Source organism: Arachis hypogaea, chromosome 10, assembly GCF_003086295.3.
Source record: "Arachis hypogaea cultivar Tifrunner chromosome 10, arahy.Tifrunner.gnm2.J5K5, whole genome shotgun sequence".
Classification (NCBI taxonomy): Eukaryota; Viridiplantae; Streptophyta; class Magnoliopsida; order Fabales; family Fabaceae; genus Arachis; species Arachis hypogaea.
The window spans coordinates 105,836,374-105,908,462 of NC_092045.1; the positions used below are offsets into that span (position 1 = coordinate 105,836,374).

A 72,089-nucleotide genomic window follows, 5' to 3' on the forward strand; every position below is an offset into this window, starting at 1 on the left:
TTAAATTGATTATTTGAATTTTGGATTCATATCACAATCAATATTTAAAAAATATTTTAATTTTAAAATGTTACATATTAATTTAACTAATTATGTTTACAATTACAGTAAAAAAAATAGTTGACTCAAAATACAATACTAAGATATTCCAACTGATATATATATATATCACAAAAGAAAATAGTTAATAACAAGTTGTTCTAAAAGTGCACTGTTCACAAAGGAAAAAAAATAAATTGTGTTTAAGATTCCTATTTTGCTCCACTCCCCAAATACTTCAGCTGTGCATCAATTTCAGGTGGCAAAGTATGTCCTTGCTGTTGGATGATGTATTTTACCAGGTTCTCCATGGTCCGTATCTTTGCCTTGTCTTCTGTTGCCTCTGCCTTATGTTCTGCTGCTGTTGCCTTTAATTCTGTAATATCCGTCTTTTGTTCTGCTGCCACTACCTTCAATTCTATAATCTCTCTCTGATACTCCTCAATTTGCACTCTAGAATTTGATTGTGTAGTCTACGAATAATTTCGGTTGGACATGGTCCAAAATCTAACCCCCGAACTCGTCCTGAACACTCCTTTCCAAGGACTTACGCAAGCGAATCAGTAACAGAAATCTCCTTCGAGGTTCCACCTGGGCTCTCGATACTCGCAATTGCTTCCTACAGACATACCAGAGCAAAGTTTTTGTGTTTTCGAAGTTAGCAACATGAATAGAGTAAGAGATGTAAATCATTCTTAACTAATACTTACTCCAACAACATGCACATCATCATTCATATATGAGCCATCCCTTTTTTTATGAGTCATAATAAACATCTCTTCTCTGCTAATGCGCCTTTGCTTTTTTTCTCCTATAACCACATTAAATATTTACACCATTATACATGTTACAAAAGATTATGACAAACCACAAAAATATGTATCAAAGATAATTCACACATAATTACCTCTTCATCCTTTAGCCTTGTCGTTGTCTTAGAGCCCCCAGTATGTGTATATAGTTGCTTCGACCGATTTAGAGCATTTTGTCTACATTTTTTCTATAAATAAAGACACAGATACAATTGATCATGCAATGAATTTTATAAAGTAATGACCTCTTCATAGTGTCCCGAATTTTTTTTAGGGTTTGAAACTTATTTGACTAATTTTTGGCTTTTTAATTCTATCACTTTCAATCAATCATTTTATTCAGGTGTTAAAAATGTTTAAAATTGCAACACTAAATAGACTACCAATTCAATATTAATTACCTTCGTAGATTCCTTCAAACGATCGTTAAGGAACCATCTCCACTACTGTGCATCTATTCCTGATGGTTTAAGCTTGGCATTTTATTCGAAACTCTCTTCCTCGTCGTAAACCTTGTGAAACAAGTGGTTTCTTGCTTCCTTCTAGATTTTTCCTAGCCTTTGAATCATTACCCACTTTTTTTTCTGTTGTCATCCTCCTCATATCGAAAGATGCGCTAAAAGTTTGACACATAATGTGTTGCACGTCCACAAATGGAAAAGTAAGAATTTAATCTAATTTTACATAACATAATAAATTCCAAATTTTAATATCATACTTTAATTGTGTCATATGCATGTTCCTTTAAAGCATTGTCCATTGTCTTCCAACTCTCTTCATTGATGGGAAAATGTTGAAAGTCAAAACCCAGACTCCCTAGAAACCCACTCAATAATCCAGCTACCTAACTAATCGGTTGCAACTCTTCTTTAAGCTCCATAATGATTTATCTGCTAGGAGGAAGTGCTATAGCCTCCTTGACGCTCAAACTCATCGTTCTTGTGACGCCATCATCTAAGAAACAAATTACAAGGATTAATTGCATTAGTGTTACCTTAAAATTAAAAGGAATACCAAAGTCATCCAATTATAATTAAATAATCTAGACTAAAGATAGAAATTTTACCGCTTATAACAACACTCCAATAATCCATATCCTTACGACCATTGGACTTGTTACGGGGTACAGCTTCTTCTTCAGCATATAAGTCATCAACGTAATCATCCCATGAGTCAACCTCATCAGCCTCGGGATCATAATCTTCATCATCTGAAGAATTTTGGACAGGCTCAGCAACATGTTCAGTCTCAGCATCGATATGCTGATTTTTGTTAGCAGTACCAGCATTGGGGATACAGTGTACCACGATTTCCTAGGCATATTTTCAAACCTTCAAGCAAACTACTAACACTTATTAGAGAGAAAAAATCTACCAAAAAACCAATGATAAAAAGGGAATAACTTTAAAATTTCAGTGTAACTAAACAGATTACATGCCTTACATAAAAATCACATCTATTATTGAAATTTTGCAATCAAAATGACACCATAGATTTGACAACATGAAACTGTGCAAGGGAACACACAAGATGAGCTTCCTAAGATACTTAAGGGAACATGTACACGAAATCATTTGAATTGTTCATCGAAAGCATTTATAAACAAGGATGAATATCCGGGTTCTTCTTGCGCTGGCTTTGATGTAAATTGGGTCAATAAGTGGGCCTATTAGGGACCACAATCATTGTTGTCATGTTCAAGAACTTGAGGTTACAATCTTAACATTATTTTAATATAGTGACTAAATAAAGCCTAACAAGTTGACTCAACAGAACTTAACCAATTATTCTTAGAATTTTGTTTCTACCTTTTTCTAACAAGGGTTTAAATCGAATGAGAAGTGTTTGAGAAAAAAACAGATTCAAAGATTGCAATCCAAGTTAGATAAGGAAGGGCTGTGATTTGGAGCAGCACTAGTGCAGTAGTTTCAACCTTCTCTATTTACAGTAGTATTGCTTTCAGCCATTAAATTACTTATCATACCCTTTTTCTCTTTTAATAGGTAATTTTTATCACATTTAAAAGTCTTTGGTCAATAAAACAAATATTAAAAAATTTATTGAAAATAAAGTTAATATATTTAATATTAGTCAAAGTTTAAAATTTGTTTCTTTTTGTTTTTTCTTTTATTCTAAGTGAAGGAATCCCTTAACAGGGCTCAATAATTTACTAAACTTAATTAACTAAAAATAAAAAATGAATTCAATCAAAGGAAACGTAAAATAACTACAAGCTTTTATCAATTTCAATGGGTTAACAAAATTTCCTGACTATCCAATACCCCATAAATCTAACATTAGGCATACTATCAATTTTCATAGACTTTAGTAAATATACAACAAATTTCTTAAGCACATAAATTATGTTAAATAAAACAATAATAATAGAATATTCCTTGGATAAATTGAAAAGTTAATAATGATAGAATAACTCACCACAAAGGTAGGAAAGGAGTGATATCAACAAGGACCAGACCAATCAAAGACAATGGAAGACCTTATACAAGTACAACCAAGAGAAATGACGAACACAATGAGTGTATTAATCTGGTCAACAAAACACGAATCCAAGCTGTAACAGAGGAGGAGCAACAATAGCAGAAGCGCGCATCGTAGACTATATAGGAGAGTCTAGCGCAATGGTACGGCGAGATAAATTATGCTTGCGGCCCCAAATTTGGCGTATGAATGTGAGGAGAAGGTGGTTTGGCTTAAGTTAGGGTTTTCGGTGAAACAGTGTGTGCTGAGGGATATAAACGTGTGGGAATATTAAAGCTAAAATTTTGGATTTGTTACAAAAATCTTTTCTGGAATATTGGGTCTGATTTGTGCCGTTACACTAAATGAGACTTATAAAATATATTTGTGTAAATTGATTATCCTTCAGCATAGTAATGCATTTTGTGTTGTTAATTAAGTTGCAAATATAACGTGTAATAACTACTTCTATTAAATAGATTTGAATTCTTCGTTGGTCATATTTTTTATTTTATCTTTTTAGTAAATTTATTTTAAATATTGAAATTTAGAATGCTTACACAATAAATTTAAACTTTTTTGAATGTTGATTTTTTTAAATATTTATTGTTACTTTTTCTAAGGAATTTGAAGCCAAATATGAACAGATATATTTTATTGTATGTAAAGGCTATATAAATACTTCTATATTTTTCTACTAAGACAGATGAATTCTTATTATGAACTATATTCTTCAATTCAAATTCCATTCCCTAAAGTCAATATCTATTACTTTTCATTTATCTTTTCTTGGTTTTATTGTCACATTCACCCAGGTACAAGTGTTAATTTTATATGTTAAATTCAGTTTGCATGTGAAATTATGTTCTTCACTCCTAATTTAGGCTAATATCTTTTCGAAAAATTATTTTACTTGCTAATGTTTTTCTAATATTTCAATTAACTATTTGAAAATGCTTTGATTATCTTCTTCATAATTTTTCGTTACCATTGGCGTTACATGTTTTTTGCTTTTTAATTAATAATTATAAAGTCTATGCCCTGAGTTGATTATGTTCATCTCTATTGACTCTATGTGCCATGTCAATGCTTTTTAGTTTGTAACTAAATCTTTTTAATTTAAAAATTAAAATAATTTTTTTATACTTTAATTATTTAGCTATCAAGAAAAATATTATTTATCATATCTACTTAATTACGATTACTATTTCACCACCATGACATAAATATTAACTAACTTTCATAAACCATGGTCACTAATATATTATGTAACACATAAATTTTGTTTTAACTTAATTATTTTTCATATATTAATCCTCAATTTAAAATATTGAATGAACACTTATGGATCTGTTTTTAACTTGAAATCATGAATCTTGAATTTTCAACTTCTGAAAAAATAAATTTAATTCAAAGGTACTGTATCTGTTTTGAGTGTATTTTATTATTATTTTAATTAAGAGAATTATCTATTTACTCCCTCTTAATGAGTATAAATTTTCACTATAAAACATGTTTATGAAGTCAATATTTTTTTAACGATTCTCATGTTTAATAAATTACCATTTGTTTAACTAAATTTTGCAGCTGTGCATCATATAATTAATATACGCATTGGTATTTTTTCTAGAGACCTTGAACTCAATACGCTGTCATGGCGGATGGCATCTCTAAAGATTTGTTTGTAGTTTCTGACTCTAAAGCTGTAGAAGATGGGTGACATATCAACGAGTGTGCATTATGCTCACAAGTACACTGACTGAAAATATCCAGGCCAAGACATCCCACTGATTTTTTGGGACTTGTCCACGGACATCAAGGCCGGCTGGAGCAACTTGAACATGTACTAGAAAGACAACGAGAAAGACAATCAGAATCCAAGAATGCCTTAAAAAGAGAATAACGACAACGAATGAGATTAGAGAAACAGTTTTTGAAACCAGAAACCCACTTAAGCGAGGTCACCAACCAAAACACTAACTTCGCCATGCATTCTGATCTCAACTAAGTCTTGAAAGAATACATAGAATTTTTAGATTGAAATTGTATTCAATTTTCCGAATTCTACTTTATCATTATCCTTTCTTGTATATTTATTATTCAATGCAAATATAACATATCTTACGGTACACGAGGTGATCTAACAGCAATAATTAATTGACATTATTATACACATTTTTAAAATTCTGATTAATATAATTTTGGTTTAAGGTAATTCAAGGCTAGTGTAACGTTTTAAGTAGATTATTAAAATAGAAAATAATTTGAAACTCATATTATAAGAGGATATTAAAATTTTCAGTCGACTAAATTTAAACAAATATAATGGTGGTTGATTTATGCATTGTTCACTATGCTGCATGTAGGGGTTTGCTCGTTTAATTTGATGGTGCAAATCTTTTATCATCTAAATAATTATTCTTAAAAAAATACTTTACAATTATTGTGACGAGGCGACTTATTAGTTGAAGCCACCATAATTTCATCTAATATTTAACCAAATATTAAAAATTTTTGTTTTTGAAATAAAATAATTTTTAAATTTTTAAAATTTCTTAACTAACCATATCTGATGAACGACAATTTCAATTTTAAAATTTAAATTAAGTTTTGTAAATAATAACAATCCTAATTTTCCTAATAATCTATAACCGGTGAGAATCCAATTTAAATTTCAAATAGTTAGTTTTGCTACCACATTATTATCTTAGTTGCATAAACTAATTCTCTTATATATTGCGTAACTGATATTAGAATGCGGATAACATGGTATCTATCTGTTATTTTAATTTGACTCTAATTTTTACCAAATCTAAACCGTTAGAAAAGGTTGCATTCCTTATGGGTATATAAAGAAAGACCTGTAATTTGCTTAGTAATTTTAAAATTCTCATTCTCCGATGTGAATAAAGTTGTCATGTAAGTTTATTCCAATCACCCTTAGTTGTAACACAAAAATTGGTGTATTGAATTCTAAACCATCTACTCTATTACTCTCTTTCAGTTATATTAGTGTTAGATGTAAAACCATTCTTAGCATTTAATATTGTCATTTAAATTATTAACGTCGATTTTTAATTATTTAGTTTTTTACAATTCATAAATGCAACAATTTATAAATTTTGTTTGTATTTATGTAATTTAATTTAATTAAGTATTACATTTTTTTAATTTTAATCCACAAACAAATAATCGCTTTTTTTAATGTTATAAAATGATATATACTCACACCATAATTTTAATTGTTAATTTTTTTTAAATTTTATATTCAATATCTTAAATCATCTTTTGTTCTATTATTTTTTAAAAATTTTTAATTTTTATTTTCATTATTCTTTACTATTTTCTATCCACATATTTATCATTATTTTTTTTTAATTAAGTAAAATAAAGATAGGGAGAGAGTACTACATGTACTCCATAAAATAAGGAAGAAAACAACAATGGGTAAAAGTTATGTGTAGAATACAAAGGTAACTATACAAAGAATAAAGAAAAATTAACTAATAATTATATTTTTGACTAAATTTTAAGACGACAATTATATTAAACACTATTTATTAATAGGATTAAGATGGAAAAGCAAAAATTGGACACCAAAGTCTCCTATTCTCTTTATATATTGTTATGGATATAATTTTACGCACTATAAATACGGATTTAAAAATCATTAATACATCTACATCTATTTTTAACACAATAATTAACAAGTTAGGGAAGAACATGTTTGAGATTTCCTAACTCTCCTCATAATTAACTTGTTAAAGACTAATCGTGGTAGGGTGTTGAGAGTCAGAAAGTTGAATACCAATTAAGAATAATAATATATTAACAACAATAATAATATATTAAATAACATAATTACTTAGATAATTAACAATTTTTCTTAGAAAATCAATTTGAATAGCTATATGATGTCAATATGTCTATAATCAAACATTTTGAAATAGGAAATAGAAAATCAATTTGAATAGCTATATGATGTCAATATGTCAGGTTTTAATTTTAAATACTAATAATATACTGTAGATAATTTTCACAATTATATTGTCAAAAATTGAAAATAAACATGATATCTGAAAAACCATTACGTGCATGGATAAAGTTTTGTCATTACTTACTTAAATTTTTATTTCATTAATAACGGGTATGTTTTGATAATTATTGTGAAATTTTTTTAACTTCATACTAGATATGGATAAAAGCTGGATTTTAGAGCCACGAGGTAGTACAGAATATAAGCAATGATTGAATAATTTTTTAGACTTTGCATTTACTAATGCATCGTCAGATGGAATGATTAAATGTCCGTGTCCAAAGTGTGATTTTCAACTTATGCAAATAAGAAAAGATGTATATGATCACCTGTTGCTTAGGCCCTTTCCTCCCGGGTACATTGTCTGGATTCGTCATGGTAAGAAATCTTGTGATGAGGCCACAAGGTTCAAGAGCGTAACTGATAATTTGAAATTCCAACCAAATCCAATGACGCAAATGGTAAATGAGGCATTCAATTTTTCAATGCAAGAGGGGGCGATGACACAGAAATATATGAACATGTGGAGGATGATGAACCTGAATTTCCCAATTTATACGGTGAGCCAAGTCGCGCAGCGAGAGATTTTAATGATCTACTTGCTGATGGAGAGTAGGAATTATACACCGGATGCTCAAAATACTCAAAGTTATGATTCCTGGTGAAGCTTTACCACATAAAGTGTATGTGTGGTGTTAGTAACAAGGCAATGTCAATGATCCTAGATTTGTTGCGAGATGCATTTGAGCATGCTAAACTTTCGAGGACATTCTACGAAGCCAAGAAGACAATTAAGAAATTGGGAATTGAATACAAGAAAATAGATGCATGTCCAAATGATTGCATGTTATACCGGGGTGATGACAAAGACTTGACCAAGTGCAAACAATGCGGGACTTCAAGATGGAAGCAAAAGGCACGGAAGGATTTTATCATCAAGCTGAAAACTCATGTCAAGAGAAATGGAAAACCAATACCAGCAAAAACTCTTCGGTACTTTCCTCTCATATCGCGGCTACAACGGTTATTCATGTGCAGCAAGACATCTAAAGACATGTTATGGCATAAGGAGGGTCACAACAACGACGGTTTCTTGAGGCATCCAAGGGACGTGAAGTATAGGAAAAGTTTGATGCGAAGCATACTACTTTTTCATCAGATCCACGTAGTGTTTGCCTGGCCTTGGCTAGCGATAGATTTAATCCTTTCGGAAACATGAGCACAAAGTATTCCGTTTGGCCAGTGATTCTTATCCCGTACAACTTTTCTTCATGGCTTTGTATGAATCTGACATCTTTCATTCTATCCATGATTATTCCTGGGCCTAAAATGCCAGGTAATGATATAGATATTTACCTGTAGCCATTGATTGATGATTTGAAGCAATTATGGGATGTCATTGACTTGTACTATTAGCAATTTTTCAGGATTGAGAAACTTATCTGGGTGAAATATGCACAGCAGCTTGGCATGTTCTACCTGTAATTTGGATGCTAGGGCACAGTGACTCACATTTAGTCAAAAATGGTGTTTCATGGGTCATCGTCGATTTCTAAGTCAGGGACAAATTTAGACAGGATCAGGTAAAATTTGATGGCCAGGTAGAGAACAGGGATCCCCCGAAGATGTTGTCTGAAATAGATATCTTGAGGCAACAATCAAATATTCACGTGTCATACGGAAAGGTTACAAACGTGATAGGACATAAAAGACGCAGTGGTGAAGATGTCAATCAGGGTGACTCAAATTGGAAGAAGAGTATCTTTTTTGAACTCCCATACTGGGAAGATAATATGCTACGCTATAACCTCGATGTAATGCACATAGAGAAAAATGTATGCGATAACGTAGTGTTCATTGTATTAAATAATAGTGCCAAGTCAAAGGACAATTTAAAAGCTCAAAAGAATTTACAATGCATGGGGATAAGGCCAGAGTTGTGGCCGCGCGATGGTGGAAAATATCCTTCTGCAATATTTACAATGTCAAAATCACAGAAGTATACATTTCTGAAGACTCTCCAGAAAGTTATCTTTCCAGATGGTTATGCTAGCAACGTTACGTGTTGTGTTGACTTGCAACCGCATAAGTTGATTGGATTGAAAAGTCATGATTGTTACATTCTGATGGAACATTTACCTCCAATTCTGGTTAAGAATGCACTGCCTGCCCGTGGACACCGTAATTGCCGATCTTTTATCATTTTTTCGAGCACTCTACGGGAAAGCCATTAACCCTCTACAGCTTGATGAACTCCAAAATCATGTTGTTCATACCCTGTATCGTTTGGAAATGATTTTTCCTCCTTCGTTCTTCATAGTCATGGTACACCTTATTATTCATCTTGTTGAAGAAGTAAAACTTGGTGGCCCAGTGCATTATCGGTGGATGTATCCAATAGAAAGGTTAGTATGTATATAACCCTATCTACAACATGCAGTTGAACAATTTATGATCCTAAGCGTACGGATTGGTTTTATTTGAAAGGTATATGGGTCGTTTGAAGCAGTATGTGCGCAATAGGGCTCAAGCAGAAGGCTCAATTGCGGAGGGGTACTTATCGGAAGAAATTCTAACTTTCTGCTCTAGATATCTGGATAACATTGAGACTAGAATGAATCGACCGGTGCGAGTTGACGATGAACCTAGCGGAGTACTCCCTAATGCATATGAAACCGTGTTTCTGGAAGTTGGAAAGGCGATAAGGACTGCAACATATTTTAAGCTGAGTCAAATGGAACGACTTCAAGCACATCGTCACGTGCTAGTCAACTGCGAGGCTGTTTCTGACTTTATTGAGTAAGTAATCTTATGTAATATTTCAAACCTCGGATATAAATCATATAACCCATGCACTATTTACGAATAATATTCTACAATTCCATATAGTTCATTTAGAGTTAAAACAAAGAGAAAGCTACGAGATCAAACAAGGTCGCAATAGAAAATAGACAACATTGTGCACAAGGGATTTGTTCAGTGGTTCAAGCAACATGTGAGCAAAGAGTATGTATTATGCCAATTGCCTTAATAGCATAAAATATTTACTATAATAAAATGACCTTTGATGAAATTGAGAATGGTTGTTATATGGTAGCAGGTTCCAATGGAGAGCACCCAGTATCCAAATGAGATTAAATGGCTTGCATGTGGACCGATACTTCAAGCAACACGTTATGGGGCATACAATGTCCACGGGTATAACTTTAGACCTATGGAAAAGGAGGAAGGGATGAAAACCAAAATAGTAGAGTATATGTCTCGTCTAATACACGAAATTATGAAGCATGCGTGACAAAAAAGTGGCTGTTGGTAGTGTTCCATATTATGGCAAAATAGTAGACATAATTGAGTTGAATTACAGCTGTCGATTCTCAGTCGTGTTGTTCAAGTGTGTTTGAGGGGATATGACTACTGGTAGGGGAATAAAACAAGATCACTTGGGTCTTACTAGATTTAACTTCTCTCGTTCGATGCACACCGGTGATCAAGAGGACCATGAGCCGTACATATTGGCATCAGAGGCTCATCTTGTATACTATGTGGATGATGAAGTAGATAAAGATTGGAGTGTAGTAGTTCATGTCAAGCCACGAGACTTGTATGACATGGGAGAAGAGAATGAAGAAGCTGAAGTTGGTTTTTCTCCACAACCAGGGTTGAACTTCTCAGCGGCAGGTGACATTGGAGACTTGCAGTTGACCAGAAATGATGATATAGAAGACCCCGCAGACAATGCAGATGAAAATACCGACGAGGTTGCATAACAGAACTAGGGTTAAAGTCAACGATTGTTAACAGCGGTCTTTTTATGATTAATGGGTGGCTTATTGTTCATGACGTATGAAGATTAATAGTTATATCACGATTGGTATTATCAAGATTCAATTAAATCTTGACTAAATAGTGGGTTTTAATAAATAAAAGTAGTATCCCAATTCTCTTTATGATCTTGTTAGAAATAGTTAACTTACAATGAAGTATTAATTTCGTTATTATCGTATTATGCAAACTATTAGATATAATCAATGCTAATGTTGTTATCACTACTAAATATTACTGCACATAAAATGATAGCGTAACAGGGCAAATGAAAATGAAGGGCTTTTCATCATGCTGTGCAAGCAAAATATTCACTAAAGAGATGGCTATGGCCTCGCCATTCTCTTCATTGGAACATGCAATTTCTGTTGCTAGAGAGATATGGTTTCGCAAAATGAATGTGTGGTATTGGTTGGAAGCTATTTCAGGACGCTCTTGATTCAATGAATACTTGGAAATGGCTAACAAATCTATCATGCATGTTTGTTCATTAAGCATACCCTATTAAACTTGTCTTAAACTATATTTGATCAATACATATGTTAAGTTGAAATATGATAACAAACTTGCTGCGTTAATGTTTGCAATGTCAACATTCATATTTGTAAGAACTTTATGAATGGGGATCAATGTACGAGAAAAATTTGGATATATTTTTGTGACATGTGCATCTGGAAAAAGCTCTGAAGACATATTTGTTGAACTGAAGGTAAAAAAAATATATTTATATACAAAGTTCTTAATAAAGACACAGTAGTGTTGACCGAAAAAGATAATGAACTATCAATTTTATTATATAGATTTGCTTTACAAACAAGCATGCAGTTGAGTTGGATATTGCATCACAGAAGGAAATGAAATTTAAAGAATTGCAAATTACACAGCTTCTTTCCAAAGAATCTACGCAAACTGTCAACAATGGAGATGGTAATCGTTGTTTATTGTTGTTTAGTTTTGAACCATGTGATAGAAAATTACACGTACCTTCTTTTTTCCTAAAGTACTATCTAATGACTTGGAAGTTGTTGGCATCTTCTGATTGTACTAAGATTTTTGTATGCAGATTCATATTTTTAATTCTAGCTGAATATTTAGGCGAAATAGTTAACGACACTCTAGATGGGGCAGAGATTGATTCAGCAGAAAGTTTAGACGACATCTCCTCTACTGGCATTGACATGTCCGTAAAGTTTGACCTGAATAAGGTGTCGGAAGAAGACAATAAAACTTTAGATGACCAACAAGTAGAAGATGACATACATGTTGCAAAACGGTGCTTCAATCTGAACAAAAAACCATGGTTTAGAGATGACCTATCAGTAGATTTCTGACAGAATATTTCTGGCCAGGTCAACATGATGTTAACGAGAAAAATTGACCTTTTATTTAAAGAAATTACATTGTGTACCTTAATTTAATGGTCCGGATTGCAGTATTACCTATTTTCACTACTTTAACAATTAATTGATTTATGATTAGTAAGGTATAAGTTCGAAGAAGCCTATTATAAACATATGCTCAATTGAAATTAGCATTAATTTATACATATTTTACGTATTTCTTTTAGATTTATGCTTGAATACAAACATAGAAGTTCTTATACTAAATGAGAAAATCTCATTTTCAAGATTGTTCACCTAATTAAATATATTCTTAAATTATTTTTTTAACATAAAACAAATGATACGGTTTATGTAATAATAACTCAAACATATTTGTCAAAATAAACTTATTAGAATATATCAAAAATTAAAATACAAGCAAACTCAATTTAATTACTAATGGAAAACTCTAATTTTATGAAAGACAACATTTTTCTATTACAATGGTGAAGAAACTAGTGAGAAATTAAGTAGTTTATACTCTGTTAGTATTTTAAAGGATATAATGTCCGAATATCGAAGTTAACGGAAATGGTAAAGACAGCGGCGGTTGGATTGAAACTGCCGCTAAAAAGTAAACGTTGAATCAGCTTTCCTTCCACCAATTATGTTTATTTAGCGGCGGTGGCAAACGACTACCAACGCCCCGCATAGCCGCCCCTTCAACCGCCGCTAGTTTCAGTTTTGTAGCAGTTTTATGCAACCGCCGCAAAACCGCCACCGCCATCTGTCACATTTGTTGTAGTGATAGTTGCATATAAACTATATTTAAATCAATCACAAATAAGTCATACTAAGACAAATATCGAAGTAAAAGATATTCAACTATTTATATAGCTTGTGGGATAGATTTCATGTCATGATCATATTTACACCAGCAAGCAGCACTTAATTCATTTTTTTTCTGAAACCTTAATTATGTAAACAAGCATCCACCAATATAGAGAAACGTCTGAAACCCTATGAAAAAAAAACATCCATTGACCTATAGAAAAACATCCACCAACTCAAAAAAGAAACATCCCAAAAGTTATACGCAAAACATCTACTAACTCAACAAAGAAACATATCAAATCTTATACATTAATAACCACTAATACCAATTTACTAACTCAGAAAAGAATCATCCTAAATAAAATCTTCTACACAAACATCGGTTAACGTAGAAAAAGAAACATCCAAAATCCTACAATGAAACCTTCTAATTAACAAGAAATAACTATCCAAAAATTCAGTTAAAGCTTCAAATTTTAATACCAACTAGATGAAATGTAATAAAAAAACCCAAACCTTAAAAAAAATGAACTAAAATAGTGAGTCTTACATTGTTTGAGGCCCCCTTAAAATCGGAGATGAACGAGTTCTTCGGCGTCTTTCACGACGTAGGACGCGTGGAAGCTGGGGCTGGAGCAATTTTGCTAGACGATGACGGGGGTTGGGCCGTGCGATGTAGTGGTGTAATCGAGATATTTGTTTCTGGCCTAATGTCCACTGGTGGTTTTGGGGGTGCTTTGACAGAGGAGACACGACGCTGTGGCACGACTTGCCAGTGTCATTTCTCGACTAACGAATGCTTGTGGTTTTCGGTGGGCTCTCAGCAAGGAGAGGCGGCGCAGTGGCGCTACGAGCTCTTCGACGATAGCTTTAGGGAGTGCGGCGGCCAGCACGGTTGAAGTAGGGTGCGAAGGTTGGGCCAAATGATGATGACGACGATGGTGCGGATATGGGGATCGAAGAGAAGGGGAGTGGGGCGCTATGGTTTTTTTTGAGTAAATTGCCATTTTGGCAACTGAATAATTCTGATTTTGACAAAATACACTCCTACATTTGTTTTTGACAAAATGAACCTCCAAACGTATCTTTCATTTGACAAAGTGAACCGTAACGTTAAGTCAATAGTTAATTTATCTAGTCGATCATTAAATGTTAATAAAATTACTAAATTACCCTCACTTTTTAAAATTACAATTATATTCTCAATATGTCACTCCTCTCTTTTTCATCAGCATCACATTGTTACCCCGCCTCCACCATCATGATACCCCACTCTTATCAACAATAACAACCTACAAATAAACCATTGCCACAAATTAAAGGACTAACACTCACTAATTCAATATCATAATTTGAAGCAGAGCAATAGTGGTGGCAAACAAAGGAGCTATGGGGCTATAGGGAAGATGATGGTGTGTATAGTAGGCATTTTCCTTTGTTTGTTCTCGATAATATCTTTAACTCTTGGAATCTAGCTCATCTTGCCATCTTTTGTAACCAAATCATCTCCTAAGAAATCCAAAGCAATGTCGTCGGTTTAATCGATTGCGTCTCCATCATTGGTGTCAAGGTAAGTTCTCTCCTCTCTCATATCCCATTTGCTTTGGTTGTTTGGTTGTTGGGGAGAAATTCATAGATGTTCTCTTGTGGTGGTTGTGGTTTGACGTAGGAGAAGGAGAGAGTGTCGTGGCAATGACGGTGGGTGAAACAGAAAAAAATGGATTTGGCAACAAAATTAAAATTGGAATATGTTCTGCGCTTGAGGTACTCAGAGGCTGTGCATGAAAGTTGAGAAAATGGTGTCGTAGAGAGAGCTTCAGACGGGTGTGAGTTGTTGATGGAAACAACTGCAAGGGAGATATGGTAGGGGTGATGATAGTGAAAAGAGAATAAATGGTAGATTAGTAATTTTATAAAAAATTAACAATCAACTTAGTAAATTAACTGTTGATTTAATGTTACAGTTCACTTTATCAAACGGAACATATATTTGGGAGTTCATTTTGTCAAAAATAAATATAGGATGCATTTTGTCAAAATCAAAATATTTTGGGTGCCAAAATAACTATTTACTTTTTTTTATCTGTATTGTGAATTAGGGTAAACGGTAAAATTAGATTTAGGTTTAGATTATTCTAGTGGGATGTTTTTTTCCTTTATTAGGCCTTTGGATGCCGCCCAAATAGTAGTTGGCTGAAGTTAGCTGCACCCGTAGTTGGTTATCTAGCAAATTTATTTTTTTTATTTGATGGTATTCATTAGCCATCGTTTCTTAAGACTGTGTTTGATTTTGAAGACAAGATAAGACAAAATATTGAGAACAAGAGACAAAAAGTAGATATACAAAAATTAATATTTTTATATTTTGTTTAGTGATAAACTAAATATAAAACAACACAAATTATAAAAGTTTAATGTATTCTCTTTTTGTATACAAAAAATTTAAGAAAAAAAATAATGATAAAAAATATAATTATAAAAAATTAATAAAAATAATAAAAAAATAAAAAATAAAAAAATAAGTTGTCCATAGGAACAATGTCAAATAGACGCCTAATTCAGGAGTTGTTTTGTCAAACATTCTTCATATGTTAAAATGATCAATTGTTCTCTATTTCCAATTTTGACGGAAAAATCAAATTTTTTATTTTGCCAATAATTAACTAGTAAAATAGTGGATGAATAAAGAGTGAAAGAAAAAACAGAATTGAAGAAGAGTGTTAGAAGATTATTAGAATTTATTATTTTTTGCTATGAATTAGCCATAAATGTTTAAAAGTATGGAATAAAATATGTTGTTAGATTATTAGATTAAAAAAACTAGACTAAAAGAATTGAGTTGATGACTAAATAATGACAAAAAACAATAAATTTTAATAATCTCCTAACATTTTTCTTTGCTAATTATTAGTCGACAAAAATTGGGTTCCACTATTTTTCATTCTTTCTTATCAAATATATGATTCATTCATTAAAAGTAATAATTCTTAAATAATTACATAATGATCACTAAAACCGACAACATAAGAGAAAACGAGGTTTCTCAATAAAAACGAATTACAAACAACATCCAAGTTTCTAAATTTGAGAAAGGAAATTAAAAAAATGTTACACATGATTAATTATTTGTTAGATTATAGATTTATTTTAAAAGAGCCAAATCAATTTTGTCAATTTAACCTTTTGTTCGTTTAACGGGATCACATACACACTCTATCCATTTTAGTTGAAGCAACTTTGTGTTGCTTCTAGTGTCAGATTCGTTGTTTTCTCAAACACACTACAAAAATGCTATTCGTACATTAAAATCAGCTACCAATGTATTTGTTTATAAATATATGTGTGGTTTAATTTATTTTCAACGCGTATTTGTATTCCAACATGTATTTTATATTGGTGGCTGATTTTAGTGACTAATTTTAGTATACACGTAGTATAATCATATCAAACTATCAAATATAAACCACTTTACTGCAAAATAAACTCTAGCTCTAGCCAAATGTGACTAGGCCTTGGCGCATGGTAATAATTCATTTGCCTCGTGAGTAACTAGACCTATATTCGAAACTTGATTGAGAATTGAGATAAGTAGTAAATAAATACTTTTAAAGTGTTGTGTGTGTGAGTGTGTGTAGTGTAGGTGATTTGTGATGTTGTGATACCTAAGTTTGCAATATGCATATTCTTTCTTGCTATACTCAAACCATTATTGAAATGCTGTCAGCATCTTTGAAAGGACTGGTTAGTGCTTATGGGAAATGGGTTTCATCTTGAGACTAAAGATGTAGGGTCAATGGTGTTGTTATACAAGCACATATTGTAAAGACTTTTGTTCTCTAACCAGGGAAAGTAAAAGCCAACCTAACACATCATATCAAAGCCTTGTGTATGCATTCATTGTCACTATATAGTACCACTTCTCAGCATGAACAAAAATACAAATTCTCCAAATGCATGTGAATACACACGTCAAAGTCACCACCATACTATCTCTTTTTAATAAGATATAATCAAAGAAATGAATAAATTGTTCTTGAAAAATTGAACACCAACTACTCCCAAACATGTCCCTTTCCTTACATGGTCAATTGAGGTGAAAAATCGAGAAGTCATTTTAGATTGAACAGTTTTTTGCACTTTGATTTTTATGTTCTTTCTCTACAGATTCCAAATCTACGACCCAAATAAAAATAAAACTAAAATTCAATACAGAAATCATGTAACATGCAAGAGGATCTATCCATCAACATGAAAATATACCTGCCCATTTTATAGTTACTTTCAAGCAATAATGCAGTCAAACAACAAAGTATGTGGTAAAAAGTTAAAAAAGGAAGAAAGGAAAGACACTAAGAAGATGAACTCTTTTTGTTACATGAATCAAGCACATAACCTCTAAAGCATTGCTTAGTACTACTACTTTGATATGTCTTAGCAGATATATTTTTAGCTTGAAGGTGAACCATTGGTATGTTTCCCAAGATTTGACGGCTGCGGACTAGGAGTTTGCTTCAACTTTACCTCCTTACCTTTTGATCCTAGGCTGCTTTCCCCTCTCAACTCGGTTACTCGAGGGCTTGGAATCCTTCTTGTTAGTTGTGGGCTACTAGCAGGTCTTATATCTCCAAATGAAGTTGGGGTTGAGCTTGATGTTTTTGGGCTTTGGGTCCGGCGGAACTCTCCACGACTCCTTGTAATAATTTCATCAAGAATTTCACCACCACTGATATTTACTGCTGCCTGACCATTTGGATCCTGCTAAGTAGATAGTAAGATAGACATGAAACTACAAACAGAACAACAGCTTTCAACAGACATATAAGGCTGCATTGCTTGTTGTACTAATTCGATAACAGTTAAGCAAATGACGTAGCTCAAATTACTTACATCAAGGGAAGCATTGAAGGAAATGGCAGGTGCTTCCTCAAATGATGCAGCATCCAGCTCTGAAAGATGTGCTCCTTTGAAAAACTTAGGAAGGATATATTGCCGTACCGGGACAAGAAGCATGATCAACAATGGGAATAGGACCCCGGCGATTGGTATCCAGGTTATGCCAAAGCAGAGAAGCAAGTAAACTGTTTGAAATATGGTAAACATGGCAATTGTTTTGAACGGCACCGTCTCCACGAATGTAGCATGGTATTCCTCCAGCAGTCTATTAAAGTAGGAAACAGAAACAATGGGGTGATCAGCATCTTCAACCTCTCAAGATGGAATGTATGCAAACGCATAGATACATGTTAACATGGATGTAAATGTAGGTGTGCAAGAATATGCACAACTGAAACCACTTACAAACTTACCACTCACACATTTGACTAAAAAACATTTATATAAACATGTAGTGGAATTCATAAAAGCTGATCATGAAAGGAATGAATGAATGTCTAGGAAAAATATTCAAATTCATAAGTCCTGTAACTAAGGCAATGATAAAAATGTGAGCATGAATATACTTGTATCTTCTGCTTGGAGCCGTGAAAAGATACAATATTCTTTCCCAAAACTGATTTCCAGGCAAGCTTTCAATTGCCATAAAGGCAAAGTAACCCCAAAGCACTGAAGAAGGTATCTTCTTCAAAAGAGGCATGGCAGCAACACAAGCTCCAACCATCAATGACTGCAGTAGATTGCTAAGGCGTTGCTCTTTAACTTCAAATGGCAAAAGATCATCAATGTCCTTATTCACATCGAAGACAACCTCATCAACAGGAGCATCAATGTATCCTTGACTTGAAGCCAGTTGAATGGTTGATTCCTTCAGCTCCTTCAGGCCCTGATTGATGGATGAAACAAAGGATTAAGGAGAAAGAAGATCAAAAAACTTTCAAATCAAATGGAAATACCATTAGGATTAAAATTACCAAGGTGGGTGGCATTTGAGGAACCAAAGGAGTCTGCATTTCGTCATATGCTTCTCGCATACTTTGATATAACTGACTCAGATTCACATTTCTCCGCATGCTTTTTCGTGCAGTAGATACAAGCTTATTTCGTAAAAGCTACTCCAAATGAAACAAATATCCATCATAATCAATTAAGAGAAGAGACTAAAGAAATCAGGCAATAACAGTTTGTCAATAACCTGATTAAGAGAAAAGAAACAAAACGATATCTAAGAGAATTAAAATTATTCGACTGTAATTTTGAACAAAATCCAAGCAAATCTGTAAGACAGTCAGGTTATGATTAATGATTGAGATATGTTCAAAGTTATTATAACTGACACACCTGATGTTTTAGGGTAGCTAAGCTTTTGGTATGCATTGGAGATTGTGGAATCACACCATTTGAAGGAGGGATACCAATAAGCCCACAGAGTATGGTCTAGCAAGCAACATGAATATGAATTCATAAGGGATATATTTTGCTAGATGTAGTAGAAAGTGGGTAGCTATTCCACTACTTCTGTTGCAATTAAATTGACAGGTTTTCAAAGAGGATACATACCATAATTCCCAATATTAGCAAGTCATAGTGATAAGATGGGGGTTTTCTTAGATTGAACTCCTCCTGTTGTGCAAGCTGTGATGAAACGTTGTGATCAAAGTAGTAAAGCACAGCAATCATAGTTGCTGGTATAAATGCTCCAATAATATATAAGATCGGCACATCCAACATCTCCTGCAAAAAAGTTTTTAAAGAAAATTTGAGCAATGAACTATGCTTGCTTTGCAAGGGGCAAAGCAAGAATGAGGCCTTCCATATAGTGACATTACCTTGATAACAGTCCAATTTGAGTATGCACCAGGAGACCATGGATTTGGACTGAAAAGTCGCCTGGGGATTCCCCTTGGAACTTTATTAACAGGTATATAAGAAACAGAAGTCCACACAAGAACCATTATAGGGACTCCATAATCAGCTATTAATCCCCTTAGCCAACCTATTAATGTGACCATAGTTTAGAAGAATGAAATCTTGATAAAACAAGCAACTTTTGACTGGGAAGACATTTTCCAATTGAGAAAAAGGAAAATAGGCCTCAAAGTACTTGATGACATGAAAGTAGTTTATTGAAATCATATCAAATTTGCACTCTATGTTGAAATGTAAATGACTGAATTTCAGATCTCGACCTAGAAGTATAACCAATACCTGTCCCATAACGCCAGGATCTAGCCTTACGGCTCTGTAGTCCGGTAAAAAGAAGGCCAAATGACAAGACCAACGCAAACATTCCATTGCCAAACAGCCAAGAGGATTGGAGTGCAATCTGATTACTACTACCTTCACTCTGGTTCTTAGGTACACCAAATTCTTCAACAAGTCCCTTTGAAATGGAGATCATTAACATTATTATTAAACCAAAATTTCATTTACATAATCTTTAATGGGAGTTTCCACAAGAAAAGGGGCTCATGGTTGAACAATACTCACCTTTATGGCCTGCTGCATAAAGAGCATTGCAATTAGCAAACCAAATAGTTCACCAGCAACGCGTGTGAATCTGTTGATTATGGAGCATGCACCAAGAATGGAAAGCAAGAAAAGCAACAAGGCAGTCCAAACACACACCCTGAAAGTAAAATAAGACAAAATAAATAAATAAATAAATAAAGTGGAGAAAGTTATTTCAGATTCATTGGTAGTTAGTCCTAAACTTATAAAGAACACAACATTCAAGGAACTCAAAAGATACCATCCAGTCCAAGGTAAGAACAATTTGTGTCCCAAATCTTTTCTATCCTTTGCAAAGTTGTACATGAATGTGTACATCAGAACTGTGGGCTCAGCTACACCTACAATGAGGAGTGGCTGACCTCCAAAGACCGAGTGGATAATGCCGCAAATAGCTGTTGATGCAAGACTATGCACTGCAGTGAGAGTTCCATCTGTAGAAAATGATAAAGCATTTCTTAGCAAACAGTGGTTGAAATACTAAAATTACAATGAACCTGAAGATTTTTCTTGTACCAGTATTTCTCTCCAGTTGCTCCCCGAAAGATATAACCGGAATTGCTGAAGCAAAAAATATGTATGTTGTTGGGGCCAGGATCCTATATAACAGTATAACACAATGTCAAGATTCATCTACAAATTTTCTTGTATAAAACTCAAGCAAAATGTTCAAAATTTTGTATGCAACAGGCATGATTTTGGTTCAAAATTATGGCAGCTAATTAGATTACCAAAAGTAACAACCATCAACATTATATCACAAACCTGAAACCAGATTGGAATCCACTTGTCCAGTCTTGCTTGTAGCACAAAATTCTCGCTTTCAGGTCATTCTTAATCCCACGGAAGGGAACAAATGTTTCTTCCATGGAAGTCTTGGACTACCAAGCAATTAAAGTCTATCTTATGTTCTGGTTTATTGACTACAAAGAAGCAGCAGATGAAATTGAAAGATGCTGATTCACTTCAAGCCAGCTCTAGAGGTTAAAGAAACATTGATTAAGACCGCATGTACAAAATTTCGGATAAATCTCTGGGCAGGGAAAACAGAATCCTACATATCATCCTAAACAGGAAAGAAGGAAGAAGGTATACTCATTTTGTTTTGGTTGTTGAGAAGATTATCATCAGGCCCTTGATAAAGGGGTCAAAAATTAATGAATCCAAGCTTAAGAATTTACATATCAAATAATAATCTATGAACTTTTCCACATATATTGGTTATGTCTAACAAAAGAATGAGTCAGTAATTGAACAAAAAAACACAGTTGGAATTACATATCCAACCGAAACTTTATCAGAGATTTTGTTCTTCAATAGTCAACAAGAAGAAAAGACACTCTCCACAAGCTTTGATTGAAGATTAGCGTTCAGCCATGGCAAAGCCTAGATCCAAGACCAACCCTTTCTCTTGATTATCCTCCATATGCTATCTAAGTTGAAGCAAAAGTGGCAGCATTCCAGTTACATATGCAATATCCGGAGAGTGTCTTAACTAACTAACTAACTAACGAAAAGCCATCATCACAGCCTGCATTTTCTTATGTTTCAGAAGCTGCTGATGAGAAGAATGAGCATGGAAAGAACACAAGAATCAAAGATTAACGAGATTCCATGATTGACAAAAAACCCATGATTGGAAATGTTTCACAACACTTTTGAGGATCTGGGCATTAACTGGAAAAGCCAAAAGGGTACCTTAATCTGAAGTCAAAATTACATTTTTCAGCAAGGAGCACTAGAAATGGGAAAGAAAGCAAAGACTTGGAGCAGACAAAAGAACAAGCAGGTAGTGTGCAGTTTACATTTAAGTTTGATTCTTGAGACACAACAAAGATTGAGACAAACCCAAAAGACCAACACAGAAGAGAGAAGAACAAACTAAATTCCAATGAAGCACAAAAACAAGGAAATGAAGACAATTAGTATTATTATATGAGTGAGATCTTTGTCAAATTGAAAGAACAGGCAAAAAAGGGTGCAATGAGAGGGATTTTTGTTTGTGTGGCAGAGATGATTGTAATGGGCAATTTGGGTTTAGTTATATATAAATTTCTTGAATGAGGATTGAAAGTGGTAATATGAAATATCAGAAAGAGAGAGTTGGTAGTGCTGAGGTAGTAAGCAGAAGCAGCTAAAATGAGTGTGACACAGTAAACAAATCATAAAGCAAGACATAACAGCACACACAGATAAACAAGTTGTTTTGGTAACCGTTCAGGACAATGATAGTTGCGTGTTCAAAGTTATTTTATTTTAGGCTATCTTTTTCTTTTTCCTTAACAGAAAATAGTGAAATAAGAAAAGATTTGTGCTGTTTCATGCTGAAAGGAAAGAGAAAAAGAGAAGAAAAAAAATAGGTAAAATTTCCTTTACTTTTAAAAATCCTTTAATATTATGATTTTGAGTAAATTATCCGATTAAAAAAATTATTAGATAATATGTTTTTAGGATTTAAATTGTATTATAATTTTGCTTTTTATATATTTAATTTATTTTTTATTTTATATAAAATCTCAATTTTTAATAATAAATAAAAATTTTATTTGAGATTTATAAACAATAATAATAAGTAAGCTAAAAATTCTAGTCATAAATATTATAACCAACTTAAATTAGTCAAATAGTTAATTTATTTATCTGATTAAATAAGTATTAGAATTTAAATTTTATTTTATATACACAGTAATTTATTAGTTTGAAGATACGTAGACAATATAAAAAAAACTTGTATGCATTATGAACCTTACTGTATAGCTAGGGATTAATTAAATCAACTTGAGTTATATGACTCTTTTTTCCCAACAATTTTTTTTATTACACTTCTAGTCACTAAAAAAATACCTGTGATAGATATTTAAGTTGACAAAACATACCCTATTTGTAGGTATCCAACCAAAGAGTTGAAATGGTATTTTATATAATTTCTCGATGTTTATTGATATCTTATGTTATTAAAAAAAAGTAGTTCAATTCATGTTAATTGTAAAAATGACCAGTCACTAAATTTTTAGTCCTTTGAATATTGAAAACGTTACATGCATGATCATCTTTTTGACATTCACTGTTAAAAAGTTATTAAATAACTGTTACTGATGTGAGACATTAGTGAGTAATGTGAAAGAGTACAAAAATATAATGATATTTCAACATTAAAAAAAATAATTTAGTTACTATATATGATATCTAATAAAAAAATCCAAATCAAATAACTCATAAAACCATAAAACCTGATTTTCCTTAATGCTTTTAAGTGACCTAAGTTAGGTTAGGTCAATCCTAATTATCTGATATGATTAAAAATTATAATATTAAAAATACATATAAATAGTGTCTGTACGGTTCAATTAAGGAGGCAACAATCAAAATCAATTTTTATTTATTAAAGTGTGGCAGAGATGAAGATGTTGAGATGGATGAGTGGTCATACGCGATTGGATAAAATAAGGAATGAAGATATAAGGGAGAGAGTTGGAGTAGCACCCATTGTGGAAAAGATGGTTGAATCGCGTCTCAGGTGGTTTGGACATGTGAGAAGAAGACCGATAGAACATCCAGTCAGGAGGGTGGATGAGATGGAAGATGGACAAAGGGCGAAAGGCAGAGGAAGACCTAAGAAGACCATCCATGAGGTGGTCAGACGAGATCTACATGTAAACGGTCTCACTGTAGACATGATACATGACAGAGTACAATGGCGTCGTTTGATTCATGTAGCCGACCCCACTTAGTGGGACAAGGCTTTGTTGTTGTTTGTTGTTTGTTAAAGTGTTAGAATTTTATGAAATTTATTCATGAAGTTAATATTATCATTTTGATAAATTATCAAATAAAAACATACTCTAGTCATAGCTAAAGATTGAAGCTTGAACTTGATCAACTTCATCATCTTGATCAATTAGAATTATAACATATAGAAATCAAAATTAAATTCTCTTTTGACTTGGTTGAAAACTAAAATCATGTAGTATTACACAACTTGATTAATTTGGAAACCATATGCGATATGCCCACCACTAGTAAAACTATATATAGGTGATGTTGTGTGTTAAGTTACTTATCAATTTTTGCTAAGAAGTTATGAGTTATATATAGCGAGTGTTAGAGAAAAAATTATAAGGTTTTTTGTGTGTGTTGTATCTCTACATTATATTTATTTTATGTACTAAGTCGTTAAACACTCTTTTAGTTAGAGTAAAAGATTTGCTTTATTCTTTTGACATTTTTTTTGTATTTCAGTTAAGTGTTTACATCATTTGTATTTGAGTCAGATAAAGAGAAACATTATCCAAAAATACTATATTTTTTTAAAAAATGTAAAAAGAAAATTAAAATGAGTTGGCTGTTTAACTTGCGGGATAGTCCATTTAACAATAATTTTTTTCGGATTATTCGAGTTCAACTCGTTTAACCCGAAATTTAAATAGGCTTAACTTTAAAGACAAAGGCCGTCTATTTAATCGGATAAACGGTGATTCGAAAAGTTTAATTTATTTTGAAAGCCTTAGTTTCAAATACTTCAATAAATATTGTTAAAGATGGTGGAGATATTCTTTAAATATCAACATGATTGGTTGATTATTCATGGATATTTGATTTTGATATTTTATATTAACTAGATTTAGCACTGATATTTTATTTCAAGTGGAGTTTTTTAGTATAATATAAAAATTGATTTTGAGATGGAGATTGTGAAGAAATTAAAATAAATTTTGATTTATGAAGGTGTTGAAACATTGTGGAATTTACTCATGAAGCTGATATTTTCAATTTGATAAGAAAAAGTATAGAAAACCAACTATGTCATAAACCAACTTTCCTCTAATTTAAATTTTCTAAAAAATAAAAACATAAAAAAAATTCCTAATCAAAACTTATTCTAATTCCATTTTCACTCTCACTCAAGGTAAAAAGAATACCCCACAAACCCTAATCTCTCTCCCAATCCCCCCACGCCGCACCACGCTCTCTCCAAAAACCGCAGCAGCTTCGTTCGTCGTATATCCACCCTAATCTCTTTACATTTGTTGCCACCGCCTCATCCGCTGTTCGCGCAAGGAAGACAACCACCATCGCGCGTCTGCTTCACCGTCCTCGCGTTCCATCGGTCACCCTTCCTCACGTGCAACCAATCCCCCATTTGTTGCCTCTCCGCCACGTGTTCTCCATCGCAGCTGTGACGCGCCCCGCCTTGCCATTGCATCGTCCAAAGTTCACGAACCCCGTTGCCGCTACAAACCATCGTAGCCTCCACTATTGACGTATCACACCTCACACTAATTGCGTCTGAGTAGTCACTATTGCAGGTCTTCTGCATCCACATCAAATCTAAGAAATATCTATTAAAAAAAAAGAAACATCCACCTAAAATAAAAAAAATATCCTTCTTGAAAAAGAAGAAAAATCCACCTAAATCAAAGTTTATCCATCTAAAAACAAAGTAACATCTACCTAAAATAAAAGAAACATCCAATCCATCTAAAAGCAAAAAAAAAATATTCATATAAAAGCAAATAAATATCCACATTAAGTCAAAGAAAATAACTATCTAAAAAAAGAAATATCCACCTAAAATAATAAAAAAAACATCCATCTAAAAGCAAAAAACATCTAATCCATCTAAAAGCAAAAAACATTCATATAAAAGCAGAGAAATTTCTGTTTAATCAAAGAAACATCCATTTTAATCCGAAAAAGAAATATCCAATGAATTATAAAAAAACTTCCACCATAATATGAAAAGAAACATTCAATGTAATATTAAAAAACATCTAATGTAATCTAAAAAAAAATCCAATGAATAAGGAAATAAACATACTCTTGTGTCAATCTGGCCTCAAACCAAACTTCAATTCAAGAAAATTTAAACTTACTTATAACTAACATTTTTTCAAAATTCCCAAACCAAATGAAAAAATATCTATTATCATGGAAAAGAGAAATCCAGCAAAAGAAATAGATAATTAATATGCATAATCCATAGAGAAGGATACATTTACTTCAAAAAAACTTCTACTAAATTAAAGAGAGAAAATCTAATGAATCAAAAAAGAAACATCCAATTGATTTAAAAAGAAACATCTAAACTATTTAAAAAAATCCAATGTAATCCGAGAAAAATATCTAATACATAAGAAAATAAACATTCGGTTTAATTTGAAAAAAAAAAAACTCATTGTTTAAACTAGTTTATAATTAACGTTTTTTCAAGACTCTCAAACCAAATGAAAAACATCTACTAGCATAAGAAAGAGATATCCAGCAAATCAATCGGACTTGGTAACAAGCAAAAAAAAAATTCAAATCATATACTTAAACATCTGAAATGGTTTAAAAGAAACATCAAGTAATTTAGTAAAATCAATTAACATCCTATATGAAGCCCCGTAACCTAGAGCATAACCTAGAGGAGAGAAGAACATCTCTATGAACAGTAAGTCCTAAACATTTACTACCTTTTTGGAGTGCACTGGCGACACGATAAGGAGGCATGGTGTAACGAAAAACGAAGGGCGTCATGGAGGCAGAGACCGAGAAGACGCGGTCTGATGAAAAGGATAGAGAAGGGGCGGCGTTCGTTGTAGTCGGAAATGTCGTACGCAGGGAGCAAAGGGAGTGCGACTAACGAGCGACTGCGTTGCTTTGTCGAACGGCGTGGCGCAGTAGGGCGACGGGCAGCCTTCTTCCTCGTCGGGAACGCGGGGTACAGGGGAGAAGAGGTGTGGTGCGGCTGTGTGGAGCAGAGGCGGTACGAGACATTTCTTTTTCATGCGGCGCAGCATAGTGAGGCAACTGGCGCGACACATTGCTTCTTCGTCCTCGGGAACGCATGGCACAAGGAGCAGAGGCGAGAAGAGACACGGGAGTAAGGCGGTTGCGGTTAAAATTTAGGGGAGTAAAATATGAAAGGTGAAATGTGAATTAGGATAAGAAGGAATGAATGGAGTGAGATGTTTTTTGTTGCAGTGAATCTTAAAATCGAACTCAATAAGAGTTGACCGAAATTGGTTAGACTCCTTATTGATTACTTAATGGAATTGATTTGATAATTATCAAATAGAAATATACTCTAGTCATAAACAAAGAATAAAGCTTGAATTTGATCAACTTCATCATCTTGATCAACTAGAATTATAGCATATAGAAATCAAAGTTAAATTCTCTTTTGATTTAGTCAAAAAGAGAAAACTAGAATCATGTAGTAATAACTAGTATTACAAAACTTGATCAATTTAAAAATCACATGACCGTCACTAGTAAACTATATATATGTGATGTTGTGTGTTAAGTTGCATATCACTTTTTGTTAAGAAATTATGAGTTTTAGTTAGTGAGTGTTAGAGAAAAATTTGTAACTTTTTTTTGTGTTGTGTTTTCACATTATATTTGTTTTGTTTATTAAGTTATTAGTCATTTTTTTGGTATTTTAACTTTGTATTTGAATTGAGGATTTACACCATGTATCTCGGATATAATTGAGACATAATTTTAAATAAAATGTCATAATTAAATTGTCACTTTATATCTCATTAGACATTTGATTAAAGTATAATGACTGCCAAATCTTATAACTTTTTTATATTATATTTTTTTAGTGAAATATATTTATGTTTCTTTATGTTAATTGTCTAAATTTTCCACTTCTATTTATACGCTCTGTTTTCTAACAAAAAGGTCATTGATATTATTTTCTTTAAAATATATTTTTCATAATAATGTAACTCGAATCTAAATTTTTTTACACAAGAATTCATTACAAAATGTTACTAAAATAGTAGTATTATATATCTTTAATTTGAATTTTGTAGTTTTGTTGCTAATAAAATTTATACCATATTACACGAATACACAAAATCAATCATATATATACGATTATTTTTAATAGTTAATTACTTTGTTATAAATCATATGTTACCATGGTACAAAGAGTTTAGGAAAGAAACGAAGAATTATTTAGAAAAGTATTATTTTTATTATTCATATTTCTTATCTGTGATTATAAGATTCTTACCAATATATAAACCAACAGTACGCTAAGGGTATACTCGTTATGGAATAATATCCTAATAAATTATATTGATTTTTTTTCTAACCCTCTTTGATATTTTCCTGATTTTGTTCCCTAATTATAATATTCTAATACTCCCTTCAAGGTGAATAGTGGGATCACCAATACTCAGCTTGGTTAGAACTTTAGTAAGGGCTTGTCTTGAAACTGTTTTAGTAAGAATATCATCTGATCTCACAAATGGAAGCTTAATAATGCCATTTTCAATTTTTTCTTTGATAAAGTGTCGATCCCCCTCAACATGTTTTGTTCTATATCATGTTGTACGAAATTCTCTAAAATACTGATTGCGACTTTGTTGTCACATTTCAACTGGCTTGGCAACTGTGGTGGAAACCCAATCTCAGTCATCAATTTTCTTATCCACAATACTTCAGCGATGCCTTTAACGATCCCTCGAAATTCTGCCTCTGCGCTTGAAAGAGCTACAACTGTCTGCTTCTTGCTTTTCCAAGTTACTAGGTTGCCTCCAACAAGTGTAAAGTAACCAGCTATTGATCTTCTATCATTTGGGTTGCCCGCCCAATCAGCATCAGTGTATGTCTCAACCTTCAAATGGCCATTCTTTTTGAAAATGATTCCACTTCCTGGAGCTCCCTTCAAATATCGAACTATCCTCATGGCAGCTTCCATATGATCTTCTTGTGGTTTATGCATAAACTGACTTACTATTCCCACAGCATAAGCTATGTCAGGCCGAGTATGTGATAAGTAAATTAGTTTTCCAACCAGTCGCTGGTACCTTTTCTTAGCTGTTAGGGTGACACCTTCTACTATCTTCAACTTGTGATTAACTAGCATGGGCGTATCTATTGGTTTGCAATCCACCATTCCTGTTTCTGCCAGAAGGTCCAAGATGTACTTTCTTTGGGAGATAAAGATTCCTTTGCTGGATCGTAGAACCTCTATTCCTAAAAAATATTTTAGTCTTCCCAAATTCTTCATTTCGAAGTCTGTAAATAGGTTCCTTCTCAATTTTTCAATTTCTTCAGCATCACTTTCCGTTATGATCATATCATCTACATAGATTATTAGGCAAGTGATTAAATCTCCCTTTTTTTTTTAAAAAAAAGGGTATGATCAGAGTTACTTTGCTTGTACCCATACCTTTTCATGGTATCTATAAATCTTCCAAATCAGGCACGTGGAGATTGTTTAAGTCCATAAAGAACCTTCTTTAACTGGAAAACTTCATGTTTTCTAAATCCTATTGAGAAACCTGGAGGAGCTTCCATGTACACTTCTTCTTTCAACTCTCCATGCAAGAAAGCATTCTTGACGTCAAATTGATGGAGTGGCCAATCTTCATTTGCGGCTATTGAAAACAACACCCTCATAGTATTAATCTTTGCAACTGGTGAAAAAGTTTCAGTGTAATCGATACCATAGGTCTGTGTATAACCTTTGGCCACCAACCTTGCCTTGTACCGTTCAATAGTGCCATCTGCCTTGTGTTTAATGGTAAAAACCCATTTGCACCCGACTGACTTTTTTCCTTTTGGTAGGATATACTTTTCCCAAGTTCCGTTCTTCTCTAGAGCTTCTATTTCTGTATTCATGACTTTTCTCCATTCAGCTTTTTCATTGGCTTCTCGGACAGTTCTTGGAATGTCTTCTGTTAAGAGTCAGGCAGAAAAAACCTTTGCAACATCTGCTATTCCTTCTCTAGCCACTCTTATTGGGTATCTTGAGTTACGGAGAACATGTTCTGGTAAGTACCGATCAGGAGGCATCTCTCTGTTTCTGCTTGGAGGAAGAATAAAGGTACTAGGCTCTGGTTCTTCATGTTCCAGTGCTATACTGCTATTGTTAATGGCCTCATTAAAAACAGGGAGTAAATTATCAGATTGACAATTACTTACCTCTTGTCTGACATTCTTAAAAGGACTCTCACTGGTTGTATATACTGAGTTGTTTTTTACGTTGAGTGAAGTATGCTCGGTGGCTCCATCTACTTGCTTTGTTTGAACAGTTTCTGGGCAACAAAGGTTATTTAGCCAACTTGGTGGTTCATTATTGTTCTCCCCTTGAATGCCATGTTGTCGGCTGAAGTAAAATTTGAATTCTAAAAAATCACAATCCATGGTCACATGAATACGATGAGTGATTGGATTGTAGAACCTATACCCTTTTTGGTGTGTAGTATACCCAACGAAAACACATTTTTCTGCACAAAGATCAAGTTTGGTTCTATTGGCTTTGGGAATATGGACAAAGACGGAACATCCAAATACTCGAGGTGGTAAGGTTAGAATAGGCGGGATTGCAGTTTGAGTAGCCAAGACTTGTAAGGGTATTTTGTGGTGGAGAACTTAGGTAGGTAGGTGATTTAGTAAGTAGGCAGAGGTCGCTATAACTTCAAGCAAAAAATTTTTTGGAACTTGTGCATCAAAAAACATGGCGCAGGTTATCTCAAGTAATTTATGATTTCGTCGCTCAACCACACCATTTTGTTGGGGTGTATTTGAGCGGGAAGTTTGATGAATAAGACCATTTTTCATAAAAAAAATCGCGCATTGATTGGTGTATAAATTTCTCACCATTATCTGAGCGAAGTACTTAGATTTTCTTATTGAATTGAGTTTGAATCATTTGGTAGAAAGTAAAGAACTTATCAGATACTTTAGATTTGTGTTTTAAAAAATATACTCAAGTCATGCGAGAGAAATCATCCACAAATAATACAAAATATTGAAAATTATTATAGAAAATAGGAGCTGGCACACATCTAAGTGTATTAGAAAAAAAAATGAAATTGACTCTAGTGTTGGTTGGAAGAAAAGAAACTCTGTGATTTTTTGCACGAATACAAGTTTCACATTTGAGGGGTTCAGTACTACTTGTAAAAAGACTAGGGAATAGTAACTTGAGGTACCCAAATGAAGGATGTCCGAGACGCCTGTGCCATAACCAAAGTTGCCTAGTAATCGTTCCGTGAGTAAGCATGGCATGACCCTGGTGTGCTACCTCATCAACGTAGTAAAGGCCTTCTCGCTCAGTACCACGCCCAATGATCTCCTTCGTAAAAATGTCCTGTAAAAGACAAAAGATAGAGTACATGAGTACCACATAATTTAATTCCTTTATTACTTGGCTAACAGACAATAATTTTGATGATAGTGCAGGGACATAGAGACAATTTTTTAATTGTAATTTTTCTGAAAAAATAATGGAGCCTCCTCCTTTAACATCAATTAATTCTCCACTAGCTGTTTTAATATGGGCTTTTGAGGGTATAGTCAAGCTGTTAAAATCATGAAGGTCATGAGTCATAGTATCGTAGCCCCACAATCAAAAATCCATTCATTTATCTTTTTAATTGGATTCTAATTTTGGGTCTCCCCTTTATATTGAGTCGCGGTCTGGGCTAAGCAGCCAAGGAGTTCAATAGTCCTTGCCCTTACTACCGCTGCTGCCTTGCCATCGTGACTTGCTTCCTCTCTTCTGGCCTCGGCACCGCTGCTGGTGACCTCTGGAATGCTCCCTTTCTCTGATTTCTTGATGACTTGGAATTGTTTTTCCACCAATCTGGGTAACCCACAATCTTAAAACAGTTTTCTTTGCTGTGTTTCTTCTTTCATCTTCCACCAATTACTTTTTCCATCAGAGTTGCCCATAATGGATAATTATATCCATTTAGTTTGAAACCAATTGACAAATTGTCAGAATTGGTTTGTAATGATCGCATGCCAAAACTATTGCATGACATATTTGCCATTTGTAATGTAAATTTGTCAGAAATTTTGAATCCCTAGAATCTAACTCTGCTTTGATACCATGTTACTATGGTACAAAGAGTTTAAGAAAGAAATGAAGAATTATTTAAAAAAGTATTATTTTTGTTATTTATATTTCTCATCTGTGATTACAAGGTTCTTACCAATATATAGACCAACAGTATACTAAGGTACACTCGTTATGGAATAATATCTTAATAAATTATATTGATTTTTTTTTAATCTTCTTTTGATATTTTTCTAATTTTGTTTCTTAATTATGATATTCTAATATCGTGTATATATATATATATATATATATATATATATATATATATATATATATATATATATATATATATATGATTAATTTAATGACTTATTTTTATATATATCATATTTTTTAACAAAATTATCAATGTTACTATTGCCAAACAAAAAGTTTTCGTATATTTCATATGTATATTATTACTATTTTATATATAACTTTGTATTTTTTTAGTTCTATTTTTCTATGTATTAAAATAAGAATTTAATTTTAATATATTAAATTTTTAAAATAATAAAGAATGTTTACGTGATAATATCAAAGTGGTTCATTTTGAACTATTTCAATTTTGATATCATGCATATAAGTTATAACCAACCCTATTCTATAATAAAGTGTAAACCCTACATAGCATCACCTCGTATATACAAGACAAGATAGAAAGTTTGGTATCTTGCAGCTTTTATTACCTTTTATCTTTCAATTCTCATTCTTCTTTTAAGCATTTATCTATTTGCTTCCTTTTATTCAATCAACTTTAAAAGGAACCCAAAAGGTGATTGCAATTTCTCACTTCCCACGTTCAACTCACAATTTCTATGTCTAATTATCTAAAATTTGACTAATCTAACTTAGATTCGATAAATAAAAGTTCTAAAATATAATTTTTTTAACACTTGAATTCGAAATTTTTATTTAAGAAATCAAAACCTTATTAATTTTCGAGAGGACTAACTTGTCTGTGTGGATTGGGTTGAAACTTGATAGTATTTGGGATTTTTAAGTTGACTATTATTTAATCTATAGTTTGGTTGGTTTAGGTTAAATATTTTTTTTTCAATCCAACTCAGTTTTGTTTATTTATGAGTTATTTGATTTGGATTAAATTGTACTTTAAATGTATTTTAAAAATATTATTATTTAAAGGGATTAAGTACTAAAATCGTCCCTAACGTTAGGGGTGGCAACACTACCCGAACCCGCGGGTACCCATCCCGCCCCTACCCGTTCGGAGCGGGTAATTACCCGCACCCGCACCGGAGCGGGTTTTAGCGGGGCGGGTTCTTGTGCGGGGCGGGGTTGGGTCGGGTTTAGGTTAAACCCGCCCCTACCCGCCCCGGTATATATAATAGATATATAAATATATATATTTTTAATATATAATATATATAATATATATAAAATAATTAGTAAAATGATTAATAATATTGTATCATATTTAAATTTTTACTTTAATTTATGTTATGAATGTAAATAATGGTTATATAATTTTTAAAATTTTATTTTATTTTTTGGATTTAATAATTATTGGGGCGGGTAGGGGTGGGGCGGGTACCCGCAGGGGCGGGTTAGGGTTTAACATTTTAGTACCCGCAGGTAGAAGCGGGGCGAGTTCGATGCGGGTTTTTGTTGAGCGGGGCGGGGTTGGGTAGAGCAAAAACCCGCCCCTACCCGCCCCGTTGCCACCCCTACCTAACGTCTTGGGTCAAAATCAAAATCGTCACTGACCTTTTTTCGTTATTAAAATCATCATCAACGTTCAAAAATGTTTTAAAATCATCATTTTTATCAATTTTATTTTTTTTTTTACCAAACTACCTCTCTCATTAAAAAAATTATAAAATAAAATAAATATAAAATAAATAAAAAAGAAAGAAAAAAAAGGGATATAGAGAGAAACAAGGAAGAGAAAGAGGGGGTGGCTCTGCTCGACGGTGACGGTGGTGGATCTCAGTGGCGGCGGCGGCGGCAGCGGCGACGGCGGTGTTTCTTGGCGGCAGAGGCGCGGCGGTGGATGAGCACGGGTTTCCCCTCTCTCTCCTCAGCAGTGCCCTTGGTGACTTTAGAGACTCCAAAACTGTGAGTCATTGTTAGAGTTTGATTGCAGAAATTTATTCATAGAGCCTTTATCAACTTTTGTTGCCAAATTAATTAGAGAGTTCAGAAAGTGCCTGCTAACATTCATCAGTGACATCAATGGTTTTAGAAGAAATTTAAAGTCTTTTATAATCAAGAAATTGTTTCCATTTTCTTTTGTTCCAGTCACTAACAATGGTCCTGTTGATGTAGGTGACTTGAAGCCTGGATCTGAAGTAACAATTACTGGAGCTGTTGGGAAAGAAATTCATATGCCAAAAGATCTTAATGCCACCATCATCATGGTACATTATCATTCATGGTCATCATCACCATCATAAGAAGTCCAAGATGAACAAAAAATCCACCACTACCCCCACCATTATCATCATGGTCATCATCATCATCATCAGAAGAATAATAAAACTCAAAACAGAACCACCACCACCCCCACTATTATCATCAACACCAAAATCCACCACCACCCCACCCACAAAAATCCAGTTCACAGAAGAGAAGCGGGCGGTGAGGGCGAGGAGGAGGAATAATGGCTGATCACAGGCGACAGGACTGCGGTGCAGCGGTGCGGCGGTGCGGCTTCCCTTCCTTCCCCCAAGATCCACCGCAAAACTGCCACCGTTATCGAGCCCGAAATGGAGAGGAGAGAGCGCCGGCGGGGTCCTCCTCCCGATGACCACGCGATAGCGGCGGCGGTGGCAGCGAACCCTAGAAACGAATAAGTAGGGTGGCGGCGGCAGCGAGAAGAAAAATTGAAGTTGAAATTGGGATTGGAATTTTGAAGAGAGGGGCATCAGGAAGTGGATGGGGGGTTATGGGAGTGGGGTGAGGGAGTGAAGGAAGTCGGAAGTGGGGTGAGGGATGAGGGCCGGGGGTGAGAGAGTGGGCTGAAGGGGTTACGGGAGGGTGAGTGAGGGAGTGGGGTGAGGGAGTGAGGGAGGGGTGAGGGTTGAGGGGTGGGGGTGAAGGGGTTAGGGGGAGGGTGAGTGAGTGAGAGGATGAGGGAGTGAGGGAGTTACAGAGGGGGGTAGGGGGAGTTTAATTTTTTAATATTATTTTTAATTATTTTTATTAATAATAAAGGGTAATATGGTAAAAAAAAATAAAATTGAAGTGGGAAATGATGATTTTATAACGTTTTGTAACGTTGAGGATGATTTTAATAACAAAAAAAGATCGGAGACGATTTTAATTTTCACCCCAGACTTTAAGAACGATTTCAGTACTTAACCCTTATTTAAAGTATATAATCACATAATAATTTTAATGAACACAATAGTAATATTATAAGATGTTAGCTTCACGATATTTCAAATTAAGTTTTGATCATTAATAAATTTAAATATAATTTAATAATTTTATTAATGTGTTATCTAACATTTGTTTAAATATGTGAAATATACTAAAAAAAAATTTAAATAATATAAGCAAAACTAAGTGTTGTCTAAACCTGAAAATGTCTAAACATTCAAGTCTGTACCTTAGAAAACTAAACCTAAATGAACATATCACTTCAAAAGCAACACAGTACAGTCTCATTTTCACTTGTGACAATGTTAAAGGTGTAAAAATACTTATCTCAAGAAGATATTTATATAAAACGCACATTTTGGCTCCAACCTCAAAAAATGAGCATGCTCAACAAGACAAACTTTTATATTTTATTTTGAGTTAAATTTTAGTCTCAGAAAATTTGATAAAATAATATCTAATATTCTTGTATTAGTAAAGAGCAAGTATGAGTTTTGCTTATGAAGATTAGAAGAATATTTAAGATTCTTAAGTTGATAGTAAGATATTAATTCACTTTTTAGACTTAACAACTTAAGAAAATAATACCTAACGTCCTTAAATTAGTAAGAATATGGGCATCCAATCGAAGTCTTATTTGAGAAAGTCAGCAAAATATCTAAGATTTTTAGATTAGATTGCGATTCAATCTACTTCACATCATAAACTTCAGAAGGCTTGAAGAAACAATGTTTAAAGTCCTTAAATTGTAATGTGGTTTAATTAGAGTCAAAGTTATAGTCTAAAAAAGCCCAATACGAATAATATTCTTTGTAAATTTATTTTAATTATAGAAGTCTCAAGTTTTTTTGAGCACTGAATATAGATATTTTTAGTCAAACTAATATAAATAACCAGATACATCTTTTGATCTAAACTCTTAACTCTTTATATTTTGTGCTTATCATTTATTTAGATTAAGAGGTTAATCCACTTTATAATTGTCTCAAATTTTATAAATACCTCAAATTCTCTCCTCACCTAATATGAAGTCTTCAAATGACCTCAGAAGCTATCTAATAATTCAAAGTATCTCAGGAGGCTTGTTTAAAAGTATTTGAACTTATTATTTAAAACAACTTCTATGCAGATAAAATATTTTATTTTTTACTTCATTTTAAATTAACAAGGTAAAGGATCTCTTAAACTATATACTAATACTCTGTTGCATACAAATCTAGTACTTCAAGGCCAAAATTGTTTCTGCATATAAATCGATCAAATTTAATGAAGACATATAAATTAATCAAATTCGACAAAAATTGGTCCAACCAAATTACTCATGTCTGAAGCGCAAAAGAGAAGTACTATAGTGAGTTGAAACATAGAAGAGAAGTGTGTAAGTCCACAATAGTCTAGCAATGAGATGTTGGAATTAATTTGAAAATACTTCGAGAAAGGTTGGAACAAGATTTATTTTATTTAAATAAACAAAATTAATTGTTTACCAAATTAAATAGATTTTTATTTTTTTTCATTTTAAACATTTAAGCACGATTTTGTTGGTACAAAAAGCGAAATGAAGGATTACATAGATTGCGTCGTTACTAGCAGCGAAATCCGTAAGTATTGGATTTCATAAATATCGCTGATGCTGGCAACGAAATCGCGAAAAAAAATTGTTATCCTTAACAGCGTAATCATGCTAGAGTTTTTCTACAAAATTTGTTTTTTATGATAGCAAAAATCAAAGCATTAACATTTGAATCTTTTTTATAAATATCAAGAGTAGCGAAATGCAATCACACTCCACACTTCTCTCTACCATTCTACTCACCTCTATCTTTTATTTTTCAACCTTTTCTCTTAACAAAATGGCAATTAAATACGTAAATATTGTCGTTTATCCTAATGCAACAATCAGACATAACGATGATGTTGCGTCTTTTGAATGTAATGATTGAGTTACAATGTAAATATGGTATTTGCAGTCATTGATTGAGTTAAAAAGTTTAATTTTGGTGAACATAGATTTGTTTGGCAAAAATCACATAAAAAAAATAAGATATTAATTTCTATTTATCAATGAAAGTTTGAAGAATGCGTTATAAAGTGTTTTGACTTAAATTAAAGACAACAAACATGTTTGTACTCTGCTTGAAGAGCATGGAAAAATTGTGACACAACAAGTGATGGAGCCATGAAGTTCTTCTCCTCTCTTCTTTTTCTCTCTAAACTCTCCTACTCCCACAAATGAAAATTTTTCAAATGAGATTGTATTGAAAGCACGGTAAGGGGCGCACTATTTATAGTCATCATTTATTACCACAATTTTGCTGACAGTAAAAGCACAATCACGTGTTTTTTTTTTCTTCTGAATTTCGCTACTAATAACAATGCAATCTATGTAATTTTTAATTTCACTCTTTGCCATCGGCCTAACTTTGTCTTTATAAATATATGCGTAAATTAAAGTATATATTGCCTAAAAATTCAGTTCAATGTTATTTTTATACTTGTTTAATTTTAATTTAACTTTAAATTTATTTTTTAAATTAACTATATTTTTATCTTTATTAAATATTAAATTTTATTATACATCTATAAATAAAAAAATGAAATAAAATACTTTTAATAATCAATAACATGCTTTTTCTATTCATAATTATATGACATTTAGTAAATATATTTTTTTCAATTAAATGCTTAAACAGTAGTACAATAGGTATAAAATAAAATTTAAAAATTACTAGTATAAGAAGAAGAAAATAGAATTGCATATAATTATTAAAATTTTCGAACCTACATACAAGATTGAGTTGACAACCTAACATAATTTCATACGTTAGATTGGACCAAATCACATTATGTACTATCACAGATAATATTATATTACTTGTTCTAATTTTCGCTGATAGAAAATGGCTAATTATCGAGAGATTTTAGTGGCAGATTTTGTCTACCAAAATTACCAATAGATTTTGCAACGAATTTTCTAGTGATAATAGACGAGAAGAATTTTAGTTATATACAGTGATGGATCTAGAAAATTTTGATAATGGGGTAAAATATATATAATATAATAAAAAAATTTTATAATAAAAATATTATGTGTACATAAAAATCAGTTATCAAATTATTCATTAATCGTTATATATTTATATATAAATATATGTATTTTTAATTTGTATTTTTTATTTCAATATGTATACATGTGATTATTTTTTATGTACATATAATATGATTAGTCTTTAAAATATATAATTTACAAATTAAAATACTAAAATAGTAATTTAAATGATAACATATAATTTAAAATTTTATTATTTAGGTTTTATATTTTAAAAAAATTGATTAATCTTTTTCTTAATAATACAATCGAAATATCTCTCTTTTTATATAGAATAATGCTACATATTCAAGTTTTTTTTGTTAACTAATTCCAACCAAATTAGTCTAAGATAACAAAAATCAGTTATGGCTAGCATTATTCAAAGTCTTATTGTTTAACTTGATTAGACTTAGTTTATAAAAGGATTTGAATGTGTAGTATTACTCTTACACACACATATACTTATTTAGAAATTTACTTCTCATACAATTAGAAGCCAATTTTTATTAAAAAATTTATAGTTGAAAAAGTTCTTTCAATTAATGCAATTGTTACAGAAAAAAATAAAAATTAATATAAAAAAAGATAAATAATACTCTTTTCGAGTCAATTTATAAGAAAAAAACACAAATTTCATTTAAATTGAAAATTGATCATTCTAATGATATCTAATATAAAATTCTTAAATTGACTATGAAGTACCAAAAATTGAGTAAAAAATTATTGTGGGGTCAAATTTAATAATTTAATGGGGGCAAATAAATTTTATTATCATATACTACTCAAAAAAATTTTAAATTGTAGTGGGAGCGCTTGCCCCCACACTTATACATGTGCATCCGTCCCTGAGTTATATATATATATATATATATATATATATATATATATATATATATATATATAATTCTTTGTCTTAATTTATCATTAAAATATGAGCTGATAGATGACTATATAACACGTACATGTTCTCTAGAAATTATATAGCACATGCATATTCTTTAGATAAATTGTTTCATTTTAAAGTGACAATTTAAAAACAGTATTAGTACAGGCTAAGTTAGGAGATGATTAAGCCATGTACCTAATTTGCTTCAAGATATAATCAAATTATATTGGTTAGATTGTTAGATATGGTTTCCCTAATTTTAGATAAATAATTATAATATGATCTTGCATTGGGGATCCTTAACCTAACTAAACCTTATTTGATGAAAGCCTCAAGGTTAGGAATAAAGATATGCACATGCAAATTAAAGTATTATAAGCTTATAATTTTCATAAAGATATTTTGAATGAGAGGCTGATTGAACTTAAGTATGAATTACATAATAATTTATTACAGATAGATAAATTAATTATAATTTTAGTTAAAAATAATTATAATTGCAGTTGCTGAATAAAGAAAACGATAAAATATAAACCTAATTCTAGCTAATTAAAATAAACAGCTTAAATTTAAAATGATAACAAATCTCTAACATAGGCCACACCACTAAATAAAAGTCATTCCTTTTCTTTGTCAAAATACAACTGAAAGAGTGCACCCTATTAAAATCCCACTAGCTAGTAATTAAAAATAAAAAATATAAATAGTTTCACTAATTTAATTAGGTGCTGTCAGCTTCATTCCATGCAATATCAGGCACTATTAAATATTAAATAATAATAATGATCGAGCTGATGATGAGTGATGAATGAAGCTCAATAATTTTCTCACATTTTAATTATTTCCGTTCACTCTCATTGTTAGACGACTAATTGAAATAAAATTGATAGAGTTGCAAATTGCAATATAGGTTTGAATTCTAGGGGCTTGGTATTTCTTTTTATTTATTAACAATGAATTTTTATTTTAAATTAGATCGATTTAGTGGATAATTTTTAGTTGACCTAGTTAATCAGTTCTTTTAGTCCATTTTTACAACTGTGATTATTCGAAAACCATATAAATTATTTTATGCATAGAATTGTTTAATATATGTAATTTTTACAGTTAACTCGCTATCAACATACTTGGAGATATGACAAGGAATCTAACAATAATGTAGATCATCTACTAATTTGCAATTAACTAGTACAATTATTGTTATATATACACATGGAACATTATATGATAAAAATCAATTGTTAAATTAGTAATTATTTATAAAGAATATATGTTAAAATATATAATATATATTAAATCACTACAAGAAAACCGGTAAATAACGGTGAATTTGAGAGAGGCTACTGAAAGCTCTCATTTTGCAGCGATTTTGCTGTAACCGCTGCAAAATATCGAGTGGGTGGATATACTTAGATATTCTTTTTGCAGCAGTTTTCTTTCAACCGCTATAATATTATTTTTAATTTGAATTTTTTTTGTTTAAACATTGCCTTGTTAAATCTACTCTAGTTCTCGCTATTTTTTTTGTGAAAAACATATTTCAAATACTGTAACTTAATGCATTAAATACATTTTCGAATTAAAAAATAATTCATGAATTAAAAAATATTTATAAATTAATAATGTGCACAAATTTACGAATCAGGTTTTCTCTTGAACTATCAGCGCATTTGGAGTTTGTATTCAAGTATAAATGATAAAGAAAAAATCAAGTGGACGTCTGAATTCATAAAGTCAAAACAAAGTTCTATAGAGCATAAAAATCGGAATTACTAAAGTAGACAAACAAGTATTGAGTCAAAATTTCTCATCAACATCGTATTAACTTGGCCAGAAATACTCTGTCAAAAATCTACTGTAGTGATGTGATAAAAGATCTGATAAGTCATCTCCAAACCATGGGTTTTTGTTCAAATCAAAGCCCCTTTTTGCAGCATGTACGTCATCTTCTCTATGTTGGGTGTATAAAGTTTCATTATTTTCTTCTGGAACCTTATTGAGTTCAACATTCCTAGAGATGTCATATCCACTGGAGAAGATAGCATCTAAATCGTCTTCTGAATTAGTGTTTGTCCCATCTAGAGTGTCATCAACTATTTCGCCTGAATATTTAGCTGACACTGAAAATATGAACATGCAAACAACAACATAAGTCTACTTAAAAGAAAATGATAACTTCCAGGTCATTACTTAGTAATTAAGAAAAAAAATTGCGAAATTATGTGAAGAGGACTTTAAACCTTAACAAAAACAAAATTAACAATTACCATCTCTTTCATTGGTAGTTTGGACAGATTGCTTGGAACGAAGCTCTCTAATAGAACGTTCTATATACTTTAGTTTCTCTTTTGAAGCAATCTCCAACTCAACAACAGGCGTGTTACTAAAGCGCGTCTGCATCATAAAAAAATATATAGTTCATGGTCTTTTTTGTAAAGCATATTGTGTCTTTGTGATTCACTTTTTATACTAGAAATTTATTTCTAACCTTTAATTCAGCAAGTATGTCTTCAGAGGTCCTACCAACTACAAATGTCACAAAAACATACCCAAATTTTTCCTCGTACATTGATTCCCATTCATGAAGTTCCTACAAATTTTAGCGTGAACGTAACAACTATTATTGGTTAAATGTTGTAAGCATATATCAACTTAAAATACTTATTATTCAAATATAGTTCAACTCAAGTTTTTAAGGGTATGGCTAATGAACAAACCTGCACAGTGCCTTCGTTCGCCGTTTCCAAGTATTCATTAGAACAAGACCGTCCTGATATAGCCTCCAACCAAGACATAACATTCAACTTACGGGACCATATGTCTCTGGCAACCGTAATTGCATGTTCCAATGAAGAGAATGGAGATGCCATAGCCATTTCGTTAGCAATTGTTGTGCCTGCACAGCATGATGAGAAATCTTCCGTTTTCATTTATCCTGTTACAACACCATTTTATGTTGATTATATTGGTCAATGATAACAATATTGTAATTCAAGGCAATTTACTCGATATCACAATTTCTTCATTGGAGATTAAGAACAACAACAATGATGATGACAACAACAATGCCTTGAAAACTAACTTTTGCTAGCAACAATCGTTGAAAGAAATGAGAAACTGGTGGTATCTATGAAAATTTAATTCAAATACGAAAATACAGATAGTAATGTAACCAGCAAACTGCGTACATCATAAACACTGTTAAACTTATTAAACACACACAGATCCTCTATAAATGATGTACACGTTTTTCATATTTTCACTATGCCATATCATCGATGTTATCAGAAACATCTTCTATTGGGTCTTCTATATCATCATCTCTTGTCAACTGTAAATCACTGATGTCACCTGCCGCTGACATGTTCAACCCGGGCTTTGGAAAAAAAAAACAGCTTCAACTTCTTCGTTCTCTCCTCCCATGTCATACAAGTCTCGTGGTTTTACATGAACCACTATACTCCATTCTTGATCTACTTCATCATGTACATAGTACACGAGATGAGCTTCTAATACCAATATGTACGGTTAATCCTCTTCTCGATCACCGGTGTGAATCGGACGAGTGAGCTTACCGCTGGTAAGGCCCAGAGGGTCTGGTTTGATGTCTCTACTCGTAGTTGTATCAGCCTAAATACATCTGAACAAAACCACTGTGAAATGATAGCTGTAGTTCAATTCGATTATGTCCACAATTTTTCCATAATATGGAACACTACCGACAACTACTCTATTGCACGCATACTTGCATAACTTCTTGTATTGGATGAGACATAAACTCCACTATTTTGGGTTTTCAGCCCATCTTTCTTTGTGATAGTTTTAAACTTGTACCCATTGATGTTGTACGCCCCAAAATGTCTTGCATGAAGCATGGGACCACATGCTAGCAATTTCATTTCTTTCAAATGTATAGTACTGTCCATTGGAACCTGGCACCATAAATTAGAGTTCATTCGTATAAAATATTGGAAGTCGTAAAATTATAATTCTAGGACACAAATAAGTTGTTCAGGTTAAATTTCTACAAACCTCATGCTTGAACCAGCGAGAAAATTATGCATGCACAACACAGTCTATCTTAGATTGCGACTTTGTTTGATGCCGTAATTTTTGTTTTGTTTCTGCCCTAAATGTACTTTATGACACAACAAGAAATTAGTCCAACGACTGAGTATGTGAAATGAGTTATAATCATGCTTAAAAAATACATGTGCATACTTACTCAATAAATGGAATGACGGCCTCGTAATTGACTAGCACAAGACGATGTGCCTGATCTTTTTCTATCGGAGTCAGTCCAAAATGTGAAACTGCCCCTGAAGTTTTTTCAATTTTTGGAAACATAGTTTTTCCTGTATTGTGTGTAATATTAACGGGTTGATCATCAATTCGCACTGGTCGGTTGATTCTAGTCTCAATATTATCCAAAAATCTAAAATAGAATGTAAAAATCTCCTCAGATAAATAGCCCTCCGCAATTGAGCCTTTTGCTTGTGCCCTGTTTCATACGTATTGCTTCAATCGTCTTGGATACCTTTTATATAAATAGGACATAACACTTAGTATATACGTAATGAGACAAAACAAATGTATTAAAGGCGTTTAGTAGCAAGCTAACCTTTCTATTGGATACATCCACCGATAATGTACCGGGCCACCAAGTTTTAGTTCATCAGCGAGATGCACCGTAAGGTGAACCATGACAGTGAAGAAGGATGGAAGAAAAATCATTTCCATCTGACATAGAGTTTGCACAACATGATTCTGAAGGCCACCAAGCTGCATAGGGTTTATAGCTTTCCCACAGAGTTCTCAAAAAAATGAAGACAAATTCACAATCACAGTCGACACCAGACTCGGCAATGCATTCATCACAATGAGAAATACTACTCGAGTAACCATCTGAAAAGACCACGTTCTGAAGAGTCTTCAGGAATACATCCTTTTGTGAATTCGACATTGTGAAGATTGCTGAAGGATATTTACCACCTTCATATGACCACAATTCAGGCCTTATGCCCATGCTTTGTTAATTTTTGCGAGCTTTAAGATTGTCTTTTCATTTGACGCTATCGTTTAAGATAGTGAAAACCATATTGTCACAAATATTTTTCTCTATTTGCATCACGTCAAGGTTATGACGCAACATGTGATCCTTTTAGTACGGGAGTTCAAAGAACACACTCCTCTTTTTCCAATAAGAGTAATCTTGATCTGCATCTTCACCAATGCGTCTTCTTTTGGCTGTCAAAGTTGAGTTCTTCCCAAATGAATACTTGCATGTTAAGCTTGTCTGCCAAATCTATTCCGGTCTACTCTATATTTTTGACCCTGATTCAAGAAGCGGCGATGACTCATGTAACACCATTTTTGACTGAATGTTAGTCGCTGAGCCTTAGCATCCACGTTACATGTGGGACATGCTAACCCACTGTACGTGTTCCACCCAGATAAATTTTTCAAACCTGAAAAATCGCTAATAGTCCACATTAGCACCGCACGCATCTTGAAAGCAGTCCCCATATTAGCATCATAAGTTTCAACGCCATCCCACAGTTGCTTCAACTCATCCATCAAGGGCTCCAAATAAAACATCTATGTCATTACCAGAAATTTTAGGATCGAGAATAATCATAGATAGTATAAAAGATGCATGTTTCATGCAAAGCCATGGAGGAAGATTATACTGAATAAGAATCACACGCCAAATGGAATACTTTGTACTCATATTTTCGAAAGGATTAAATCCGTCACTAGCTAAAACTAAACGAACATTGCACGGATCGTTAAAAAAAATGGATACTTTGCATCAAATTCTTTCCATGCTTCAGCGTCCCTTGGATGTCTCAAGTACCCATCATTATTATCAACCTCTTTACGCCATAACATGTCAGTTGTAATTTTTTTACACATGAATAACCGTTGTAGTCGTAGTATAAGAGAAAAGTAACGGAGAGTTTTTTCTGGGAGAGGCTTTTTGTTTTTCCTGACAGGTATTTTGAGTTTTGTAACAAAACACTTTCGTTCCTTTTGCTTCCATCGTGAAGTCCCACACTGCCTGCACTTGGTCGCGTCCTCATCATCACCCCGATATAACATGTAATCATTCGGGCATGCATCTATCTTTTTGTATTCAATCCCTTACTTTCGGATAGATTTTTTGGCTTCATACAATATGGACGGGAGTTTGGCTTGCTCAAATACATCCCGTAATAAGTCCAGAATCATCGACATAGCCTTGTCACTCACATCGCACATACACTTAATATGATAAAACTTCACTAGGAAAGACAACTTTGAGTATTTCGAGCAGCCGGGATATAATTCCTCCGCTCCATCCGCAAGAATATTGGTAAAATCCTGTACCTCACGACTTGGACCATTGTACAAGTACGGAAACTCCAGATCATTGTCTTCTACATGTTCGCCCGTTGTGGTCTCTTCACTTCCATCAAGCACTGTGAAGTTAAATGCCTCGTGCACCATTTGAAAATTTGGATTCACCTTGGTTGTAGGTTTCTCAACTATCGGTGTGCAAATAGAGCTCTCCTCAGCTGATTTTTCACCATGACGCAACCACAAAGTATATCCAGGGGAAATGGCTTTATCAACAGGTGGTCGTACGCATCCTCTCTTGTTTGCATAAATTGAAATCCACATTGAGGACATTGACACTTTATCATGTCATTTGACGATGCATTCGCAAATGCAAAGTCTAGGAACTTATTAAGTCCTCGTCTATATTCTATGCTATCTCGTGGCTTTAGAATTCAGGTTTTATCCATATTTATTATACACCAAAGATATGGTTTAATAATTAATATGATACAACTTGTTTAACACTAAAATAATGTTAAGTAACTTAGGGTATTTTATCCGCATGACATAACAAATAGTCAAAATGTATGGTTATAATATAAAATTATATTCAATACAAGAAAATAATTGTGTTTCAAATGTGTCAAGTAAGTTAAAATTAACTGTGTTTCATATGCATCTAAAAAATAGTTTGAGTTTATAACAACATATATATTAAATTTTTTGTTTTTGTTGCTAAAAAAACTATAAACAAGAAATGTAGTAAAAAATAAGATGTATGGTAAAATTAGTGCACAACTAAAAACATTAAAATTTATGATAAAATGCATAGCAAAACGTAAAATATAAAATTAATATAAAAAAGACGCCACATAATTGCAGTTATAATATGACTCTAAAATTTACAAAAAATAATTTTTGTATTAATATATCAGGATTCATTTTACATATAATATTCATTTATTTAAGTTCATTCATGGAGTATCTTATAAAAATTATATTTACGTAATTTTTTATCTTATAACCTTTTTATAATTTAGGATTCAATTTTTGTATTTTATTTTTATTCAAAGTTTACTTTTGTGTTTTATTTTAGTTCTGTTAATAAAAAAAGTATTAACATTAGTTTTAAATTTTAACTTTTAGGATGGATAAATAAAAAAATGAGACTTTTTTATAAATTAGATGATTAAAAAATTATTTATTATAGAAAAAATTAAGTCTATTTCTTGACCATAGGAATACATATAATTCACTCTTGAATGAAATCAAAATAAATATAAATTTATTTAATTTTTTAAATTTTATATTAATTATTAAAATTATGATATAATTTATGTACTCCTGTACAAAAAATTTGAAAATGACTTCATAACTATTTTTTTGTTGAAAAAAAACATGACTCAATAACTATAAAGTCTAATTTAAACAACTATAGATAAGTAAGATAAGTAATTAAAATTGGACATAAAATTTAACATTCTTGTTATTTGGTACAAAAATAAATATAATAAAAAATAAATCATTGTTCTCATATATAATAACAAAAAATTTAACGTTTTTCTTTTCTAGATCTATCTATTTTTTTAGTTTTCATCTTTATTTTTTTATTTTATTTTAATTTTGTTAAACTAAAAAGTACTAATATCATCTAACTTTAATTTTCAACCTCTATTCTAAATGAAAATATGTGACTTTGTAGTTTGTATGCATTAGATAATAAAAAAATATTTATAATAGAAAAAAAAGTTAAATTTATTTGTTCTTTACATTTATAGGAGTATAGATGATTCACATCAGAGTTATGTGATATTTTTTTTTTACTTTATTTTTAAGTAGGATTCCTAAGTGTAATAATTATGAACTAATATATAATAGTAACTAATTACTATTAAAGAGAACATAGAAAGAAAATAAAAATATGGGACATCTTAGAATAGAATAAATTCTTTAGTAATATGTATAATAAAAAAAATTCTTTAACATGATGTAATTCATTCAGAAATTTGTTTCTAGATAAATATGGTCTTATTTATTTATTTATTTTGTTGGTTACAAATCATCAATAAAGTAAGTACTAATTAGTACTCAGCAGAGGGACACAACAAACATACATAAAAATTTGAGATAAACTATTTAACTAAGTATTAAAATATTTATAGTTTAGGATTAATATTTTTAATTAGAAAATGAATATATTAAATATTAATTCAATATGTCACATAATATCGAAATTCACTAATAATTGACCATTATATAAAAATTAATAATAAGGATAAACATAAAGAATATTATTATGACAAACCACAGAAAAAACTAATAAAGATATACAAAATATACAAAACATATAAAATATACACCTAACTCATTACTCACCATATTTTTGTTAGTGAAAGATGCCAAAACAATAGTCTGAAATGTGTATAAAAAAGAAGCAAAAGAGTTAGTAAACAAAAAATTATTTTTGAAAAATTTATCTCTTCAACAAAACATTTTCAACAAGTGTTATAATGAAAAATAATTTAAGATTATTATATTCAAAACAATAATTTAGGAATAATTGAACTTGAATAACATATTTCACATACAACAAACATAATAATGAAAAAAATCAATGATATAAAACGTCCACAAAATCAATTTATTGTTTCCCTTAAATAGAACATAAATAATCGAAAAAATAAAAAGTGAAGCCATTATTAATATTTTTAGTAAAAAAATTCATAAACATTAGGTAATTCACCAAAAATTTGTTTTGGGATAATCAATACAACTTATATACTTTTTTTTCTTTTATTTTTATATATACTCGGTGGAGTGAGTACTAACTAGCTTTTATTATAGGAACATAACAAATACTAATGTTCTAAAAATCGGTTCGGACCTACCGATTAAACTGGTTAAACTGTGAAGCTCTATGCTGTGAAGTCACTGAAGCTCTGTTGCATGTCTCTGAAATACTGATTTGTGATTTACTAATATTTTATTTTTTTGAGCTGTAAAGTGTGAACTGATTGAACTGAACTGTGAACTTTGTTTAATAATAGTTGTTTATTGAGCTGATTTTTCTTTGTTTATTGAACTGAATTTTGTTGTTTGTTGAATAATTTTGAATAATTTTGAATAATTTTAGATAAACATGTGGTTTATTGTTATGACAAACCAACAAAACTGATAACATAAAAAATAGACTAAAAATGTACTAATAACTCATTGCTCACCTAATTTATATAGGTGAAAGATATAAAAAATGAGCAAAAGAGTTAATAAATTAAAAAGAAAAAATAATCTTCTAAAAATTTACCGTTTCAAGGAAACATTTTCAAAAATTGTACATTAAAATTTAATTTAAAAATATTGTATTCATTACAATAATGGAGGAATAATTTAATAATAATAAAATATATCGTAAACAATAATTAGAATAAAAAAAACGCAAAATGATCAATAATATAAGATGGTTTTAACCTCAATTAATAGTCTCTCCTTAAATAGTCTCTCCTTAATAAAAACAGAAATAATCAAGAAAAAACGAAAACGAAAAATACAGAATAAAACAACCAAAATGGTCATACAAATGAAAAAAATCGGTTTAAAAATTCTATTAAGGAGATTTTTACTTTGTTGAAAAATTATGAAGAGTGAATATTTGAGTGTACACATTGGAGAAAAAATTAGCATCTACCACTGAAAATGGTGGTATCTAGATGAATGTGTAGTTGGAAAATGATATAAACGAAAATCAGAGAAGACTGTTCACTCCTAACATTTGAAAAGAAGAATAATTGAGCTATTGAGTTTATGATTATACGAGATGAAATAAGTCATTATATAAACTACCAAACACCTTTAAAATATAAGTAATAACCGAGTTCGTTTTGAAGATAAGATAAAAAAAAACGTATTTGCCATCTATCATCGCATTTACAATCACTTACTTTTTAAACAGAAGGCATTTCTTCATTTAGAATTAATTAAATAAAAGGATAAATTAATTATATAAAAGGATAAATTAATTAGAATGAGAAACGGGCTTCTTAAATCCGATAACTTAAAGTGTTAAATTTGAAATCCATTAGCTAGTTAACTAAACGGCGAAAAATCTGATTGAGATGAAATTGATAGGAATTCAAAAAAACACCCAAGATTTAAGCAGTCACTTTCTCTCGCCTTCTTAACCTACTCCGCGCCTCCTTCACCCCAAACGAAAAAACCCTAAGGCAGCTTAAACCCCAGATCACAAACCCTTTTAAGTGTAACGCAAGACCTCTAGTCAACTTCATCCTCCAGAGCATCTCCACTCATTAATGCCAGATTGCCTTCTGTTGCCGTCGCTACACATCGTGCGTGTCGTCGGCCTTTATTCTACATGAGTTCTTGTGAATCTCGGAAGAGTTATCTCTAAAGGATCGTCTCGCTTGAACAATAGGCTCGATTGTGGTTCTCTAGAGAGTCTCACTTGAACAACAGCTTGAAAGCAAATTCCTCCTGAATTGCTAATTACATGGTCTAATTGGGATATGTGACATAAAATCCTGTTAGCTCTGGATAATTAGGGTTCCTGTGGTTATGAACCAGTTTTGAACTTAACTCTCTAATCGAAATCAAGTGACCAAGGAATTGGCGGTTGATGAAGGTTAGAGGAGACTAAAAAGGTCTAAGAAAATAGGGTTTAGTCACTTATGGTGAAACATGGAATGAATCTTGCATGATTAAAATAGTTGGTAAGAAATACTAATCCAGAAATTTGAATATCTCTGACACCTTAACTATCTTTATCATATTATTTTCTTAACCAATTTTAGTTTATTTTTATTTAATTCTCTGTTTTTATATTATTTGTTATTAAAACCCTAAATTTTAATTGTCTGACTAGAATAATCAATTAACTATTGTTGCTTGATCCATTAATTCTCGTAGGATCGACCCTCACTCACCTGAGGTATTACTTGGTGACCCGGTGTACTTGCCAGTTAGTTTGTGGTATTCAAATTCCGCACCAGGTCTTACCCACCAATGATGCTAGAGTTGTAATGAGCCTCCTTCAGAGGTATATTTTCAACAGGTTTAGTGTCCCAAATACCTTGACCAGTGATAGGAAAAGTCACTTCTACAATAAAAAGCTAGATTCTTTTCTTTAGAAGTATGGAGTCCAACATAAGGTAGCTACCCCCTATCACCCTTAGACAAGTGGACAGGTGGAGGTCTCTGACAGAGTGCTCAAATAGATTTTAGAGAAGACTATCAGTGCTTCAAGAAAGGATTGGGCTAGAAAAATTGATGATGCTCCCTAGGCTTACTGAACAGCCTTCAAGACTTCTATCGGAATGTTCTCATATCAGTTGGTCTATGACAAAGTATGTCACTTGCCAGTGGAGTTGGAGCATAGAGCTACCCTCTCTTCCCTACTCACCTACAACAACATTCCCTCTCATTCCTTTCTTGCACCCTTACCCCCACTCCTTCTTATTCTTCTTCTTTTCCTTCTTCCACAAACACCTTCCCAGCCCCATATGCACGTTCCCTCCTTTTTTGTCCCTTTTTCCTTTCATCTTACCTCAAACCCCTCCACTTTTCTCCTTTATTTTTGTTCTTTGTCCCTAACCTACTACTCCCTTTTATTTTTCTCCTCTTCTTATATTTTTTCTGTACTTGTTGTTTGGGACAAGCAACCCTTTAAATTTGGTGTTGTCAAGCCAAGCTCTCTGTTTATTTGATCCATCAATGGTTCCAAAGGGAGGTGAATCTTTTTCACAAAAGAGAAAGGAGAAGGCACCACAAATTGGTGTTTGATACAAATTGGTTCCACACTAAATTGCATGAGGAACATTTTTCTGAATCACAAGCAAAAAGAAAGTGATTCCGGAAGTCAAGTTTGACCTCAAGCTAGACGAATATCCAAACATTCGGCACGAAATTGCTCAAAGAGACTGGCAACTGTTGAGTAATCCGCACACCGAAGTGAGCCAACTAAAGGTCCAAGAATTTTATGGTAATGCATGGATTACATACAGGGATATTGCTCGCAAGTGAATGAAAAAGATTACTACACCTATGTCAGAGGAAAAGTCCTTGATTTTAATCCAAGGAGTGTGAGGTAAATATTCCAACTGCCACCCCCAAGTCATGACTTGAACACTTATAGTGAGAGGATGAGCCGGGAGCAGAGATATGATCAGGTACTTGCAGACATTTGTCTTCAAGAGCTCAGTGGAGGATGGGTGCAGATGGGCGACCTCGGTTAGGACGGAGTGACCTCAAGCCGATGGCTAGAGGATGGTTGGAGTTCATCCAATGATCCATTCAACCAACTAGCAACCACTTTGACTGCACTATGGAGGACATAATTCCACAACAAATTTATCACATCGCTTCAAACCCCTCCACACAAGCTAAGTTAGCCTTTTCTCACCTTACTCACCGCCTCTGTAAAGCTGCGAGGGTGAACATGGAGAATGATTTTTCCATTCCTATTAAGCGGCTGATCTCCAAGAAAACAATGGAGCATGCAATTGAGTATGAAAGGGTTCAGAGAGGAGGCCAAGCTGAAGAAGAAGCACAACAAGCTCCTCCACCATACCTCATGCCTCAAGGGTATTATTTTCTGCCACAAGAGTATTGACAACAATTAACTGCGTCTCTTGAGCAAATGAAGGTGAACCAAGATAGCCATGGTGTCCTTCTCCATCTGATTATGACTGAGCAAGAAAGTTAGCACCTCAACCTCTTTCAAGTAAGACAAGAGATAAGCAGGCTGCGAGACCACGAGGAGAACAACCGGATGAAGGGGATGGCCACCATGATCATTGAGGTGGTTGAGTTATTTTTATGCTTGCCTTATGTTTCTTTTCCTTTATATTATGCCTCTATTTTCTATTTTCTGTTTATTTCAATTCATTTGCATGATTCCTCTTTTTCTATTTTCCTTAGTTTTTAGTTTAATATTTTTATTTTAATGATGTATCATGTAATGTCTTTAAGAAAAAAAAGATAAAGTGGTGTTATTCTATTAGAAGTTAAGTTTATTTTGTAATTGTTTTGTTATATTACATGTGGTGGTACATAATTGTGATTATGATTGCATAAAGTGATTGATGTATGAAGTACCTTGGAAAAAAGAGAATGCTGACTCTTGAGGAAAAAGAAATTAGAAAAGTGTTATGAAACCTTCAAAAAATGAACAAGGGGTTGATCCTTAAATAAAAAAAATTGACAAGAAAAAAAAAGAGAAAAAAAATAACAAGAAAAAGAATGATAAAAAAATCAAAAAGAAAAATCAAGTTGCAAAGCTCTGAGTATTAATGGCTGAGACCCAATTATGTGCTTGTGGTGTCTATTGTCCAAGGACGGCTTGGGTGATTAGATTTGAGGGGTGATTCATCACCCAGTAACTTAGACTAACTGGTCTGGGATTATCGATCAAAAATCCGTTACACAAGTCACCTTGAAACAAGAAATTTAGCAGCTCAAAGAGGCTGTGGACATCAATGTTTAGGATCAAAGTTTCGGCTATATGCTTGTGGTGCAACCGCGTCAAGCAGAGGCTTGAGTAATTAGATCCGCGAGGTGCCTCATCACCCGGTAACTTGGACCAATTGGCCCGGCATTATCAATCAAACGCTTACTATCAAGAGTCGCCTCGAGACGGAGTACTTAGAGTTGTCAACAGAAAAGCTCTCTCTGTTTAAAGAAAGGAATTCAAGGGTCGATCAAGACTTAATAGAAGTGAGATTTTATAACATCACCTGAGTTCCAGTTCTATTAAGATATCGGCAATTTCGAGTTTTCAAGGAGCGGTGAAAGGTAAAGAAACAGTCATTATCACAATGTTGCTAAACCTAACTCATAAGACAGACATAAGCTTCATTCAGAACTCAACTCTTAAGCGAACCCACATTTTAGAATTCTGTTGTTTAAGTTGCTTGAGGACAAGTAATATTTTAAGTTTGCTGTTGTGATGTGTAAGCATCATTCATATATTTTTCTAGTGATTTATTTAGTGAATTGTTGATTTCTTAAGAGATTTAGATGATTTACTCCCTATTAGATGCTACCTTGAGTCATTGTTGCACTATGTTGTTTACAGGTAGCATTTGGGCAAAAGGCATGAAAAATTTCTTGAAGAAAAAGCTCACTATTCACTTCTGCCAAGGTGGCACTAAATGCCACATCACCGGCATTTAGTGCCTAATCCCCAAAGCTCTCATCCATTCGGCCAAGGTGGTGCTAAACGCCACAACCCGGCGTTTAGCGCTTAGCCCTTGGATTCGCGTGCAAGTTCTTCTGGATGGGTGGCGTTAAACGCCACATCACCTACGTTTAGCGCCGGCAATGGAATTGGCCGTAGTCCCCACACCCTCACTCACTTAACAACAGAAGTTATTATTTGATTTTTTTCATCAAATAGAAAAAGAAAAGATATTATATGGTGAATTAGTTTTATTTTTAAATCAATTAGGATTTGATATAAAAGGAGAAAAAATTTGTCCCGGGGGCTTCTCTTTTTTTTCGGCACTTTCAGTTTACACTTTTTTACACTTTTGGAATTTTCTCTGCACCATGAGCCAATAAACCTCCATTATTAAGGTTAGAAGTTCTGTTTATTTGAATGTATTAATACTATTTGTTCTTCTTCTCTTGATTAATACATTTATTTATATTTAAGAATTGGTTTCGTTCTTCATCATACGGATTAGAGTATATTGGAAAATAACACTAATCTAAATTGAATTCTTTTGAATCTTGAAAAACTTAATTAATTGGAATTAAAATTTGAAACCCTTTTCTTGCAATTCTTCAATTATCTGGATTTAATATGATATGTGATATATAATCAGATTATTTCTGGGTTCTTGGGGATTATGTGGCTTATAAATCAGAATTTGAGCTTAATCTTTTAACACTATTGAGTGATCAAGGAATTGACGGTTGGTTGGGCTAGAATATATTGAATTACTAAGGAATTGGAATTCAGTCACTTAAGATTTTCCATAAACTAAATCTTTGCATGATCAAGGTAGTTGACAATGATTGTCAATCTAGAAATCTAAATATCTCTAAAGCCTTAACTCTCTTCTCACCTTACTTTCTCACATGTTTTTTGGTTGCATTCTTTAATTCACTGTCTTCTATGCTATTTGATATTCAAAACTCTTAATTTTCACTTGTCTAACTAGAATAATTAGTTAAATATTACTTGCTTAGTCTATTAATACTCGTGGGATCGATACTGATGGTTTCAGTGGCTAAGAGAAGGGGGGTTGAATCTTAGCCACCTTTTTCGGTGCTAACACTTGCTGAACTTCTGAGATGACTTTTCTGTTTTTGCTCGTCACTTGACACGAGCAACTTTGTTTTGTCTCGTCCCTTGCCACGAGACTTTTTGTTTTGTCTCGTCACTTGGCACGAGATAATTCTGGCTTTTGCTCCTGTGTAGTAGAAAACAGAAATGGAGTAGAAAGAGAAGAAGATTGCACCCAGATATATCCTGGTTCAGCTGCTAAGTGCAGTGCAGCCTACATCCAGTCTCCATCACAAACATGATGGAATTTCACTATAATCAATCTGATTACAACTTGTAAAGTGCTAACCCAACTTACAAGGGGATTCCCACAGAATCATGATACACAACATAGATGAACAAAGGAACTCTAAGACATCTATGGCTTTTTCTTTTAATTTTGCACTCTCTGCCTTTTTCCGCTCTATGACTTTTTCATTACAAACCTCACTGTTTGCCTTTTTCCATGAGACTCAAGACATGACAAAATTAAACAGAAAAACTACAAAACAGAATACATTGAAGGAGAAGAGAAAACTGTTAGCTCAGGTAGCTCTGAGAACTCTGTGCCTTGCACTCTCAAAATTTCTCCTTGCTTCAAACAGTGGTTGTTCCCCCTTTTTAAAGAAGAGGAAAGCCTCCACACTTGAAGCCAAAACCGAACCAACTTCTTCCTCTTTCAACAAACACAGAACCGGTTCGGCCACTCAGAGAGAGAAGAGATAACCATGCATTAACCAACATGCAATTACCTCTAGTCCTTTCTTGATCATCACCCTTCATCAATCCGGGCTCTCCATCCTTGGCTTCCTCTCCAAGATGGATTTCTGGCCCTTGATGCCTCATGATGATGATGACTTCATCTGCTTCAATCTCTGCCTTCAACCATCACTTCGCCACTCTAGCTACTCCCTGTGGTGGTTGAGCAGAATCAAAGACAAGCCATGCTTCAAGAATCTCCTCTAGCTGGCCGAATCTTCTTCTTCCACTTTTGAGCATGAAAGGCTCAAGATAGCCTCACCAAATCTAACCACATTTGGTGAATATCTTAGCCACAGCTCACTTTTATTTTGGTGTGTTTTCTTGCCATCATTTTGATGGTCTTTAGGCTTGCTTTCTCTCTTTTTTGGTAGCTCATTTTTGCTTCCATGGCTGCCAATATTTCCTGTGCAATAACCGAAGAGAGAAAGAGATGAGAGAGAAATAAAGAATCTGAAGAAAAGCAATGTAGAGTGGTTAAACACATTAAGAACTTGCTTTTACTTCCCTTAGAGTGGCGTGCATAGTCATATTAGCCATCAAATCAATCTTCTCTCTCCTTTTTGTGTTTCCAATGCATTAAATCAAATTTGAATTCCATCCAAAGTGAAGAATGGAATCCGTTGGAGGCAATGAACCAATTTTCTTTGCTTCTTGGGTTCGGTCATGCATGGAAACATTCATCAAAATTTGAATTTGGGCTTTGTTGCAATAAAGCTTAATCTGACCCAATAAAATTCTGATTCAATCAAATTAATTTGGGCTTTGTGACAATATAATCAAAGCTGGCCCATTTAGATAACATTTGCTTTCCTGATAAAATTGATTTCGGATCAAGCATGGAAAGCACACAAGAAAGCATTTGTTTGGGCTTGCAACAATAATATTTATTCTGTCCCAATTTTAACTAGCTTTAATTGCAACAGTTGGGCTTTGTTAATTTTCTTTTGTTTCGGCCCAGCATAAAATCTGCACAACAAAATTATTAATTAAGCATATATGAATTAGGATTAAATTAATAATTTTGTATTTAAATATTTTAATAATGTTTGTTCATCATCAAAATTAAATAAGAGTTTTCCAAACTCATCAGATACTCACTTATCATGGTGTAAATTCTGCATCACAGATGCAACCACCATTCGACAGTACACGAGGTGTTACATCTTGTTGTTGATTGGGGGTTACCAGATGACAGACAAGTCAAACAATTAGGTCCATATCAGGTGGTTGCCATTATTAGAGGACTTCGAGAGGTGTCGCGGTCTATCTTGGGGATCCACTGTGCTTTCATGGACGTACGAGTCGTTATGCTTTGTAGCACATCGATCTACCACTGACATTACTAGATGCACGCCGCTACTAATCTTGTGGATGTACCACAAATTTTCAGAGTGCCCACCTGATAGGGGAATTTAAAGGTTTCCAATGGCCATGAGCTATATATTTTGATATACAATTTTGTCTTTTCTATTTAATTTAACTTTATCTAGCATAAAATAATGTTTGTTATTGTTGCACATGTCCACAGGTTGATAGATATGGCCCAGTAGATTAGGGACTAGTTTGACCAGAAAGTCCTTCGATCACGTCTTATGTTGGATTGGTTTAAATTGCATGAGGTACGCGACATTGTTTTATTTAGTTGTCTCTAAACGATTTGTTTTTCTGTGACCAATGCGAAACTCCACACCACCATTTATATTATAATCGTCCCTACCCATATTGAAAAATGGAGTTTTCTTATGCATCGCATCCATATCTAATGTATGATAGTGATTGGGTATAGCTGATAACTCTGTAATTGGTTGCTAGACAGGCAGAAGATACCGAACTAAAGCACCAACCAGAATTTCTGGTACAAACTCCTCATTATCATCATCCTCAAAAGAACCACTATCATTGCTATTGGTAACATGCTCCTCATCGGACTCCTCACCATCCACGTCCATATCTACCATTGGACAGGCAAAGTGCAGCAGTGGTACTATAAGAGGTGGGTCATCTTGGACAAAATTCGAGTGGTCAGAACTACCACCAACATCACCAACCTCCACAGAAAGCTTCATCACTTGTTCCGCCGTGATTCTACCATGGACATCAAACATGTGGCGCTAGACAAGATAGACAAAACCAAAATACTCTATTTTTCGTCGGTGCTAGAAACCTATACCCAACTCTTCCAACCTCTTTTATCCTGTTAGGACCGATGTTTGTTAATATTAGACTCTTTAGATCAGACAAAGAATTTACTCTCTGAATGCACAACAGAATAGAATTATCACACTAAAATATAACCCCAATGTCACTGTTTATCACATGACAATTAGGATACACACTTACAATAACATATCTACTACCACCAGACATTTTTACTAAATTTATTGAAGAAAGGGAGGAGAAGAAGAAGAAGTGAAATGTTTGTGGAGAATACAAATAGTTGCAAATCATTTTATAGTTGTTCAAAATTTGTCGTACTTTATCTTGTTTACAGTGCAAACGAGTTAATTTTTTTAGGAAAAGTACAGGTAACCAACAACATTTTTAAACAATGTGTGAACAATGTGAATTAATAGGGTTAAAAGAGTAAATTAATCTTAAATTTAATTAGTAGCATTAAATTAGAGTGTAGTGTATTTTTATTTAATTGGTGGTTATTCATGTTGTTCAAGATGATCATTATTTACCTAGCACTCCCCATTTTTTTAATATCTCGTTTACTATGTAAATGAAATAAGCTTGTGCACATCTCGTTTATAATATAAACAAGATACGTGTTGATTGTTGTCTTTCATGTATCACGGGTGCAAATAGGATACGTGCAACTAGAGACGTGACTTATTTCGTTTACAATATATACGACATATGTACAAGCTTATTTCGTTTACACAATGAATGAGATAAATAAAAAAATACAAATTAGTAAATAGACTAAAAATTACTTATACCCGTAAATAAAATTTTAAATTATTTATTTAAAAAATTCCTTCTTTTCAAATTATTTATTTAGATGCTATCAATTTGCCACTGTAGTCTTTTTTTTTTTAATCCTGACTGAAAGGGTCCTATCCGAAAAACGTTTTTAACAAGAAAAATACCAATCCATAAATTGTTTACTATACAAGAGACGCTGAAATTGAACACAAATTTTATCTCTTTTTTTTATTTGATAAATTTTTTAATATTTTTTACAAAAAACATCAGATATTATTAATATTTTAAATTTTATAATAAATATTAAATATTAAGATATAACTTATTTTAAAAAATTTTATAATTTTATAATATTATTACGGACAAAAGTAATAGTATACGTTATTTCGAAAACCAAATTATTGCATACACATGATTCAATTCCAGATTATTTCCCAATAATTAAGTAACTATTTGATTGAGACCTATTCACTTCAAACAAAATTTCCTTTTGACCCGTAAACCTTTTTTATATTCTGGTGGGTAACGGAACCTTATTTTATTTTATTTTATTTTGTTTATAATAATGGATAGATATTGTGCAAACATAGATAAGAAAAATGGCAAATTAGTGTCTCAAATAAGAAAAGATTTGTCTTAAAAAAAAACATAAAATCTTTAATATTTTACAAGAATTTATACATTAATTTTAATAACCTTAATATGGTATACCTTCAAATAAACTCAATAAAAAAAATAAATACAATTTTTTTAACAAATTAAACCTATACCTGAGGTTCTTAATTATAAAATTATAAGCACGCAATCCAATATAAATTCCATAGGGATATGTAGATTTTTTTTTATCTGTAAAATTGTCTGACTTATATAAATTAAAGCTATGTGTGGATGAACGTCGCCCACTTTTATATATTAATGCTAATTTTCTTATTCAATGTAATGGGCCAGAAAATTAAATATGCGAAATAAAGCACATATAATAAAGATAATAATATGTATCTGTTTGATTAAATAAAAGAAGGATTATGCTTCAAACTTAAGAATATGCTGGACGATGTTCCATCTACAGATTGTGCAAAAATATTAATTAGTATTGCATCGTTGTATAGTACGTGTATAATATATTGTCATTTTAATTGAAACAATTACTGTGAAAGGAGGGAATTAACTTATGTTAATTCAAATAAAAAATAATTGTTGGTCACTTAACATTTTTCTTAGTATATTATTAATCTGCAAATACCAATTTATCCTTTTTCTTTTTCTTTACCAAGGGAAGCTCTAACCTGTAACATTTAAATCAAACTTCAAGTAACAATGTTATTTAGCAAATTTTATAATGCTAAATACTTGATTTATGAGCAGTTTTAATTGATAATCAAAACTCATTTGATATCATAAACTGATTTACTGCTCAAACTCAAAAGGTATCCAAATATTTTTCAAACATTTTCCTGTTTTAGGATATCAGAGCAAAACAACATGATGAAAAATATTTGAAGAACAAAACAAGGCAGTTTTGATATATTACACAAATTAAAGGAACTGCCAAAAATAAATTTTCAATCCAACAAAATTATCAATGATGAAACAGCAGCCAGGCATCAAAGTAAATCAGTCATTATAAACCAAATGCCAATTAAACTGATCATGATAAGCCAAAAATACAGTTCAAACAGTAATGATCATAGTAAAACAAATGCAATAACAACATGCATTCTTTGAACACGGGTGATCATGAATTTTCAAAAATTGAAAATTTCAACCCTTGTTGCCCTGTTTTTCAGCCCCTGTTTCGTTCCAATTTCAATTTTGGAACCCAAAATTCCTCCCCCTTTTGTCATCAAAGGGGCACCTGCACAAATCACGATTAATATAACAAAAAGTTCAAGATAAAATAGCAAAAGTGTATCAAAGTATCGATACAATCGATTAGAAGTTCAAACATGAACCAAATAACACCAGAATTCACATAAGACATCAGATAGATTGTACTCCTGATTCTGAATCAGCATTCTAGTTACCATCTCCTTCTCCCTTTATGAATGAAACTTTATTCTCAACATCTTCATTTGTTAGATCAACTCTAAAATATTCAAAGATGCAGGTGAGAAACATCCCATATGGAAGATTAGGCCTTTTTGAACTCTTGACAGATTTCCACATGTGCCTTATCATAAGGTATGCAAATGATATTTGAGATGAAGTAACGAGAGCAAAAAGGACAAGAAAGTCAGACACTGTTACCCGATGGCGTGGACCACTTTGTGGTATGAGAACATGAGATATGATCTTATAAAGAAGAATTGTCTTATCTGGACCAAGTTCTCTGAGAGTTGGTGCCGTACCATCCATTTTGGAGAGATTTTCGCAGGTGTGATTTAAAGCCATCTGGTAGGTGATTCCAACCTGTAAGTCCCATTCCTTAGACATGTATGCTCTTGGTCCTTCTTCTTTGTAACCTAGAGCCATCCCAATGGTTCCAGTATCAAGAGTGATATGACTCTTCTTCACATATGAGTGAATTGTGCCATCAATAAGTCTCATGTTGGCGTAGAATTCACGGACTAAACCTGGGTAAACTGGCTTCCGGATGTGAAGCAGAGGAGTCCATTGAAGATTATCAAACAGAGAGGATACATTGATCCCGTTGGCAGAGAGTGAGTCTAGGCTGACTTGATAAGAAGCACAGAGATCGCGTTCTTTCAGAACTTCATTGTGGAATTCATGGGAAGCACATGAGTCGAACCTAGATGGATCATAGTGAGATTGTGGCTTATGAAACTTTTTCTTGAAATCCCATGACTCCAAATTTGCTGGCTCCTTGGTGTCATTCAAGGCAATCCCTTCAAACCTTTGAGTGCTCTTTTCGGGTGTGTCCTTTTTGTTCATGATAATGAGAGTGAAAGAGTAGGAGATGAAAGAGTGAATGGAACCGAATTGTGTGAGAGAGGATGAATGGAATAAATGTTGAGTGAAAGGAGAATATGAGATAATTAATGCACAGGGTGGGTGATTAATGACCAGGGTGGTTTCCAAGAGTTTGAAAAGATGGTTTCCTTATATCAAGGGATTAGTTGAAAAAGAAGGATTTGATTTGACCTATGCTTCTTCCAAAAGATATGATAAGACAATCAAGAGATTTTGTGGATTTATTTTTCAAACAAAATGGGAAACTAACAAACTGTTATGGTGGGGTCATGGAATTTTGGTGGGGCCCATAAAAATTTGAATTCTGCGTTGCCTCCCCCTTGACCACAGCTCTTCCATTGTGCCATTATTTTCATCTCGTCCAAACCTACGAGCAAAACAGAGCAGAGTCACATATTCACAAATTTTCAATGAAACTTAAATCAAACATTCCCAAACTTTTTCTCAAGGTACATAATCTGTCTTCACAAAGAGGTTTTGTAAAAATATCAGCAATTTGGTCTTCAGATTTTACAAATTGAATATCAATAGTTCCCTTTTGCACATGTTCCCTAATAAAATGATATTTTATCTCAATGTGCTTAGTTCTTGAGTGCAGAACAGGATTTTTTGAAATGTTTATAGCACTCATATTATCACAAAATAAGGGTATACTATTGATTTTTAATTTGTAATCTTCCAATTGTGTTTTTAACCAAATTAATTGTGAGCAACATGCAGATGCGGAAACATATTCGGCTTTAGCAGTGGATAGAGCCACAGTGGCTTGTTTTTTGCTTGACCACATGTTGAGTGAGCTTCCAAGGAAGCAACACATGCCTGAGGTGCTCCTCCTATCTACTCGATCTCCCGCATAATCTGCATCACAAAAACCTACTGCACAAAAATCATCAGATTTAGGATACCATAATCCATAATTACAAGTTCCCTTAATGTATCTAATGATGCGTTTAACAGCCGTGAGGTGGGATTCTTTTGGATGAGATTGAAACCTTGAACATACACCCACACTTTGGACTATATCCGGTCTAGAGGAGGTAAGGTACATGAGTGAACCTATCATTCCTCTATACCTTGTTTCGTCCACATCTTGGCCATCATCATCTTTTTCAAGTTTAGTATTGGGATGCATAGGAGTGCCCATTGATTTGGAATTTTCTAGGCCAAACTTTTTGATAAGTTCTTTTGCATACTTTCCTTGGTGAATAAAAGTACCACTAGGAGTTTGCTTAATTTGGAGGCCAAGAAAGAAAGTAAGCTCTCCCATTAAACTCATCTCAAACTCACTAGTCATGAGTTTTCCAAACTCTTCACACAAGGAAACATTGGCCGAACCAAATACAATATCATCAACATAAACTTGAACAAGAAGAATATCATCATTAGATGCTTTAATGAATAAGGTAGTGTCGGTGGTTCCCCTTTGAAAATTATTTTCCAACAAGAAGGCACTAAGCCTTTCATACCAAGCTCTTGGAGCTTGTCTAAGACCATAAAGAGCCTTAATTAATTTAAAAACATGATTTGGAAATTCTTTATGTTCAAAACCGGGGGGCTGAGCCACATACACTTCCCTATCAATAAAACCATTAAGGAAGGCACACTTAACATCCATTTGAAACATTTTGAAACCCTTATGGGCAGCATAGGCAAGAAGCAACCTAATTGCTTCCATTCTAGCTACCGGAGCAAAAGACTCATCAAAATCAATACCATCTTCTTGATCGTAACCTTGGGCCACTAATCTAGCCTTGTTACGAACAACTTGTCCATCCTCACCAAGTTTATTTTTAAAAACCCACTTAGTACCCGTTACCTTCTTACCATTCGGATGAGGTACTAGTGTCCAAACCTTATTTTTGTCAAATTGAGCATGCTCCTCTTGCATTGCTTTGACCCATGATGGATCCTCAAGAGCTTGCTTGACATTGTTGGGCTCTATTTGTGACAAGAGAGCAAGATTGCTAGGTTCGGTTTGCCTTTTGGTGGAGGATCTTGTGGTTACACCTTGAGAGGGATCACCAATGATGAAGTCATGAGGATAGCCCCTCATGGATTTCCATTCTCTAGGCTTTCGGACAGGTGTTGAGTTTTGATGAACTTTTGGTGGTCTCACTGTTTCAGTTTCTCGTCCCTGCTCAGGAGACAAATCGGAAGTTTCTCCTTCAATCTGACGAGACAAAACTGGTCTGGCAGATTCTTCATTCTGGACAGATTTGGGATTTTCTTTGCTTGTTCCAGCTCCTTCTCCATCTGAATCATTATCTATCACAATACTGGGAATTAAGTTAGAATCACAAAAAGTAACATGTATGGATTCTTCTATTGTCCTATGCTCCTTGAGATAAACTCTATAAGCCTTGCTTGTGGTGGAATATCCAACAAACATTCCTTCATAGGATTTTGGATCAAACTTTCCAAGGTTTTCTTTATTATTAAGCACAAAGCATTTGCATCCAAAAACATGAAAGTACTTAAGATTTGGAGGGGTTCCTTTCCATAGCTCATAAGGAGTTTTCTTTAACCCTTTTCTAATGATTGTTCTATTCAAAATATAACATGCTGTGTTTACAGCTTCAGCCCATAAAAATTTAGGAATTTCATTCTCACATAGCATGGCCCTAGTCATTTCTTGAAGGCTTCGATTCCTTCTTTCAACCACCCCATTTTGTTGGGGTGCTCTAGGGCATGAGAAATTATGAGAAATCCCTAAGTCATCACATAATTTTTCAAAATCTTGATTTTCAAATTCTCTTCCATGATCACTTCTCAAATGGGCAATTTTCAAATCCTTTTCATTTTGAATTTTCTTGCAAAGGGTGGAAAAAGCATGAAACGCATCATTCTTATGAGCAAGGAAAAGTACCCAACCGAATCTAGAGTAATCATCAACCACAACAAGACCATAATGTTTACCTCCCAAACTTTGAGTTCTAGTAGGACCAAAAAGATCAATATGTAACATTTCCAATGGCCTTTTGGTTGAGATTCCATTTTTTAATTTAAAAGAAGATTTTACTTGTTTGCCCAATTGGCAAGCATCACAAGTAAGATCCTTATCAAACTTGATGTTTGGAATTCCTCTAACCAAATTCTTTTTGACTAGCTTAGAAATTTGGTACATGCTAGCATGTCCCAACTTTCTATGCCAAAGCCATTTTTCAGATTCAAAAGATGTAAAACATGTTACATTTTGTTCCTTTAAATCCTCAAGAGTTAATCCATACACATTGTTGCATCTCTTGGCTTCAAATAAAATATCCCCAGTTTTCTCACAAACAACCAAACAAACAAACTTCTTAAAGATAACATCAAAACCTAAATCACACAATTGACTAACACTAAGTAAGTTATATTTCAAACCATTTACAAGAAGCACATCATTTATACAAGAAGAAAAGTTTTTACCAACTTTCCCAACAGCCACTATTTTTCCTTTTGCATCATCACCAAAGGTAACAAGTCCTCCATCATATTCATCAAGCTTTATGAAGAAGGTTGTCTTTCCGGTCATATGCCTAGAGCATCCGCTATCCATGTACCACATATTTTCCTTTTTCTTAGATGCTAGGCAGACCTGATCTATCTCATTTGCCATGAGACAGGGCTGTGATTTAGTCTCAGACTCTTCATCATCATCATCTGAGTCATTTTCCAAATCTTTCCATGTGGCCATCAGTCCCTTCTTCTTCACCTTTTTCGGCTTCTCTTCCTTTTTCAACTTGGGACAATCAGATTTGAAATGACCCATTTCCTTGCAATTGTAACAAGTTACTTTGCTAAGGTCTTTCTTCATCCTCCTTGAGCTGCTGCCTTTGCCTTTGAGTTTTGCCATTTTCCTGAATTTTTTTGCAAACAACACAAACTCATTTTCAGAAGAGTTATCACTGGATTCATCATCCAGAGGGTTAGTCACAGAAGAAAAAGCAATTCCTTTCTTTTTTGAATCTTTTTTCAAATAGGAGTTTTCAAAAGCAAGAAGATTTCCTCTCAAATCATCAAGTGTCATGGAATCTAAGTTACTACTCTCAGAAATAATTAAAGCTTTTGTTTCCCACTCTTTTGTGAGACATCTCAACACTCTTCTCACTAGCACAGATTCTGAATGTGTGATTCCAAGAGCATCTAAGCCAACAGTAATGATATTGAACCGTTCGAACAGTTCATCAATGGACTCTCGTTCCTTCATTGCAAACATTTCATATTCCCTGTTTAACATGTCTGTCCGAGTCTTCTTTACAATGGTAGTTCCTTCATGAGTGATTTGCAACTTGTCCCAGATTTCCTTTGCTGTTGTGCATCGTGATACTCGTCGGTATTCCTCAAAGCTGATAGCACAGTTGAGCAAATTGGTTGTCTTGGCATTTAACTCCACCGTCTTCCTATCTTCCTCGGTCCAGCTTGCTTCTGGTTTAAGAGAGACTACTCCTTGAGCATTTGTGGTAGTTGGAAATTTAGGACCTTCCAAGATGATCTTCCAAAGTCTGTAATCCACGGCTTGTACAAATATCTTCATCCTCTCCTTCCAATAGGTATAATTTTTCCCATTGAAGAGGGGAGGTCTGTTGCTTGATTGACCTTCAGCCAGATTGTATGATAACACACTTGCGCCACTGTTTTCTGCCATGAGGATCTTTACTCCAAGCTGCAAAGCTTGATCTCTTTGAGACCAAGCTCTGATACCAATTGATGGTTTCAGTGGCTAAGAGAAGGGGGGGTTGAATCTTAGCCACCTTTTTCGGTGCTAACACTTGCTGAACTTCTGAGATGACTTTTCTGTTTTTGCTCGTCACTTGACACGAGCAACTTTGTTTTGTCTCGTCCCTTGCCACGAGACTTTTTGTTTTGTCTCGTCACTTGGCACGAGATAATTCTGGCTTTTGCTCCTGTGTAGTAGAAAACAGAAATGGAGTAGAAAGAGAAGAAGATTGCACCCAGATATATCCTGGTTCGGCTGCTAAGTGCAGTGCAGCCTACATCCAGTCTCCATCACAAACATGATGGAATTTCACTATAATCAATCTGATTACAACTTGTAAAGTGCTAACCCAACTTACAAGGGGATTCCCACAGAATCATGATACACAACATAGATGAACAAAGGAACTCTAAGACATCAATGGCTTTTTCTTTTAATTTTGCACTCTCTGCCTTTTTCCGCTCTATGGCTTTTTCATTACAAACCTCACTGTTTGTCTTTTTCCATGAGACTCAAGACATGACAAAATTAAACAGAAAAACTATAAAACAGAATACATTGAAGGAGAAGAGAAAACTGTTAGCTCAGGTAGCTCTGAGAACTCTGTGCCTTGCACTCTCAAAATTTCTCCTTGCTTCAAACAGTGGTTGTTCCCCCTTTTTAAAGAAGAGGAAAGCCTCCACACTTGAAGCCAAAACCGAACCAACTTCTTCCTCCTTCAACAAACACAGAACCGGTTCGGCCACTCAGAGAGAGAAGAGATAACCATGCATTAACCAACATGCAATTACCTCTAGTCCTTTCTTGATCATCACCCTTCATCAATCCGGGCTCTCCATCCTTGGCTTCCTCTCCAAGATGGATTTCTGGCCCTTGATGCCTCATGATGATGATGACTTCATCTGCTTCAATCTCTGCCTTCAACCATCACCTCGCCACTCTAGCTACTCCCTGTGGTGGTTGAGCAGAATCAAAGACAAGCCATGCTTCAAGAATCTCCTCTAGCTGGCCGAATCTTCTTCTTCCATTTTTGAGCATGAAAGGCTCAAGATAGCCTCACCAAATCTAACCACATTTGGTGAATATCTTAGCCACAGCTCACTTTTATTTTGGTGTGTTTTCTTGCCATCATTTTGATGGTCTTTAGGCTTGCTTTCTCTCTTTTTTGGTAGCTCATTTTTGCTTCCATGGCTGCCAATATTTCCTGTGCAATAACCGAAGAGAGAAAGAGATGAGAGAGAAATAAAGAATCTGAAGAAAAGCAATGTAGAGTGGTTAAACACATTAAGAACTTGCTTTTACTTCCCTTAGAGTGGCGTGCATAGTCATATTAGCCATCAAATCAATCTTCTCTCTCCTTTTTGTGTTTCCAATGCATTAAATCAAATTTGAATTCCATCCAAAGTGAAGAATGGAATCTGTTGGAGGCAATGAACCAATTTTCTTTGCTTCTTGGGTTCGGTCATGCATGGAAACATTCATCAAAATTTGAATTTGGGCTATGTTGCAATAAAGCTTAATCTGACCCAATAAAATTCTGATTCAATCAAATTAATTTGGGCTTTGTGACAATATAATCAAAGCTGGCCCATTTAGATAACATTTGCTTTCCTGATAAAATTGATTTCGGATCAAGCATGGAAAGCACACAAGAAAGCATTTGTTTGGGCTTGCAACAATAATATTTATTCTGTCCCAATTTTAACTAGCTTTAATTGCAACAGTTGGGCTTTGTTAATTTTTTTTTATTTCGGCCCAGCATAAAATTTGCACAACAAAATTATTAATTAAGCATATATGAATTAGGATTAAATTAATAATTTTGTATTTAAATATTTTAATAATGTTTGTTCATCATCAAAATTAAATAAGAGTTTTCCAAACTCATCAGATACTCACTTATCATGGTGTAAATTCTGCATCACAGATGCAACCACCATTCGACAGTACACGAGGTGTTACATCTTATTGTTGATTGGGGGTTACCAGATGACAGACAAGTCAAACAATTAGGTCCATATCAGGTGGTTGCCATTATTAGAGGACTTCGAGAGGTGTCGCGGTCTATCTTGGGGATCCACTGTGCTTTCATGGACGTACGAGTCGTTATGCTTTGTAGCACATCGATCTACCACTGACATTACTAGATGCACGCCGCTACTAATCTTGTGGATGTACCACAAATTTTCAGAGTGCCCACCTGATAGGGGAATTTAAAGGTTTCCAATGGCCATGAGGTATATATTTTGATATACAATTTTGTCTTTTCTATTTAATTTAACTTTATCTTGCATAAAATAATGTTTGTTATTGTTGCACATGTCCACAGGTTGATAGATATGGCCCAGTAGATTAGGGACTAGTTTGACCAGAAAGTCCTTCGATCACGTCTTATGTTGGATTGGTTTAAATTGCATGAGGTACGCGACATTGTTTTATTTAGTTGTCTCTAAACGATTTGTTTTTCTGTGACCAATGCGAAACTCCACACCACCATTTATATTATAATCGTCCCTACCCATATTGAAAATGGAGTTTTCTTATGCATCGCATCCATATCTAATGTATGATAGTGATTGGGTATAGCTGATAACTCTGTAATTGGTTGCTAGACAGGCAGAAGATGCCGAACTAAAGCACCAACCAGAATTTCTGGTACAAACTCCTCATTATCATCATCCTCAAAAGAACCACTATCATTGCTATTGGTAACATGCTCCTCATCGGACTCCTCACCATCCACGTCCATATCTACCATTGGACAGGCAAAGTGCAGCAGTGGTACTGTAAGAGGTGGGTCATCTTGGACAAAATTCGAGTGGTCAGAACTACCACCAACATCACCAACCTCCACAAAAAGCTTCATCACTTGTTCCGCCGTGATTCTACCATGGACATCAAACATGTGGCGCTAGACAAGATAGACAAAACCAAAATACTCCATTTTTCGTCGGTGCTAGAAACCTATACCCAACTCTTCCAACCTCTTTTATCCTGTTAGGACCGATGTTTGTTAATATTAGACTCTTTAGATCAGACAAAGAATTTACTCTCTGAATGCACAACAGAATAGAATTATCACACTAAAATATAACCCCAATGTCACTGTTTATCACATGACAATTAGGATACACACTTACAATAACATATCTACTACCACCAGACATTTTTACTAAATTTATTGAAGAAAGGGAGGAGAAGAAGAAGTGAAATGTTTGTGGAGAATACAAATAGTTGCAAATTATTTTATAGTTGTTCAAAATTTGTCGTATTTTATCTTGTTTACAGTGCAAACGAGTTAATTTTTTTAGGAAAAGTACAGGTAACCAACAACATTTTTAAACAATGTGTGAACAATGTGAATTAATAGGGTTAAAAGAGTAAATTAATCTTAAATTTAATTAGTAGCATTAAATTAGAGTGTAGTGTATTTTTATTTAATTGGTGGTTATTCATGTTGTTCAAGATGATCATTATTTACCTAGCACTCCCCATTTTTTTAATATCTCGTTTACTATGTAAATGAAATAAGCTTGTGCACATCTCGTTTACAATATAAACAAGATACGTGTTGATTGTTGTCTTTCATGTATCACGTGTGCAAATAGGATACGTGCAACTAGAGACGTGACTTATTTCGTTTACAATATATACGACATATGTACAAGCTTATTTCGTTTACACAATGAATGAGATAAATAAAAAAATACAAATTAGTAAATAGACTAAAAATTACTTATATCCGTAAATAAAATTTTAAATTATTTATTTAAAAAATTCCTTCTTTTCAAATTATTTATTTAGAGACTATCAATTTGCCACTGTAGTCTTTTTTTTTAATCCTGACTGAAAGGTTCCTATCCGAAAAACGTTTTTAACAAGAAAAATACCAATCCATAAATTGTTTACTATACAAGAGACGCTGAAATTGAACACAAATTTTATCTCTTTTTTTTATTTGATAAATTTTTTAATATTTTTTACAAAAAACATCAGATATTATTAATATTTTAAATTTTATAATAAATATTAAATATTAAGATATAACTTATTTTAAAAAATTTTATAATTTTATAATATTATTACAGACAAAAGTAATAGTATACGTTATTTCGAAAACCAAATTATTGCATACACATGATTCAATTCCAGATTATTTCCCAATAATTAAGTAACTATTTGATTGAGACCTATTCACTTCAAACAAAATTTCCTTTTGACCCGTAAACCTTTTTTATATTCTGGTGGGTAACGGAACCTTATTTTATTTTATTTTATTTTGTTTATAATAATGGATAGATATTGTGCAAACATAGATAAGAAAAATGGCAAATTAGTGTCTCAAATAAGAAAAGATTTGTCTTAAAAAAAACATAAAATCTTTAATATTTTACAAGAATTTATACATTAATTTTAATAACCTTAATATCGGTATACCTTCAAATAAACTCAATAAAAAAAATAAATACAATTTTTTTAACAAATTAAACCTATACCTGAGATTCTTAATTATAAAATTATAAGCACGCAATCCAATATAAATTCCATAGGGATATGTAGATTTTTTTTTATCTGTAAAATTGTCTGACTTATATAAATTAAAGCTATGTGTGGATGAACGTCGCCCACTTTTATATATTAATGCTAATTTTCTTATTCAATGTAATGGGCCAGAAAATTAAATATGCGAAATAAAGCACATATAATAAAGATAATAATATGTATCTGTTTGATTAAATAAAAGAAGGATTATGCTTCAAACTTAAGAATATGCTGGACGATGTTCCATCTACAGATTGTGCAAAAATATTAATTAGTATTGCATCGTTGTATAGTACGTGTATAATATATTGTCATTTTAATTGAAACAATTACTGTGAAAGGAGGGAATTAACTTATGTTAATTCAAATAAAAAATAATTGTTGGTCACTTAACATTTTTCTTAGTATATTATTAATCTGCAAATACCAATTTATCCTTTTTCTTTTTCTTTAAAAACTTAACCTGTAAATTTAAATCAACTTCAAGTAACAATGTTATTTAGCAAATTTTATAATGCTAAATACTTGATTTATGAGCAGTTTTAATTGATAATCAAAACTCATTTGATATCATAAACTGATTTACTGCTCAACTCAAAAGGTATCCAAATATTTTTCAAACATTTTCCTGTTTTAGATATCAGAGCAAAACAACATGATGAAAAATATTTGAAGAACAAAAAAGGCAGTTTGATATATTACACAAATTAAAGAACTGCCA

At 33.0% G+C, this 72,089-nt stretch overlaps 2 protein-coding genes across 3 annotated transcripts; both read right to left on the bottom strand.

The window, feature by feature from the left end:
- Positions 1-17,580: 17,580 nt before the first annotated feature.
- On the bottom strand, positions 17,581-22,977 carry LOC112716302 (probable boron transporter 2). 2 transcript variants are annotated; one of them, XM_025768181.3, is made up of 12 exons: positions 21,513-22,977; positions 21,264-21,346; positions 20,989-21,181; positions 20,727-20,865; positions 20,445-20,619; positions 20,066-20,232; positions 19,797-19,970; positions 19,578-19,673; positions 19,211-19,348; positions 18,803-19,122; positions 18,231-18,501; positions 17,581-18,098 (listed from the first exon to the last, which is right to left on the bottom strand). In XM_025768181.3, exons 1-12 carry the CDS (start codon positions 21,614-21,616, stop codon positions 17,790-17,792), a joined length of 2,169 nt encoding a protein of 722 aa, XP_025623966.1. In that variant the 5' UTR covers positions 21,617-22,977; the 3' UTR covers positions 17,581-17,789. The 2 variants fall into 2 exon arrangements, with proteins under 2 accessions (XP_025623966.1, XP_025623965.1); XM_025768180.3 differs by having other exon boundaries at positions 17,581-18,101.
- A 6,012-nt stretch (positions 22,978-28,989) lies between these two features.
- On the bottom strand, positions 28,990-29,646 carry LOC140175741 (secreted RxLR effector protein 161-like). The gene has a single exon (XM_072204289.1). It carries the CDS (start codon positions 29,644-29,646, stop codon positions 28,990-28,992), a length of 657 nt encoding a protein of 218 aa, XP_072060390.1.
- Positions 29,647-72,089: the final 42,443 nt, after the last annotated feature.

Excerpts from the sequence above, each read along its gene's own strand:
- LOC112716302 (XM_025768180.3), bottom strand. The coding sequence starts at position 21,616 with ATGGAAGAAACATTTGTTCCCTTCCGTGGGATTAAGAATGACCTGAAA. Across the intron at positions 20,866-20,988 it reads TTCTTACCTTGGACTGGATG|GGTGTGTGTTTGGACTGCCT; the intron begins GTATCTTTTGAG and ends TTTTACTTTCAG. Across the intron at positions 19,674-19,796 it reads TGCTAATATTGGGAATTATG|ACCATACTCTGTGGGCTTAT; the intron begins GTATGTATCCTC and ends GTTGCTTGCTAG.
- LOC140175741 (XM_072204289.1), bottom strand. The coding sequence starts at position 29,646 with ATGGTGGATTGCAAACCAATAGATACGCCCATGCTAGTTAATCACAAG.